We start from the raw sequence: 72089 nt of genomic DNA, 5'->3' as shown, positions 1-72089 counted from the left end.
GACAATCCATCATTCTGCTCTTCAGCCTGTCGGCGAGTTTCCTTCTCTGTTGGGCGACAAGCACTCAGGTCTTCATTCTCATGCGATGCCTCTACACAGACCTGGAAATGTCTATTCGGCTTTTTCAGGCACAGTTTTGGGGTTCTGTGATTCAGAATTTCAGCAGTTGCACAAATACATTTATTTACGGAGTGACCCAGACAAAATTCAGAGAGCAGTTGAAAGTTGTTCTATTCTACCCCGCTATTTTAGTTTGGAAACATTTTAGAAGTCTATACCGGTCAGTTGAAAGAGTGAAATAATTTTCGCATTTCAACAAATATAAATTGAACTTCCTGAAAACGTTGCTATTCCCAGCAGTTTTGCCTTCCCGTCATTTCAAAAAAAAAAAAAAAAATAAAATAATACAGATTAGATTGCTTGGATATTTCCCTTCTGTAAAATGTATTTTACCTCGCGCATTATATCACTGTAATATCCGGTATTGAAAACAAAGAGATCTAGTCTGGAAATGTGCATTATCCAAACCTTTGGAGTGACCCTGCCGTGTTTGTCATCTCGACATCCGTTCTCTTTCCATCTTGTTCGGCGTTTTCCATTTATTTAATGTTCCAGTTTGCCTAATATACCAGCATGTAACCGGGAGATTTATTGCTCTTTTCTCTGTCTGGCTGAACCTTTCCAGTTTCAGCAAACGTCGAAGCCCACAATATAATTGAATCGATTCACTGAACGGCTAATTCTGCTGCTGTAGTCTCATGATCTACTGGAACTTATTTTGATTCCACGTCACATCCCGTCAGTTTCTCAAGTCTTCAACACCTGTTCTTTGATTTTATACTGCAAATCTCGAGTCAAAAACGTCATTCCCCAATCTTTTTTTCTGAACTGTATTTTCCTTGACAAGTTATTCAAATATTTCTGTATGCTCGTCTGTGACGCGAAGTTCACATTGTACAGTATTTCCAAAAGCTCGATGCCTCTCTCTCACTCGATCACAATCACTCTGGTCACTCTCGGTCACGCTGCATGTGTTATCAGGCTATCGTGAAAAGAGCGTGACGCGTCTGGAAATCCGGACGTCTGTCCTTGTTCTCGGAAAACATTGACTGCCGTTATATTAAAATAAGCAAGAACAGTACAGATTGTCTAATAATTAGTACTACACACGATTTATTATAAATTACGATAATTACACATTGCACATTTAGACGGAAAAAAACGTGAAGAATTTTGCTCCTCTTTTTACGAAGGATGTCAGAAATATAGCCAATTCAATTCAGTTATTTTTTCTTAAGTCTATCTACGCAGTATTAACACAAAATAAAAGTGACGTGCTGACAGTGAACTATGCCCACTTAAACGGACAATTCAATTCCATTCCAAATCACTTTACACAAACGTCCCAATCACTAGAGCGACATATTATGATCGAGTCCCAACGTTTAAATTGCCCGTTCGTCTAATTCGGAATTTCTGGAAACATACTGTGCAATCCAGAATTGCCACCTCACTTTAAAAACATTGAATTAGTAACCAGTCGTTCCCAATTACTTGAATACCAAAATTCTCTCGAAATTCCTCAATATGTTGTGTCACTTTGCTTCACGTTGCTCTCTCCAACAACAAGGTTGCAGAAAGATTAGGTTAGCAGTCATTTCCGTTTAGTTATCACTACGAGAATATTTATAACTTGACGTGCAGCAAAATCCGGAATTCACTTCTAATTTCATGTGCAATCAGTGCTTGATTATTGCTTTAAAATTCAGACAGATTAATTTGCTTTCAGACAGATCTACCTTACGGAAGCCCAGCGACATCTCTCAGACACCTTCTCTTACTTACTCCTCCAACGGGACCCCAACACGGAGCACCAGGCCATTGTCTCCATACCATTACTGACCTTATTAGCTCTGGGGATCAACTTCCACTGTAACACCCTCATAATTTCCGCACCCGGCGACTCCCGTTTCTACCTCGTACCCAATAGCCTCAAACATGCCTGTTACAGCTTGTTCCGCCCCACTGAACTCACATCTGTATAACCTGACTCAGTTTCATCCCTTCCTATACACATCCATGACAGCTCTCACGCTTTGGATCTTTTCAATGTCTTCAGGTGCCCTGGCCCATGTCCAGTCCCTATACACATTATCCCTCACCAGGATGTTCCCAAAGCTCCCCCATTTCTATCTGGACACCAAACCCAACGACTTCCATTCCACCATCACTTTCCTCCGTCTGGCGGAGCGTGTCCTCACTCTCAATAATTTCTCCTTTAGATCCTCCCACTTCCTGCAAACAAAAGGTGTGGCCATGAGCACTCGCATGGGTCCGAGCTATGCCGGCCTTTTCGTCCGCTCCGTGGAGGCGCTGGTCAATAAATTCAAACGGATATACCAAACACCAGAGAGTCTGCAGATGCTGGACATCCAAAGCAACGCACACAAAATGCCAGAGAAGCTAAGCAGGCCAGGCAGCATCTGTGGAAAAGAGTAAACAGTCATTTGTTTCGGGCTGAGACCCTTCATCGGTACAGGAAAGGGAGGGGAGAAGTCAGATTAAAAAGCTGTGGGAGGGGAGGAAATAGTTAAGGTGGCAGCTGATAGATGTAACCGGGAGAGAGGGAGGGGTGAAATAACGAGCTGGGAAGTTGATTGGTGAAAGAAATAAATGTCTGGAGAAGGAACAATCTGAATCGAGCAGAGAGAAGTCCATGGAAAAAAGGGACGTGGGGTGGGTAGGGGAGAGCACCAGAGGGTGGGGATGATCAGGTAAGAAGAGAAGTTGTGAAACGGAGACATGAATGCGGAATTCAGAGTTTGTCGGGGTGGGGGTGGGCAATGACCAGATGTTAGAGAAATCGATGTTCATGCCATAATATTGGAGGCTACCCTGACGGAATACAAGGTGTCAGTGCTCGAACCTGTGTGTCGCCGCCTTGGCAGTAGAGGAGGCCACGGACTTGCGTGTCAGAATGGGAATGGGAAGTGGAATTGAAATGGGAGCCCACCGCTTTTCGTGGCAGGTGTTCGACGAGGGGGAGAGGCCTTCCGATCCACGCTGGGTATCACTGATATGTAGGAGCTCTCAACGGCCGGATACAGTAGATGACCCCAACAAACTCGCAGGTGAAGTGTCACCACACCTAGAAGGACTGTTTGGGGCCCTGAGGGAGGAGGTGTAAGGGCAGATGCTGCGCTTGTTCCAGGTGCAATGATAAGCGCCAGGAGAAAGATCAGTGGGGAGGGTCAAGGGAGTCACATAGGGAGTCATCCCTGCAGAAAGCAGAAACGGTCGGGGTCTATATGAGAATGGGTAGATGTTCTTGATAGTGGGATCACATCGGCAGTGGTAGAAGTTACGTGCAATTAAGTGCTGAATGCGGCTTGTGGTGTGGTAAGTGAGGACAAGAGGAACTCTATCCGTGATGGGGCGGTGGGAGAGTGGTGTAAGGGCAGATGTGCGGGAAATGGGAGAGATGTGGGTGAGGCAGCGTTAATGTTGGAGGAGAGGAAGCCCCCTTCTTTGAAGAAGGAGGACACCTCAGTTGCTCTGGAATGAAAAGCCTCAACCTGACAGCAGATACAGCGGGGACGGAGGAGCTGAAAGAAGGGGTGGTATTCTGTACAAATGACAGGGTGGAAAGAGGTACCGTCCGGACTGCTGTGAGTCTGTAGGTTTGTTAAATATACCAGTGGATAGACTGTCTCCGGAGATGGAGTCAGAGATGAAGAAAGAGAAGAGAGGTGTCGAAAGTGAATTTGAGGGCAGGGTGGGAGTTGGAGCCAAAGTTGAATAAATCGACGAGGTCAGCAGGAGTGCAGGAAGCAGCAACAATGCAATCGTCGATGTAGCGTTGGGTGATTTGGGGAACATTGCTGCTGTAGGCTTTCTACAAGAACTGGTGACTTATCCAAATTGATGCTTTCCAAAAGCTCCAGCACATCCCCTTCCTTAATACCTACTGCTCAGTCTATTCAGTCCACTGTAAGTTATCACTATAATCGCCAAGATCATTTTTCTGCAGTGTATACTGAAGCAAAATATCCATTAAGTGCCTCTGCTATTTCCTCCGGTTCCATGCACTGTTTTCCACTGTCACACTTGATTGGTCCTATTCTCTCACTCCTTAACCTCTTGCTCTTAACATACTTCTAGAATGTCTTGGGGTTTTCCTTAATCCTGTCCGCCAAGGCCTTCTCACGGTCCCTTCTGGCTCTCCTAATTTCTTTCTTGAGCTCCTTCCTGCTAGCCTTATAATCTTCTAGCTCTCTGTCATTAACTAGCTTTTTCAACCTTTTGTAAGTTCTTTTCTTCTTGACGAGATTTAAAACAACCTTTGTACACTTCTTCGGCTTCTCTGCTGCAGGACGAGTCATAACAGCTTTTCCAGTCAAACCTGGGTCTGAGGTTTCTTACCGGTGGAAATATTCCCAGGAATATTCTCGGCTACATGACGGAGACGTCCACGTCCATCCTAACTTGATAAGAAAAGAATTGGGAGCCACAGTCCAGCTGTGCCTGGCTCTGCTCCAATATCTTCCTGCTTCGACATCTGGGCTTTGAGTGTCCGATGTCCCTCACTCCTCACTCGCAGGAGGAGTTAACGGAGGAGTTAAGCTGTCCGATGCAAAAACTACAGTATGTACAGAAATAAATTAAGTTTATAGTGCAGGATGAAAGAGAAAAATACAGAGGAAGATTTTAACACTGATCGATCTCCATTCAAAAATCTGATTGCGATGGGAAGAAGCTGCTCCTGAAACGCTGAGAATGTGCCGTCGGGCCCCTGTACCCGCTAGGCGAGGGAGGGGGTGATGTGCCGTCGGGCCCCTGTACCCGCTAGGCGAGGGAGGGGGTGATGTGCCGTCGGGCCCCTGTACCCGCTAGCGAGGGAGGGGGTGATGTGCCGCCGGGCCCCTGTACCCTCTAGGCGAGGGGGGGTGTGAGGATGTCGTCGCGCCCCTGTGCTCTCCTGGCAAGGGAGGGGATGGGGTTGCCGTCGGGCCCCTGTACCCGCTAGGCGAGGGAGGGGGTGATTTGTCGTCGCGCCCCTGTACCCTCTAGGTGAGGGAGGGGGTGGGGATGTCGTCGCGCCCCTGTGCTCTCCTGGCAAGGGAGGGGATGGGATTGTCATCGGGCCCCTGTACCAGCTAGGTTAGGGAGGGGATGGTGTGTCGTCGGGACCCTGTGCACTCCAGGCGAGGGAGAGGGGTGGGGGGAGTGGGGTGAGCTCTTTACTGACGGATACGGCTTTTTGAGGCATCGTCTTTTGAAGGTGTCTTGCGGGTTCGGGAGTCTGGTGTCTCTGATACAGCCTTCCGAGTCCACGTCTTTCAGCAGACTATTCTCATCCTGTGCAGTGGCCCCTCCATAGCGGACGGTGATGTTTTCAGTTAGAATGCTCTCCACGGATCGAAATGTGCGAAAGTTTGTCATGGTCCGGATCGGGGTTCCTTTTAATTTAACTTGTTTATGTTATGATCCGGACCGTTAATTCCCTGTTTTCCAGTGTCCCTCGACTTTGGTGATTAGAGACAATTAACGCTCAGCTGAACCGGTAGTTAATAGCCTCCAGGTTTCAGCCGTTCGGTGCGGGAGCGCCTGTAAAGTCACGGCGTGCCAATGTCATCTGGCTGGAGCAAGGCTTGTCTCGGCCCAAAGCGATTGTCAGTAATTCGCCTTTCCTCACAGGAGCAATCCTGTCCAGTTACCTCGCCGAAGCGAGCCTGCAAAGTTTCCTCATCAAGGTGGGTCCGTCAGTTATCCCGCCGGGGAGAATCACGAGCCGCTGTCTACTGTTCCCGGGCCGAGTCGAGAGCTCGGCACTACCCGGAGGTTCCAAGCACCAGGACCTGGCCCCGGCGGCGTCCCAGCACCACGTCCACGTCCTGGCCCCGGCGGCGTCCCAGCACCACGTCCACGTCCTGGCCCCGGCGGCGTCCCAGCACCACGTCCACGTCCTGGCCCCGGCGGCGTCCCAGCACCACGTCCACGTCCTGGCCCCGGCGGCGTCCCAGCACCACGTCCACGTCCTGGCCCCGGCGGCGTCCCAGCACCACGTCCACGTCCTGGCCCCGGCGGCCCGCGATTCTTGTCCTACCCCTCTGTCTGAATCCCTTCTCTGCCTCTCTCGCCTCTAGCCCTCGTCTGCAGCCCCCGCCTGCACTTCGATCTAGTTCCATCACCGGAGATAGATAGGTACTGTCTGGTGTCCATTCGTGTTGGTCTTGTCTTGTCTTGTCCTCGCCTCCGTGGGGTAAGTCAAGCCGTCTTGCCATTGTCCCGCGGAGGGTCATGAGTCCCGGCCCTATGTCCTGTACCCAAGGAGGGGTCCCGGCGCTCTGTTCTGTGTGCGAGTCCTGGCCCTATGTCCTGTACCCAAGGAGAGGTCCCGACTCTGTAATCTGTGTATGTGTCCATGGTTCTATGTACCTGCTCTCCCGAGACCGAGGCTCTGTGTTCCTATGTTCCTCCTCTCCCTAGCCCATATCATGCCCATGCCTGGTTCTGGGGTCCGAGCCCGAGGCAAGACCCAGGTACTGGGTCCTTGACCACTCTCGGGACCGGAGTCCATACCCTAGCCTCTTCATGTCTCATCTAGTTCTGGGAGCCGATTCCGAGTCCTAGCCCAGACCCTTGGTCCCGGCCTAGTCATTGTCCTCAGTCCTTGTCCAGTTCGCTACTCCTACTCCTGCCTAGCTGTCCTGCTATCGAACAATAAACTAAATCTTAGTAACCTCACAAGATGTGTCTTGCATTTGGGTCCACCCTTGCTCCCAATGGCCGCCCATTGTGATAGAGTCTTCGGTGACATATCAGTTCCCCTCAAACTCTAAATGAACTATGGCCGCAGTCGTGCTCTCTTTGAGATTGCATCAATATATTTGGGCCCGGGATAGATCCTGAAAGAGGTTAACACCAATGAAATTGAAACTGCTCACTCTTTCCACTTCTGGTCCGTCAACGAGGGGACTGTTGGATGGTCCCTCGACCTCCCGTTCCTGAGCACAGAGGCTGAGGGGAGATCTGGCAGAAGGTGATAGAGTTATCAGAGGCCTAGAAGGTGAATTGTTGTGGCCAAGATAGAAATATCAAGTGCGTGATGGTCGGTATATAACGTGAAAGGAGAGTAGCTTAGAGAAGATGCACGGGACAAGTTTTTTTTTTCACAGATGATGGAGGGTGCCTGCAAAATCCGTCAAGTGTGGCATTCGGTAATACATTGCTGTTTATAAAGTTGTTGGCTTAGCCCATGAGCATGCAGTGAATGGATGGAGATGGATTATGTACAGTCAACAGAGTTTAGTCTCATTCGGTATCTTGTTGAGCGCAGAAGTAATGAGACAAAGGGCTTGTTCCTGTACTCCACTATCTCCACGATCCCAACATGTCCAGGTATTGTATTCACATTGTAATATGAGTCCATTCATCACATTCTGTCCATTCACCCCCATTGATCTCGTTCTTCTGCACTGATGGGTGTAATATAGGACCCTGCATCCTGTAGCACAGGAGCAACACTTCCTGTCCCTGACGAGGGGAACACTCCCAGCTGTGCAGTGACGTAATCAGTGACGTCACACTCTCAGGATTCTTCGGTCAAGCGCGTGCTGCGGTGTGTAGCTCTGGATGATCCCAAATGTGAAACTTGAGCTTCCCTCGCATTCCCACTCAAACTCTTTTATTTTCCTTATTTTAATTCAATATCACAGAGATTGTTTTGCCAAACCATAGAAATTTACGGATCAGGTGTTGTTCGATTGGCTGTATTTGGTTCAGCAACGAATGGCATGCAGAATGATGACGGGCCGAATGGTCTGTTTACGATATGACTCTATTACACAGGATGTACTGCTCCGTACAACCGTCATCATTCATCGGTGCACTGTCTCCCTCACAATTTTAACATAAACCACATGCAGGAGACTCTTGTTCTAAAAATAGCTCAGGGAATACAGAATCTGTATTTTTTCATAAACCAACTGCAGGAGATTCTTTTTCTAAAAATAGCTCAGCGAATGCAGAATCTATTTTACGAGCATTTATCTACTTTAAGAGTATTGAAGAATTTATTTTAATCTATTTTAAGATCATTTTATGAGCATTAATCTATTTTAAGAATATTTACTGAATTTGAGGAACAGCGGGAAGGAACGAGGAAAATACACCCGCTCACATTGAATCAGAGGCTCACAGATACAGGACTGAGACCACACGCGTAATGCTCGAGCATAGACTGACAAATAAAGAATAATCCTCAAAATCTCACGCTGCAGCAGAGACTGGCATATAGAGAATGAAATACATGCTCTCACACTGAACCAGAGAGTGACACACACTCTCAATCTGAACCTGGAACTGATGTCTACAACATGAACCCCGCACTCTCACATTGCACCAGAGACAGGTGGCTACAAAATGAACGACCCTTCAAAAGTATACCGGCGACAATCAAGTAGAAATTTAAACCAACACTCTCATATTATCCGACTGAATGTCTCCCCTTGGTTGATTGTCTCTACACTGCTGTCGTTCTCTCTCTCAAATTCATTTCATGTGAAATGCATATAAACTCTCTCTTCATTTTCAGCTTGAAGCCTGCTGCATAATAACTACTTTGCTCTCCGGCAGACTGAGCAATTACGCTATATTCTCCCAACTCACGATTCATTTTCTTCCTCTAGTTTCTGCAACTGCGGCTGTTTAAATATCTCTTCTGTTCCTTCTGTCCCTTTATCAATGATACGATTGGTCATAAAGTACCCTGTTTTACGGGTTCAGTGAGGGAAGAGAAAGGAACGGACGGAGAAATAGGCAAATAATTTAATACTTGCACTGGCATTTATTTGTCTGAGCGCGTGTGTGTGTGTGTGAAAGAGAGAGACTGTGTGTGTGTGTGTGTGCGCTCCATTTGTGGCGCCGTACCTCATTTACACTTGGGGCAACCGTGAACACGAATTGTCAATGAGAAAGAACCCAGCTGACTATGCCAATAACAGTTAAATACCAATTTCAGGAGAACTTCTATTTTGCCCAAAGTATTTCCAATCAGCACGTTCACCTGCTTCCTTGTGAAGAAAACTGTCCTCTCTATTGAAAATAGTATTTATTACGTACAGCCTGCTGTGAACTCACTGCTAAACATTATGTAATTAATAAGTTGTGAATTGAATTGTTTAATCAAGAAATTGACAAGAATATTAACGGAATACTCAGTCTACTTGTATTCAGGCCGCAAAGTGCATTTTTATTGACAAGTACTTTATCGGGAGAAGGCTGGAGAATGAGGCTGAGAAGGAAATGGATCTGCCATAATGAAATGCGCAATGGGCTGAAAGGCCTAATTCTCCTATGTCTTTAAGGTAGAAATATTCAAAAGTTAATGCATCATGTTTGATCTTTAAAGCATCATTTGTCTAGCAGAATACTATTTTAACAGTGGAGTTAATGTGATCTCAGACTCGTCTGGGAGGTTAATTAGGAAAATTCATTCGCTAGGTATACATGGAGAGGTGGTAAATTGGATTAGACATTGGCTCGATGGAAGAAGCCAGAGAGTGGTGGTAGAGAATTGCTTCTCTGAGTGGAGGCCTGTGACTAGTGGTGTGCCACAGGGATCAGTGCTGGGTCCATTGTTATTTGTCATCTATATCAATGATCTGGATGATAATGTGGTAAATTGGATCAGCAAAGTTGCTGATGATACAAACATTGGAGGTGTAGTAGATAGTGAGGAAGTTTTTCAGAGCCTGCAGAGGGACTTGGACGAGCTGGAAAAATGGGCTGAAAAATGGCAGATGGAGTTTAATACAGACAAGTTCCCTAAAAGTGGGGTCACAGGTAGATAGGGTCGTAAAGAGAGCTTTTGGTACATTGACCTTTATTAATCAAAGTATTGAGTATAAGAGTTGGAATGTTATGATGAGGTCGTATAAGGCATTGGTGAGGCCGAATCTGGAGTATTCTGTTCAGTTTTGGTCACCAAATTACAGGAAGGATATAAATAAGGTTGAAAGAGTGCAGAGAAGGTTTACAAGGATGTTGCCGGGACTTGAGAAACTCAGTTGCAGAGAAAGGTTGAATAGGTTAGGACTTTATTCCCTGGAGCGTAGAAGAATGAGGGGAGATTTGATAGAGGTATATAAAATTATGATGGGTATAGATAGAATGAATGCAAGCAGACTTTTTCCACTGAGGCAAGGGGAGAAAAAAAAACAGGAGATGGGTTAAGAGTGAGGGGGGAAGAGTTTAAAGGGAATATTAGTGGGGGGGGGGGCTTCACACAGAGTGGTGGGAGTATGGAATCAGCTGCCAGACGAGGTGGTAAGTGCGGGTTCTTTTTTTTAACATTTAAGAATAAATTGGACAGATACATGGATGGGAGGTGTATGGGGGGATATAGTCCATATGCAGGTCAGTGGGACTAGGCAGAAAATGGATCGGCACAGCCAAGAAGGGCCAAAAGGCCTGTTTCTGTGCTGTAGTTTTTTCTATGGTTTCTATGGTTTGTGACTACTAGGTGAATGCGCCACTTATTGAAGCTAAATTCCACAGTTTGGCAATCTGTCTGATATGTTTGGGAATGGCCTTTTGTTCTCATTTAGAGGCGTGTTGTCCATTATTGGCGACCATTTGATGCAAGGCTGTTTCGTCTAAGAATAAGTCAGAGCAAGTTAGGTTTTAATTCTTTGGAGTGTAAAAGGTTGAGGGGGGGGACTTGATAGAGGTGCTTAAAAATTATGAGGAGGATGGATAGAGTTGACGTGGATAGGCGTTTTCCATTGAGAGTGGGGGAGATTCAAACAAGAGGACATGAGTTGAGAGTTAAAGGGCAAGAGTTTAGGGGTAACACGAGGGGGAACTTCTTTACTCACAGTGGTAGCGTGTGGAACGAGCTTCCAGCAGAAGTGGTTGAGGCAGGTTCGATATTGTCATTTAAAGTTAAATTGGATAAATATATGGACAGGAAAGGAATGGAGGGTTATTGGCTGAGTGCACGTCGCTGGCACTGGGTGAGAGTAAGAGTTCAGCACGGACTAGAAGGGCCGAGGTGTGTGTGTGTGTGTGTGTGTACACACCTCGGCCCTTCTAGTCCGTGTGTGTGTGTGTGTGTGTATGTATGTATGAGTGTGTGTATATATGTATATATATAATATATGTATCTTTCAGAACAGGAGCCTTCGTCTCTCCACAAATGTCGCTGTATACCAAGCGGTCTGTGTCACCACCCTCCTTTATAGCCGTGAAGCTTGGGTAATCTACAGCCGTCACATCAAGTCCTTGGAGCGCTTCCACATAAGCTGCCTCCAGCGCATCCTGGGGATTACCTGGCGTGAGCGGGTGCCTCACACTGAAATACTTGTAAAGACCAACTGCAGGAGTATAGAGGCCCTGATCACCCAGCGTCAGCTGCAGTGGCTGGGGTACGTGATAAGGATGCCCCCATGTCGGCCACCCCGCAGAGTGTTATACGGCCAGCGACATCATGTCGACGCTCAGCTGGAGGGCCGAAGAAACGCTATAAGGATCAGATGAAGAATTCTTTAAGGAAGTGCAAGATCAGTCCCGAGGACCTGGAGGATGTTGCTGCTGACCGTAACACGTGGCGACAGCTGTTATTGGACGGGGTTGGTATTCTGGAGATGGAATGAACAACCAGAAGACAGCCGAAGTGAGCCAGGAGAAATGCAGCCATGATTGGCACAACTACCACATATACACGTCCCACCTGCAATAGAGCTTGTGGGTCCAGGATAGGACTGTATAGTCATCAAAGATCTCACCGTTAATGGAGTGAACGTCGTCATCGGATTTCGATGGACAACCGAAGAAGAAGTGTATGTGTCTGAGTATGTCTAGGTGAATATAATGGTTTGTAATATGACCTTATTTGATGATGTGACCTTACCTGGCGGTCCTGCATTTATATCTACGAGGGTACCTCGTAGGGAATGACACGGAGTCGGGTATTTTTTTTATGATAAAGCAGCAGATGAAGACCTCTGTGTACCGAGTGGAATCTATACTTGGCAGAAAATATTCTGTTAAATCATGCCGGTATTTACACCAGAGACAAACGTGTTGCTAGTTGCTCTCGTAACCCATAGGTCTTATATTCCTACGGCTAATTGAACGCCGAAGTATTTCAGCATCCAACTGTTCCGCTGGTAGATTCAACAGAGAAAACAGTTTAAGAGATGGGGGTGGGGGGTGGAGCGGAACATGGACAGCTCTGGACTTCAAAGTATAGGAAATAAACAGAATCATGGAAAAGCTGATCAAAATGTCGTGAACATCGTTGTCCTCCAGGTCTGATAATGTCTGTGTCTGTGTACACAGCGGGTATGCTTCATATCTGAGAGCACATAGTGGGACAGGATGGGATGGGTTAGCTGTTGAGTAAAAATAAAATGAAAGTCTGCAGGAGGAGACTGGGAGGGGTTTTCATGTGTCCCGGGATCCAGAGCACACTGAAGGGAAAGCGGATCTATTTGTAGATGAAACAACAGGCATGACAGTGAGAAGTCCAGAAAATGCTGGAAACATCGATTCCGGAATGCTTGTGGAAAGAAAACCACAGTGAAAGTTTCAGGTGGGAAGATGGAAACAGTCGTGACCGCTGCCAATACAACTGTGGGATGTTGTAAACAGAGATCCTCATTGCTCACTTATTGGTCTCATTACACATTCTGGTCGAATTACACAGAGGGATCTGAATGCGGTAATGTCAATGATATTGACGTGATCGTGTTACACGTCCGCAACATTTACACCTGAGACACTGCCGGTGATGTAAAGAGGTGGGACCTGGTCACTGGAGATTGATCCCCGGTATAAATCAGAGCCTGTTGCAGTACGTCAGCCCAGAGTGTCTTGCCGAGCTGTGGAATTCAGAGTAATAGCGTTCACTGCCTCACTCAAATGGGATATCCAGTAATCTTACGGATTGAAGACATTTACTACCCCGTTATTTCAGCCGTTGGAATTCCCGGTAAGCCGCTGTCACGCCTACAAACGGCAGGAACTGAGAGTTAATTCGGATGTTCTGAAGTGTTTCTCTCGCTATTTGTTTCCACAGACACCTGCCCAGATCCCGCATTTCAGTCATGGGCGGAAGGCGATGACAGTATTAATCCCATTGCTTTCGTAGCTGGCAGCGCTCCATATTGGAGCCGAGATGCTTCCTGTGACTGAAATCCTCTCCGCTGTCTCGATGTCATGGAATAATTGTAAATTGTACAGGAGGACACCGGGCTACACTGCATTCGTGGGAGCCGGCCGACCTTCTGTTCTGTCCGTCAGTGAATTGCGTGACTGGGTGATGCAAGAACCTGAATGGCTTATTTATTTTAGAAATGTGATCAGAGGGAACTGCCGGTATGGATTTCATTTCATTCCTGTGCTGCTCAGAGCCAGTGATGCTGGTATTTAATGCCCATCCCTTACTGCGGCCGAGGGTGCATTTAGACAGCTGTCATCTCGGCGGTGTGGGACTTCACCCAGATATAACCCATTTACAAAACTCGCAACAAGTTCTCTGTCACCCCGATATTGCACATGTCAGTGGCTTCATATGTTCTTGGTCCGGTTTCCACCATTTGTAGCAGAAAAAAAAACACAATATCAAGTCTAATACTGTTATAATTTTGCTCTATTGCCATGACAGGTCAGTAATTTCTCTGCTTCTTTCCCTCTCTTGCAGTTAACCTGGTGGCGATTGTTATCCTGTCCCGAGGAAAGTGCGATCTCTCCAAATGTATCACTCGCTACCTTCTGGGAATGGCAACGGCCGATCTCCTGGTCGTTATCTCTGACCCTCTGCTGAAGTGGACTGTTTACATATACTTTTGGTCTTCCTTCCTCTATTGGACTCCCGTTTGTAGGGTTGTTCGTTGTCTGCTTTTAGCAAGCACCGGGGTCTCTGTCTGGCTGACAGTCGCGTTCACCTTTGACAGATTTGTGGCCATTTGTTGTGAAAAGCTGAAAACGAAATATTGTACTGAACGAACGGCGGCTGTGGTTATCGGGACAGTGAGTGTTCTGGGCTGTTCAGAAAGTATCCCTTTCTACTTTACATTAGATCCGTTGATGACAATTGATGGAGTTTTCTATGGGTGTGTGACCAAAGAGAGCTTCTATATGTCCCCCTCGTGGTCCGCACTTCAGATTATTCATCGCATTTTAATACCTTGTCTGCCGTTTATTCTGATTTTATTGTTCAATGCTCTGACAGTTAGACGGATTGTTTCCGCCAGTAAAGTCCGGATGGGGCTCCGGGGCCGCAGCAACGGAAAGAAAGACAAGGACCCGGAGATGGAGAACCGCAGGAAATCGGTCGTTTTACTATTCAGTATAACCGGTAGTTTTATATTCCTATGGTTAACGCGGCTGGTATTTGATATCTACGTAGAGATTGCAAACATCTCTCGTTACACGGACACGGATCCGATTTATATCGCAGACTCCACGGCGACGATGCCGCAGATCCTCAGCTCCTGCAGCAACACTTGTATTTACGCCGTGACTCAGAGCAAGTTCAGACAGCAGCTGAAGAACGCGGTGATATACCCATTGAAACTGTTACCCAAATGCATTAAATCATAGAGCGACTTGTTGGTTTCTGCAGGAGATTTAAGTCAAACACCATGTTTCCACCATAAGCTGTCCACTTGCCGATATGAAGGACCACGGGTAACAACTGAGCGCTCTGAAATACGCCTGCATTTTGTGGTGATATATGTCACTGGCTGTTTACCCCGTACACGTGAAATGTGTCCTTCATCAGATATGAAATAAGTAAGGATCGCCTCAGCTGTAATTCACCCCGATGGAAGGTCTATCGTCAGGTCCCGCCAGTTTTATTTTAATCATCTCCATTACATCTGACAGCGTTTATTTAGGAAGAATCCGCTCCCTTTTGTCCATTCTCTCCGTTGTTTCTGATTTATCCTGTTTAGTAATGTTGGCGGTGTTTTACTCACAATATCTCTCACGTTGTCATCGCTTACTCCTTCTCCTACACCGGTGAGGGGAACGTTGAAACGTTATCAGACTGCAACATAGCGGAGGGTGGGGGGGTGGGGGGGTGGTGTGTGTGTCTCTCTCTCTCTCTCTCTGTGTCTCTGTCTCGACCTGCTCCCATGTTGTCCCTGCATATCTCCGGCTTCATCTCTGTTCACATCCCAAGGCCTCGTCACAGTCTGCTTCTTTCCTTCCCCGGCCGTTCATTGTTTCTCTCTGACTACACCTTCTGTCTGGTACTGAACAAAATAAATCTCATTGCAGGAACATATATTTATATTGATAATAAGCGTACACTGAAATTTAATGAACTTCCAGAGCAAGAAGAAGAAGTTATTTGTGCTTTTTTTTCTCTCTCTCGAACGAACTGGAAGGTTTATCGATGTCTGAAAAATAAAAGAGTGACACTGGAAATCCGAATTAAAATTGCTTTAAAAGATGTTGTACCGCTTTCTGACGGAACGTTACTCACTCTGTTGCATTTCCAGTTCCGTGATGCTGATGTCTTCCCTGCCACCGATCAGCGTTATACAACACCGGTGATCCTCCTCGCCCGGGGCTGACGGAAGTAAGAGATGTCACGGCCAATATCTTTTCGAGCGCACGATAGATCAATGCACTTCGCGTCAGTTATTACCAACTCAAAGCTTATCATAAATAATATTTCCAATGATACGTAAGGATTATGTCCCATTTCCGGCTTCATTCTAGTCTTGGCCAATTTAACTCCCAATCAGATTGAGTGGCTTAAAGACTACAACATAATTGCCTGGCCAGATTAAATGATAAAACCAGAGCATTCCGGAGCTGGTAATGAACTGGGGTCAGTTTTGTCTCTTGTCTGCAGCGCAGGTTCTTATGTTGTTGACTGTTGTCCGAGTCTAATCGCAAATATGAGAACATGTGCAGAAGCTGGAAAGCAAAATAATACCCACACAATCCTAAGGAGCTCAGCAAGCCAAGTAGAATTTATACGAAAGAGTAAACAGTCAATGTTTCGGGCCTGCACACTTCAGCAGGGAGATCCAATTTAATAGGATTGGACGTTTCTACCATGATTATATGTATAAGATGATGAGGGGAGTTGATCGTGTGGATAACCAGAGGCTTCTTTCCCGGGGATGAAATGGTTAACACGTGAGGTGTACTTTTAATGTGCTTGGAAATAGGTACCGACGGAATGTCAGAGTTAAGTTTTCACACGGAGAGTGTTGGGTGCGTGGAATGCACTGCCGGCGGCGGTGATGGAAGCGAATATAATAGCCTCTCAGATAGGCACATGGAACTCGGAAAACTAAAGGTCTATGCGCCAGGGAAATACAAGGCAGTTTCTGGAGTAGGTCATATGGTGAACACAACATTGTGGGCCGAAGGGCCTGTAATGTCCTGTAGTTTTCTATGTTGTATGTTATCTAATTGTCGTGTCGGTGACCGCTGTTAGACAGCCAATCATGTCTCTTACAGCTGCTGGTAATTGTGCAGAACACCATGCAGTGGGTTGTCTGCGGCCCCGAGTCGTTCTGTTAAATTGCCATTAGTAAACCCTTGACGTGCTATCTTGATAATCGCCCTTAAGTATTGCAAAAAACAGTCATTCATTATCATGACCTGGTGATATAAGAGAATTACAGGGACTACAGGTTGGTAGTAACACTTCCTGATCGAAAAGTGCTTTTATGACAGGTTTCATACTTTCCATTGCCTCCAGTCAAAAATCATACTGAAGTATAGAGGGTAGAATAGCATAAATCTTTGAGTGGTGGGGCGGAATGTACAAGTTCCTCGTGATTTTTGGGAATCGCCCACAAGGAGGGAGGTACCTGCGAAAGCAACACGTGTACGACATATTCAGGCAAAGCAGGGGGAACAAACGGGTCAAACTTTGTTTTAACGATGAAGAGGGAAATATTATACATCCAACCTGAGCGGAATGAAGTTGTAGAGAAGCATTAGTACTGAACAGATTTATGCGCTGTGTTCAGTTTAACTCCTGAAAAGTCTGCAGCACGGGTTCCAGCGGTTCAGAAGTTGCAGGGGTTTTGATGGCTCTAGTGACATGAGGAATTGAGTTCGGCAATTTAAATCGCTCATTCTGTTCTGCATTCAAAAACACTTCTGCCACTACGCCCTCTGGGTCATTATAGATGCGTCCGGTTAAGGAAAGAGTTTCTGCTCTGTTACACACGGAAAGGGGCTTTTGGTGATTGCTCGGCTGAGATGTTTCAGTGTATCGGGCGGTGCAGTGTAAATGTATCAGGGGTTGGCATGTCAGGATAAGCTGCCGTTGATAATAAGTATCGTTAGGCAGTTTAAGAGTGTGCGTACCATCTGTATGTTTGCGCAGAGTTGTCCTGTAAGACTATTCCAGCAGAAGATTCCCAACTGTCAAGGAAACGGGAAATACATAGACACATCGAAAACCTACAGCACGATACAGGCCCTTCGGCCCATAATTCTGTGCCGAACATCTCCTTACTTTAGAAATTACCTAGCGTTACCCTTAGCCCTCTATTTGTGTGAGCTCGTGTACCTTTCCAGGAGTCTCTTAAGATACCCTATTGTATCTGCCTCCACCACCATCGCCGGCGGCCCATTCCACGCACTTACCACTCTCTGCATAAAAAATAACTTACCCCTGACAACTCCTCTGTACCTACTTCCAAGCACCTTAAAACTCTGCCCTTTCGTGCTAGCAATGTTAGCCCTGGGAAAAAGCCTCTGACTATCCACACGAACAAGGCCTCTTATCATCTTATATACCTCTGTCTGGTCATCTCTCATCCTCCGTCGCTTCAAGGAGAAAAGGCCGGGTTCACTCAACCTATTCTCATAAGGCATGCTCCCTGATCCAGGCAATCCTAGCAAACTCCTCTGCATCCTTTCTATGGTTTCCACATCCTTCCTGTAGTGAGGCAACCAGAACTGAGCACAGTGCTCTAAGTGGGGTCAGACCAGGGTTCTCTCTAGCTGCAACATTACCACCCGGCTTTTAAACTCAGTCCCACGATTGATGAAGGCCAATGCACTGTATGCTTTCTTAACCACAGAGTCATCCTGCACAGCAGCTTTGAGTGTCCCATGGACTCGGACCCCAAGATCCCTCTGAACCTCCACACTGCCAAGAGTCTTATCATTAATACAGTCAGAAACGGGAAATACAGTCAGTTATGTTTCCTCTTAGTTTTTGCCTGCACCTGGTAACCTCGCGGAAATAACTATGCTGCCGTGATGCCGCACAATTGCAGCCTTACAGGGTCCCCTTTCACCCCGATCCATTGATAACGTTATCTCCGTCGTTATCGTTTTTCCCTTTAAATATCGCTAAGAAGGTTTGGAGTGAGGGAGATCGTGGATGCGGGTTGGAAGGAGTGGGCTCAGTGGGAGGAGTCACCAAGACGGAAAGGTTTGGGTGATTTGGGAACACATTACAATGGAGGATCTGCAATCTGCGTGTTTGAAAGCCTCTAGCCCCTCACGGTACATTTTTTTTCCTGGATTTTGACTCTACTTCCCCACACACAATCATCACAGAATTTTTCCCGCGCTCACAGTTTCTCTCTTCCGTCTCTCTGCCAAACCCCGGTCTCTTTCTCATCGCAGTCTCTCTTTACACCCCCATCTCGCTCTCCCCAGACTCGTTCTCCCCCTTCCCGCCGTACACAGTGCCCTGTCTCTCCTCACTCTGTCTCTTTCCAGTCTCGCTCTCTCCCTGTCTCTACTCCGTTCCAGTCTGTCTTCCCCACCCACCCGTCTCTCCCCAGCACTCTCTTAGCCCTCCCCCAACTCCGGCCTCTCTACACATCCGAAATCTCTCATCATCCCGTCCTCTCTCTCTCCATCCAAGATCCTTCTATCCCGATCACACTGTCCCCGTTGCTCTCTCCTACCTCACTGGCCTCTCTCCCGTCTCGCTTCTCCACTCTCCCCTCTAGTCTCTATCTCTGAGATTCTTCCTCTATCCATTCTTTCTATCCCCAAATCTGCCTCTTGCTTTTACCCAGTCTCTCTCTTCCTCCCCCAGCCTCCCTTCCCGACCACTCTCTCACCTGTCTCTCGCTCTCTCCCTGGTTTCTTTCTCCCCCAGTACGGCTCCATGGCATGCCTTTCCTCCTATCTTTCTCTCCCCTCCGTCTCTCTCTCTGTCTTCTCTCGCCCTCTCCCTTTCCCGTCATCTTCTCGCCTGTCTCGCTCCCTTCCCATCTCCTTTCCTGTCTCTTTCGTCCCTTGTCATTATCCCTAGCCCAGTCTCTCTTAACACTGTCACGTACCCCGTGACGGGGATAAAGAACCAGCAGAGATGGAAAACACTTTGGAGTCTCGTATTGCTATAAACTACTAATATTTATTAGTAACTACGCAATACAGTAATATAAATGTAGATAAATCAAACAGGTTTGCAATGATTATATATAAAAGTAAGTGTGGAATATTTGTGTATGAAAACCAAGCTTCTTTAAGTCTAGGGGTAAAAAGATACAGTCTTACGACGTTCGGTAAAGTTCAGTACAGTTCGTGGTATTTAGTTGAGTAGTGATGGAGAGAGAGACAGAGAGAGAGAGCGAGAGAGAGAGAAAGAGAGAGAGAGACAGAGAGAGAAAGAGAGAGACAGAGAGAGAGAGAGACACAGAGAGAGAGAGACAGGGAGAGAGAGAGTGAGTTGAGTCTTCAGGTGAGCTGATGCCGTCGATCTTCTCGTCGTCCTCCGAAATCCTTCACAATTCACCGACTGTGACTTTAACAGGGGCACTGGTTTTCTGTGGTGGGGCTATCACCCAGGCGAGGGTGGCCACATAGACAACTCCCCACCAGTCAACCCCTTCTTCACCGATGGAATAGCAATTTGGATCGATCCGCTTGATCGATCCTCCAAAACCCACTTTCTCTGCGGCCAACAATACTCATTCAGTGTCCAGATCATGTGTCCTGAGGTCTGTATTATCTGACCTCTCATTTATTTCACCAGGCTGAGCATCACCTGTCATTCAAAGAGTCCCTCCCGCCTTTGTAAAGGAGTGCAAGCAGGCAGCATGTCCTTGAAAGTAACATCAACAACCAGCCTTCGGTCACCATAGCAACCTTCGAGCTGCTCGGTGCTGTCTCCAACTCCAAACTCAGTAAAAATCCAAAGTTACTTCCAATGCCTTAAAGTGACAGTCCAACCGTTAATCTTCGTCTCTCTCTCTCTTTTCAAAAGCAACATATTGGTGGTGAATAACTCTGTCTCTCGCTCCTTTCCAAACAAACCATCAATGATAAATGTCTCTCTGCAAACAGTTAATAGGGCAGTCCTGGATCCCCTCCCGCTCCCCTTCCTCAAGGGAAAAAAATGTCGAAGACGATTTTTTTGTTTAAATGTCCATCACAGGGTTTTAAACAATACAGGGAAAAAAAAACAGCAGATGACAAAGCAAAAATGTGTACAGTTTTCAACTTAACATCGGGATAAGCAATCAGCTATGATGTTATCAGTACCTTTTACATGTTTTATTACCAAATCAAATTCCTGCAATACTAGATTCCAATTTAACAACCTCCTATTTTATCTTTCATTTTATTTAAAAATATCAGCGGATTGTGATCTGTGTAAATCAAAAGAGGTCTTTTGGCAGGGCAAGTATAAACTTCAAAATGTTGTAAGGCCAGAATAAGTGCCAATAACTCCTTTTCAACAGTTGAATAATTTTTCTGGTGTACATTAAATTTCTTTGAGAAATAAGCTATTGGGTGTTCAATATGATCCACACCCTTCTGTAACAGTACTGCCCCAGCAGCTTCATCACTAACATCTGTGGCGATTGAGAATGGCTTCGAGAAATCCGGCGCTTTGAGCACAGGTTGATAACACAGGATGGTTTGCAAATGTTCAAACGCCTCCTGGCAAAGATCACTCCATGAAAACCTTTCACTCTTCCCTAAGAGCTTTGTTACGGGGAGAGCAATGCCAGCAAAGTTCTTACAGAATTTTCGATAATACCCAACCATCCCTAAAAACCTTCTCAAAGCTTTCCTGCTAGTTGGAACAGAAACTTCAGCAATCGGTTGAAGCTTGGCCTGGGAGCCAAGCTGGCCTTGGCCCAGCGGATACCCCAGATATGTGACCATGGCATGGCCAAACTCACTTTTAGCCAGGCTCACCGTAAGATTGGCCTTGGAAAGTCTATCAAACAGTTGCTCTACTGCTGCATTATGTTCTTCCCATGTGTCACTCCAGACCACCAGGTTATCAATACTGGCCTCTGTGTTTTCTAACCCTTTAATCACCGAATTGGTCATTCTCCGAAATGTCCCTGGTGCATTTTTCATCTCGAAGGGCAAAACATTGTATTCATACAGCCCTGAGGGTGTAACAAACGCTGAGATCTCTCTGGCCCTGTCGGTCAATGGAACACACCAGTATCCCTTCAACAGATCAATCTTCGTGAGGTACTTAGCCTTTCCCACTTTATCAACACAGTCATCCACTCTGGGGATAGGATAAGCATCCGTCTTGGTTATGGCATTAATTTTCTGGTAGTCAGTACAGAATCTCATGGTACCGTCCGGCTTAGGTACAAGGACGCATGGTGACGCCCAGTCTGAGGTAGATGGCCTAATAATACCGGTTGCTAGCATGTACCCGATCTCTTTTTCAACTTCTCTATTTTTTCCTGAAGTTCATTCTGTAAGGATGCTGTTTAATGGGCTGAGCTGAATTCAGAATGACATCATGCACTGCCCCGATGGATCGTCTTGCTTTGTCAGGAAATAAATCTTTATGTTTCTTAATGAGCTCCTGCAATTGCTCTCTTTGTGCAGGCCCCAAATGGCCAACGAAGGGTCTCAGCCTGAAACATCGACTGTACCTCTTCCTAGAGATGCTGCCTGGCCTGCTGCGTTCTCCAGCAACTTTGATATGTGTTGCTTGAATTTCCAGCATCTGCAGAATTCCTGTAAGTTTTGTGTGACCAACCTTATCAGTAAGGTTTTTTAAGATAAGGGAATTTGTAAGTCTCGTGGACACGATACTCAGTTTAGTGAAATGATTTTTCTCCTCTTTATCAAATTCCTCAGCCCCCCCTTGTTTTCGTGGTCATACCTACTGGTACCACCTCAGACTCATGATACGGTTTCAACATATTAACATGAACAAACTGCGTGGCCTTCCTCCTGTCATGAATTTCAATATCGTAATTCAAAGAATCAATTTTCTTCACTATGCAGTATGGCCCATGGAATTTTGCTTGGAGGGGGTTGGTCACAAGAAGCAGTAGTACTTTGTTACTGACTCTTACTCACTCTTCCTTCAGTTAGTCCTGACGAAGGGTCTCGGCCTGAAACGTCGACTGCACCTCTGCCTAGAGATGCTGCCTGGCCCGCTGCATTCACCAGCAACTTTGATGTGTGTTGCCAGTACTTTGTTTCCCACTTCAAACACTTGCTCCCTCGCTCTCTTATCAAACCACTGATTCATTTTAATTTGGGAGTGCTGCAGATTCTTCCTGGCAAGGTCGCAGGCCTTGTTAAGCCTTTTTTCGGAATTTTAAAACATAGTCTAACACGCCGACACACACGTCTGGGTTAGACCATTGCTCTCTGAGCAGGGGCAAAGGTCCTTTGGGCCTATGGCCGAAAATGAGTTCAAACGGGCTGAACCCCAGGGACTCTTGAATAGTGTCCCTCACAGCAAAAAGTAGTAAGTGTATCCCCTCATCCCAGCCCTTCTCATTCTCATGGCAGTAGGTCTTAATCATAGTTTTTAAAGTGGAATGAAACCTCTCCAGAGCCCCTTGAGACTCCGGGTGATAGGCAGATGACACAATCTGTTGAGCTCCCAGCTCAGGCACTACTTGCTGGAACATTTTTGAATTGAAGTTGCTGCCCTGGTCGGATTGAATTTCTTTGGGTAAACCTACCAGTGCAAAAAACTTGCTGAGTGCTTTTACCACAGTCTTGACCAGGATGTTTCTGAGAGGCACAGCTTTCGGAAACCTAGATGCAGCACACATTATTGCTAACAAATACTGGTGACCAGCTGCAGTCTTTGGCAAAGGGCCTGCACAATCCACTATGACCCGGGAAAAGGTTCACCAAAAGCAGGGATTGGCTGAAGTGGGGCTTTTGGAATGGCCTGGTTAGGTTTTCCCACCACCTGACACGTATGACACCCTCTACAGTAATTGACAATATCCTTCCTCACGTTAGGCCAATAAAACTCCCTCATGATCCTGTGCACCGTCTTCTTTACTCCAAAATGTCTCCCTGAAGGCATCTTATGGGCCAGGTTTAAAAATTCAACCCTGCAAACCTTTGGAACCACCACCTGGTGCACAATAGCCCAATCCTCAATGGCAGGCACAGTGGCTGGTCTCCACGTCCTCATCAACACCCCATCCTTAAGATAATACCCCATTGTTTCTTTCTGAATTTCCTCCTCAGGGAGAGCTGTCTCTTTTAAATCCACAATTTCTAGATCTCTATTTTGCTCCTCTATGAACTCCTTCCTTGACAAGGACAGGTCTTTCCTCTCCTCCTTGCTTTCCTCAGCCTTACTACCCCTAAATCCTGTTGGTATAAGGACGGTAGGAAAGTCTCGGATAAATCAATATTAGCAGCAGCAGCCTTTCTGTGCCACTGCGCATGCGGGATACACATCAGCGTCTCTGGGCGGGTCCTCAGCAGCAGCAGGCTTACTTGTGAGCTGAACTGCTGGATAAATATCCCCACCTGCAAAGTCATTACCGAGTAAGATATCAACATGGTCTATCCGTAGTTCAGATTGGACCCCTTTTCTGACTGGTTTCGTTACCAAGTCACATTTCAAGATTATCTTATGCAAAGGCACGACCTCTGTTCCTTTTCCAAGGCCCTTAAAGATGTTTACTTTCCCAGTGTCTGTCTCAGCACCGAATTCCAAAACATTATTTTATATCAGTGACTGGAAAGCTCCAGTATCTCTCCATATTCTAACTGGGACTGGGTTTGACCCCTCCTTCACAGACACAAACCCTTCTTAAATAAATCTCTCGAGTCCCTCTTATATTTTAACCGTCTGAACGCTGGCAGTTGGGGTTTTCTCTTTCTCCTTTCCTTTTCCCCTTTTCGTAGCAAAACAATTTGACGCCACATGGCCAGGTTTTCCACAAGAGTAACACTTAAAACTGGGAAATTTTCTCCCTGACTGCTTCCCTTCCTCCTTAGTTTTATCACTAATCCCCGGTTTACTCTCTGGTTTAGCCTGTGGATTATCTCTACTCCCTTGTGGGTTAATCTCAGTGGGGAAAAACTTAACTTTATGAGTTAGGGCATATTCGGCTGCTAACTTAGCATTTTCTGAGTGTCGCTGCCCCTTTTCCATCTAAGTGCGTCCTTGTCTCCGCCGAGACGCAGTTTTTAAACTCTTCAAGCAATATTAAATTCTTCAAGTTATCAGTATTCTCATTTTCCTCTTTTGAAGCACACCACCGATGAAAGTATACGCGTTTCTTATGGGCAAACTCCAGATATGTTTGGTTCCAGGATTTTCTCAAACCTCGAATCCTTTGGCTGTAGGCCTCCGGGGCTAACTCATAAGCCTTAAACACAGCATCCTTCACTTTATCATAATCTTTTGTGTCTTCAAGAGACAGGGCTGCATATGTTTGCTGGGCCTTTCCCTTTACCACACTGTGTAGTAACACCGCCCACTGCTCCCGCGGCCACTCCCAATTACGGGTCACCTTCTCGAAATGTAGGAAATACCTATCAATTTCTGCTTCATCAAGTGGAGGCACTAACCTAACTTCCCGACTGACACTAAACTCCTCCTCACGGTTCACCACCTGAGCGTTCTGTTGCCATCCCTCCCTTTCAAACGCTCTCTGTTTCTCTGCCTCTCTCATCTACAATTTCAACCTCTCTAACTTTAACTGTTCCAGGTGTACCTCCACCTCCTCATTCACTACAGGAAACCTCCTTAACTTCCCCTCTTCAAGTGTCTGTATAGAGACATAATATTCAGCTATTTTCCTTTGAATTTCTGCTTTCATCATACCTCTCTTTACATTCACTTCTTTAGCAAGGTCCCGCAACTCATATTTTCTAGCCTTCTTCACGGACACGGGGTCTGGCGGTTCCAGAAATCCCGAAACTTCCATTTCTGCTGTTTTTCCACACAACCAAATCAAAATTCCAAATCAAAAGGGATTTTTCCCAATCAATTCAAACCAGCCTCCCGACCGATTTGTTCATATCGCGGACATAGGCCCCAATTTTGTCACGTACCCCATGACAGGAATAAAGTACCAGCAGAAATAGAAACCACTTTGGAGTCTAGTATTGCTAGAAACTAATAATATTTATTAATAACTACACAATACAGAAAACTAAGTGAACATAAATCAAACAGGGTAGCAATAAGTAGATGTAAGTAAGTGTGGAATATATATACGTGTGAAAAACCAAGCTTCTTTAGGTCTAGGGGTAAAAAGATACAGTCTTACGATATTGAGTAAAGTTCAGTTCGTGGAATTTAGTTGAATGGCGATGGAGAGAGAGAGAGAGAGAGAGAGAGAGAGAGAGAGAGAGAGAGAGAGAGAGAGAGAGAGAGAGAGAGAGAGAGAGAGAGAGAGAGAGAGAGAGAGAGAGAGAGAGAGAGAGAGAGAGAGAGAGAGAGAGATGAGTCTTGAGTCTTGAGGTGAGCTGTTGCCGTCGATTTTCTTGCTGTCCTCCGAAATCCTTCACAAGTCACTGACTGTGAACTAACAACAAAGAGGACCGTACTTCGGTGTGGTTGAGCTGTCTACCCAGGCCAGGGTCGGATACATAGACAACTCCCCACTGGTCTTGCCTTTGAATCTTCACTGGCAGAGCACTTGGATCGATCTGCCTGATCGGTCCTCCAAAAACCCACTTTCTCTGTGGGCACCACAAAGCTCATTTAGTGTCCCGATCATGTGTCTGAGGTTTGTATTATCTGACCTCCTATTTATTTCCCTGTGCTAAGCATCACTTGTCATTCAAAGAGTCCCTCCTACCTTTGTCTGTGAGGACATGTAAGCAAGCAACAAGTCCTTGGAATTAACATCAATAATGTCCTGTCGAGCACCTTCGAGCTGTTCAGTATTATCTCCAAAGTTAGCTCCCGTGACAGTCCAACCATCACTCTTTGTCTCTCTCTCTCTCTCTCTTCAAAACAAACCATCAATGATAAATGACTCTCCTGTAACTCTTCAAACAGTTAATGTGGACACTCCTGGATCCCTTCACACCATAAACCTCCCTCACCTCCTACCATCTTCAGGAAGGTGTGCAGAAGTTCCTGAAGTCCGATAATATCCACCTCCTCCGCCAGGAGAAGGAACATAGTCCGTTTTGCAAAGTCGTCAACATCCACACGACCCTCGACTTTCCTTGTAACTAATAAACCCATCGGCGTCCATGTCAAATTCCGTAAACGCCGCCCTGAGTTCTGTCAAACACGGAATTCGGGCGTCCCCGCCAGTTTCCAGGTTCACAGACCCGTTGAAAATGAACTGGAAGGAGCCCCATTGGGAGGCAGATAGTGGGCGTGAATAGGAAGGGGTGGGTCCCATTGGGTGTGAACGGGAAGGGGTGGGTCCCATTGGGAGTGAACGGCAAGGACTGGGTCCATTGGGTGTGCGGAAGATGGGAAGGAATGAGAAGGGGTGGGGTCCATTTGGAGTTCAGGCGATGGGGATGAATAGGCAAGGGTGGAGTTTGATTGGGAGCGTGCCCCGTGTGAGCGGACTGGAAGGGACCGCGTCCTCCTAGGAGTGCGGATGGTGGGAGAGGACGGGAAGGGGTGGGGTCCCGGTTTTGCAAAATTTTCCTCATCTTCGATTTCATCCTCAGCTACTTCTGGACCCTAGAAATCAAATGTGATTGTTAACTGCAGGGGTTCTAATATCGACCTGTACTCCCCTGCCCGTGTGTGCCCCCTCACACCTTTGCCCACTCCGTGCACCCCTTCGTTACACTACTTCTCTTCCTGCCCCTCTGACCTTCTCTACAGAGATTCCTCTGGTGTGTGTGTGGGGGGGGGGGGAGGGGGCCGTGGTCCCTGTGCTACGAGCTGAGAGTGTCCTCACTAATCCGTTTCAACTTGAGAATTTAGCTGATATATTTCACTCTACAGAGACCTTTTCTCCATGTCTGGGCAGGAGATGGCAAGATTGGACAGTGCAGAGGGAGCTTCACTCTGTGCCAGACCCCGGGAGTGTGTGATGGGACGTGAAGAGGGAGATTCACTCTGTGTCTGACCCCGGGAGTGTGTGATGGGACGGTGTGGAGGGAGATTCACTCTGTGTCTGACCCCGGGAGTGTGTGATGGGACGGTGTGGGGGGAGATTCACTCTGTGTCTGAGCCCGGGAGTGTGTGATGGGACAGTGTGGGGGGAGATTCACTCTGTGTCTGACCCCGGGAGTGTGTGATGGGACGGTGGGGAGGGAGATTCACTCTGTGTCTGACCCCGGGAGTGTGTGATGGGACGGTGCGGAGGGAGATTCACTCTGTGTCTGACCCCGGGAGTGTGTGATGGGACGGTGGGGAGGGAGATTCACTCTGTGTCTGACCCCGGGAGTGTGTGACGGGACGGTGCGGGGGGAGATTCACTCTGTGTCTGACCCCGGGAGTGTGTGATGGGACGGTGGGGAGGGAGATTCACTCTGTGTCTGACCCCGGGAGTGTGTGATGGGACGGTGCGCAGGGAGATTCACTCTGTGTCTGACCCCGGGAGTGTGTGACGGGACGGTGTGGAGGAAGCTTCACTCCCTGTCTGACCCCGAGAGTGTGTGATGGGACGGTGCGGAGGGAGATTCACTCTGTGTCTGACCCCGAGAGGGCGAGACTGGACGGTGTGGAGGGAGATTCACTCTGTGTCTGACCCCGGGGGTGTGTGATGGGACGGTGTGGAGGGAGCTTCACTCTGTGTCTGACCCCGGGAGTCTGTGATGGGACGGTGTGGAGGCAGATTCACTCTGTGTTTGACCCCGGGAGTGTGTGATGGGACGGTGCGGAGGGAGATTCACTCTGTGTCTGACCCCGGGGGTGTGTGATGGGACGGTGTGGAGGGAGCTTCACTCTGTGTCTGACCCCGGGAGTCTGTGATGGGACGGTGTGGAGGCAGATTCACTCTGTGTTTGACCCCGGGAGTGTGTGATGGGACGGTGCGGAGGGAGATTCACTCTGTGTCTGACCCCGGGAGTTTGTGATGGGATGGAGTGGAGGGAGATTCATTTTGTGTCCGACCCCGGGAGTGTGTGATGGGACAGTCAGGGCCACAGACAGTCCTTGCAGGTGAGGCGACATTTCACCTGTGAGTCGACTGGGGTGATATACTGCGTCCGGTGCTCCCGATGCGGCCTTCTATATATCGGCGAGACCCGACGCAGCCTGGGAAACCGTTTCGCTGAACACCCACACTCTGTCGCCAGAGAAAGCAGGATCTCCCAGTGGCCACACATTTTAATTCCACGTCCCCTTCCCATTCTTGTATGTCTGTCCACGGCCTCCTCTCCTGTCAAGATGAAGCCATACTCAGGTTGGAAGAACATCTTATGTTCTGAGTGGGTAGCCTCCAAACTGATGGCATGAACATTGACTTCTCAAACCCGTTAATGCCCCACCACCCCTTTCTACACCATCCCTTGTTTATTTATTTATTTATAATCTTTTATGTTTTTTTCTTTTGTTTCCCCTCTCTTTTTTCTCCCTCTGTCCCTCTCACTATAACTCCTTGCCTCTCCTCTCCCCCTTTCTTTCTCGCTTGGCCTCCCATCCCACGATCCTCTCCCTTCTCCAGCCTTGTATCCATTTTGACAAACATCTTTCCGGCTCTCAGCTCCATCCCTCCCCCTCCTGTCTTCTCCAATCATTTTGAATCTCCCCCTCCCCCTCTCAAATCTCTTCATTCAGTTAGTCCTGACGAAGGGTCTCGGCCCGAAACGTCAACCGTACCTTTTCCTATAGGTGCTGCCGGACCTGCTGAGTTCCACCAGCATTTTGTGTGTGTGGCTTGAATTTCCAGCATCTGCAGATTTCCCCGTGTTTGCATTTTCTGATCTCCTTTGTCGTTTTTTTTTTCTGCGAGAGCAAGGAGAGTGCGCAGGGAGGTGGAGGTCAGGGTAGTGTAAGTATCTGGGGAATGAGGAAGCAGTGGTCAGCCTGGATGGGGATGGGGAGTGAAGAGATCCTGGGGACCAGACACTATTTTACTGACATCCCTGAGCTTGGAGCTGAGAGGCTGCTGTACCAGTGTGAGGAGCTCAGACCCATTCTTGCAGTACACCGGGTGCGGGGGGCAGCAGGAACCCCAGGGTACTGTTTCTCCTCTAGTGAGACTCGAGTCCAACACCAAGACAGGAAGTTACAGCGGTTTATTGATTTCATCATGACAAATGTAAATTAAACAATGTGTGAGCTGCTCGTGTGCAGGGATAAATAAGCTGCTCCCGATTCACTCACAGTCACACACAGTTAACTGTCCGGTGACAATGAGAGACTGGTTGAATAATCAGTCCCGTTTCTCACCGTCACTCTGCATCGGGGAACCGATGATTACAAAATCACACTTTAGGGTCGTGTCCGAGATCGCTGCAGATCCAGGGTCACTGCCGAGGTATTTGTCAATTTAACATCATTATATCAGCCAGACAGCCGAATGCACCGTCCTCAGCAAAGGGAGCAAAAGGATTCTCTCCCGGGATAATCCCACCCCGGGACACCGGTGTCCCAGACTGAGCCCCGGCCACCGGTCTCTTCCGGTCTGTGTAATTCCCCGGGGTCTCACGTGGGGGAGTCTCGAACACGCACATCCGGCGGAAGCTGTGCCGTTGGACAACAGGCGGAAATACGTCACTGAGGGACCGCTTCCGAAGTCACAGAGCGCTGAACGGGAGTCAGCTCCGTCAGAAACGTTGGGAATTAAAGCCGGCGCGCGGCCATTAAAGGTAAGGGCAGGAGTTAAAGGGGAGGGCGGGGAATCGGCCAAAATGACCCCATCCCGCGGGCGGGGATGTTCACACATTCAGATGTTCCAACGGTCACTGTCAGTCCGGGTCTGGGTTCCTGCAGAGATCTCAGTTCCTTCTCCCCGGTCTCACTGAACTCATTGTTCCCCAGCCTGAAACAGCAGGGAAATAAAGACGAAATAAACAGATTATATAACAGTGTCGGTAACAGGGGACTGGGGTTAATGTTTCAACAGCACTCGCAGACAAATATCACCAGAAAACCCGCGGATTCGCTGATATTTTATCACATTGAACATTAACACAAATACTCACCAGATCCACTCCAGACTCGGGAGGGTCAGTATGAGGCGGCGGAGAGCGGGGACAGATCGGTCTGTCAGCGAATTTAATCCCAGCTCCAGCTCCGTCAGTGATGAGTTTGTACTGAGAGCGGAGGCGAGATCCTCGGCACCAGAATCTGTGAGACCGACACTGTCCAGCCTGGAGATGAGAGAGAGTGAGGGTGAAGTACACAGAGAGACAGGAGACGGTACAAATCCCCAGTGTTTATCAGTAACTCAATTACTGATCACATTATGTTCAGTGTCAGACACCCAGTGACTGTAAACACAATCTCCCACAGTCTGGTACTTACCACAGTTTCTGTATTTTACACTCCGGGTTCCTCAGAGCCGCAGACACCAGTTTCACTCCTGAATCTCCCAGTTTATTAAAACCCAGGTCCAGTTCCGTCAGTGATGGGTTTGTACTGAGAGCGGAGACGAGATCCTCGGCACCAGAGTCTTTAAGACAAACACCGCCCAGCCTGGAGATGAGAGAGAGTGAGGGTGAAGGACACAGAGAGACAGGAGACGGTACAAATCCCCAGTGTTTATCAGTAACACAATTACTGATCACATTAATGTTCAGTGTCAGACATCCAGTGACTGTAAACACAATCTCCCACAGTCTGGTACTTACCACAGTTTCTGTATTTTACACTCCGGGTTCCTTAGAGCCGCAGACACCAGTTTCACTCCTGAATCTCCAAGTTTATTAAAACCCAGGTTCAGCTCCGTCAGTGATGGGTTTGTACTGAGAGCGCAGGCGAGATCCTCGGCACCAGAATCTGTGAGACCGACTTTGTCCAGACTGTAGGTGAGAGAGAGTGAGGGTGAGGGACACAGAGAGACAGGAGATGGTACAAATCCCCAGTATTTATAAGTAACACATTTAATGATCACAATAATGTTCAGTGTCAGACACCCAGTGACTGTAAACACAATCTCCCACAGTCTGGTACTTACCCCAGTGTCTGTATTTTACAGTCCAGGTTCCTCAGAGCCGCAGACACCATTTTCACTCCTGAATCTCCCAGTTTATTCTCCCCAAGTCTAAGCACAAACAGACAAATTGATGAACAAAGTGATTCAAACGGCGGATATTTCCACAGATTGTACGGGAGGGGTGTGTCTGAACTGAGGCCCACAATCGGGAGTGGAGATGCGCCCATGGGTTCTGGGTATCTGGTAGTCAGCACAGTCACACAGGTGGACTGATGGTGATAGTCACACACGGGGAAGGGCAGGGGAGGACAATCTCACAATGGTATTTATTTCCTTCTCACTGGGACAGTCTGCTGACGGTCTCTTGTCCCTCACTGGGAAGGGGGTGTGAATCTCTGACCCACCTGCTGCAGTCAGTGTTGGTAACAGTGAGAAGGAACATTGTCAATGGACGTGTCACAGGCAGCGAGAAACACGGCCATTCCTGTGATTTACTACCATTAAACCAATGGCCGTTGTTCACTGATCTGATGAAGTCTCCAACATCCCTTCACAAGGAACCACAGAACCCTCCTGTCCTTGGGGAATTACTGACTGATCCCCGGGCATTTGTCACAATTCATCACAATCTGATTTTGCTAGTTTTAACCAAATCCCTTAACATTGAAGCAACACAATGGAACATTTTCACAGCTCACAGTGAAAGATAAATCAAGTTACCTCAACTCCTGGCACTTGTGCAGCCCGGGTCCCAGCCGCTGGATTCCTTCACACTGAATGTGGCAGTTCTCCAGGTCGAGCTGTTTTATTGTATCACAGAGTCCGATGGCATGAGACAGGACCGCGCAGTCAATCGGGGTCAGTGTCATTCCACTGAATGAAAGTGTTTCCACAGATCCCAGTGCGGCCTGAGCCAGTCCACGATTCTGAGACTCAAACAGGTAGTGCAATGTGTTCAGGAGGCTCCTTTTACCAGCTTCACTCCTTGTGTTTCCACTCTGGCGTTTAACCTCCTCCTTCACCCAGTCAATCACCCGGCAGGTTGTTTGATGAGGAAATGGACCCAGAAACTCCTCCAGGCCACGAGTTGTAATTGGAGAGGAGAGACCAGCAACAAAACGGAGAAATACCCCAAATCGCCCATCTGTCATGTTGTGGGCTTCAGTGAGGAATTTCAGGATATCCCCGGGATGTGGATTCAGGAATTGTGCGACTGCAGCTACAAACTCTTGGATGGTGAGGTGTGGGAATGTGTACACCACGCTCTGGGCAGAATCCTCTCTCTCCAAAAGCTCCATCAGGAACCCGGACAGGAACTGGGAAGGCTGCAGATTGTAGTTGATTAAATCTCCATCTGTAAACACAATCTTCTTCGCGGACACTCCTCTGAAGGCCATCTGACCAACCCTGAGTAACACATCACGGGGGTTCTCAATCTCACGGCCGTGGTTTTTCAGGATGTTGTAAATATAGTAGGAGTACAGTTGGGTGATGGTCTTGGGAACTCGCTGCGGGTCCCTGACTCTTTGTGTGAAGAAGGGGCCCAGTGCCAGAGCGAGGATCCAGCAGTAGGAGGGGTTGTAGCTCATGGTGTACAGGATCTCGTTCTCCTTCACGTGTTTGAAAACAGCTTCTGCCACCGTCTGATCTTCAAAATGCCTGAAGAAATATTCCTTCCGTTCCTCACCAACAAATCCCAGGATTTCAGCCCGGACACCGATGTCTGCCTTTTCCAATAAATGTAACGCAGTGGGGCGAGTGGTCACCAGCACTGAACACCCTGGGAGCAGCTTGCCCTGGATTAAACTGTACACAATGTCAGACACCTCACACCACCACTCGGGATCTGGGCACTGGTGCTTGGGTTCTGTATCTCTCTGACCGTCAGCAAAGTCGACGTTGTGTTTGAATTCATCCAATCCATCGAATATAAACAGTAATCCCTCCCGGTTCTTCCAGACCTCTCTCAGGGAATTCCCAAAGTAAGGATACTGATCCAGAATCAGTTCCCTCAGGTTTATTCTGCAGTTAATGGAGTTTAAATCTCGGAATTTGAAACTGAAGACAAACTGGAATTGTTGGTATATTTTCCCCGTGGCCCAGTCATAAACAATCTTTTGCACCATTGTTGTTTTCCCGATTCCCGGGACTCCGGCCACTGCTGCGGACATGCCTGTTTTGTTTCCAAAGACAGATCTTTTAAATTTTTGCAGAAAACTCCTCGTAAATAATTGATCAGTCCGGATTTTTTCCAGCTGTCCGCGGAGATGTTTTTCTCTCCACTCCTCGTGGTCTCTGCCTCTTGCCAGCAGCTCATGTTCCACCAGTCTCCGATCTCGAACAGTAGAAATGACCGTGAGCTCAGCGTATCGATCAACCAGCTGGAAAACCTTCACCTTCTCCCTCATCAGGATCGTGTTCACTCTCAGTGTTTCAGTTTGTGCCCGCAGAGTCTCCATGTGTTTCCTTCGAACATCTTTGGATGGACAGAAATAGGTTGTCAATGCCCAATCTGATGAACATGGAGCACACAACAGTTTTTCTTCAATAAAAATAAAAAAACTTGTTAAAGGCATTGTTTGGGTAAAATTGGGAGGTCAGAGCTAAGAGTGTCTGAGAATGAACGATGGCCCAGAAACATTTCTGATCTGATTCAGTTTCACTGTGAAAGGCTCCCCTCTCCCCTCTGTTTGTAGTTTGCAGATTCCCCGGTGTACCAGCGAGCACCAAGTGCACACGTGATTCTGGAGAGGAGAGTGTTGTGTGGAGCGGCTGGTTTCACCGCTTTCACTGCTCAGCTTCTGCTGAACTGGGCAACACTGCAGACGGTAACAGTGGGGGGAGGGGGGCATCTACTTGCTCTACTGACTTTTACTTTTCTCACAATGGACCCCATGTTCTTGACAGTCCTTTAGGATTAAGCTGTCAGTACTGAGCCACAGAAAAGGAACACTATTTCTGTTTCCTTCTCCAGGCTGTACCAGTCTCAATGTAACACACCCCGCACTAGTCTACTGTCTCTTATTCTCTGAGGAGCTGGTACATGACCTCAGGCAATTCCCCGATGATGTGCGGAAGAGCAGGAAGCTGAAGAGGATGGCAGCGGTAATAGGGAACTCTATAGTCAGGGGGACAGGGAGGCGATTCTGTGGACAGAAAATGGAAACACCGATGGTCTTCGCCTCTCAGGTGCCTTTGTCCGAAATGTTTCTGGACGCGTCCACAATATCCTGAGAAAGGATGTTGAGCAGCCAGAGGTCGGGGCAAACGTTCGTACCGACGACATAGGAAGAGAAAAGGGAGGAGGTCTGGAAAACAGAACATAGGGAGTTAGGTAAAAAGCTGAGAAGCAGGACGTCAAATGTAGTCATCTCAGGATTGCTGCCTGTGCCACCTGACAGTGGAAATAAGAGTAGAATGAGGTGGCAGAGAAATTGTGGTTGAAGATTTGGAGCAGGGGGCAGTGATTCAGATTTCTGGATAATTGGGACCACTTCTGGGGCAGGTAAGACCTGTACAAAAGGGATGGGCTGCACGTGAATCCGATGAGGACCAATATTCTTACGGGCAGATTTACTGGAGCTGTTGGGAGTGTTTTAAGCTAAAATGTCAGGGGGATTGGAACTCGGACGATAGAGTTGTGGATGAACCAGCAGGTTTACAAGTAGACGATGGGTGTAACATGAATGTAAGGAAGGACAAGCCAATGACTGGGTTCAAATCTGGACAGAGCAAAGTGTTCAATTGGACCACATAGACTAAATTCAAAAGGACGCAGATGCAGGACTGAACGCATTGTATTTAAATGCGCACAGCGTTCGGAATAGGCTGGACGAACGCTTGGCGCAATTAGAGATTGGTCGGTATGATGTTGCGGGCATCACTGAGTCGTGGCTGAAAGAAGACCACAGTTGGGAGCTTAACGGTATAGGATGTACGTCTTGTCGAAAGGACAGGCAGGAAGGCATGGGCGGTGGTATTGTAGCTGTGTTGGTTCGAGATAGAATCACATCTTTAGAAAAGTGATGGCATAGGGTCAGAGAATGTTGAATCTTTGTGGGTGGACATAAGAATCCGCAACGGTTAAAAAAAAAAGATTTATGGGAATCCTTTATTGGCCTGCAAATAGTAGCGAAGGTGTGGGGTTGAGATTGCAAAGGGAGCTGGAAAAGGCATGTAATAAATGTGATGACGCAATTGTAATGGGGGACTTCAATATGCTCGCGGAATAAGAAAATCAAACAAACTTCAGGAGTTGGATCGCAAGAGAGGGACTTTACTGAATTCCGATGAGTTAGCGTTTTAGAGCAGTTTGTGCTTAGCAATACTCAGGGAAGGGCTATCTTTGATTGGGTGTTGTGCAATAACCCTGATCCTATGAGGGAGCTTAATGTAAAAGAACCCTTAAGAGGTAGTGATCATCATTTGAATGAATGAATGAATTGATTCTGCAGTTTGAGAGGGAGAAGCATAACTTACAGTATCAGTATCGCAATGGAATAAAGGGAATTACAGAGGCACGAGAGAGAAGCTTACCCAGGTAGATTGGAGAAGGATACCAGTGGAGATGACGGCAGAGCTGAGATGGCTGAAGCTTCCGGGAACAGGTCACAAGTTGCAGGATAGATATGGGCTACGGAGGCAGAAGTTCTCAAGTGGCACGTATAGGCCACCATAGTTGACAAAGGAATTTAAAGACTACATAAAAGCCAAGGAAAGGGCATACAAGACAACAAACGTGAGGGAAAGTTGGATGAATAGAAAACTTTTAAAATCCAACAAAAGGCAACTAAAAAAGCTATAAGAAGGGGAAAGATGAAATATGAGGGCAGAAAAGCCAATAATATAAAGCAGGATAATAAACACTAAACACTTTTTTCAGTTATATAAACAGTAAGAAGGAAGTGAGAGTTGATACTGGAACACTGGAAAATGATGTTGGTGACATAGTAATGGTGGACAAACAAATGGCAGAATAACTTAATGTGTACTTTACATATATCTTCACTGTGCAAGACGCTAGCAGCGTGAAGTGGTCTGCGAGTGACAGGCAGTAGGAGTGAGTGCCATTCTATTACAAATTAAAAAGTTCTCGGCATACTGAAAGCTCTTAAGGTGCAAAGTCACCTGTGCCAGATGGACTACATCCCACAGTCATGAGAGAGGATGCTGAAGAGTTGACGGATGCATTGGTCATGAACTTTGAAGAATCACTTGATTCGGGCATGGTCCTGGAGGACTGGAAGATTGCAATTGTACCTCTACTCTTTAAGAAGGGAAGAGGGCAAAAGAAAGAAAATTATAGGCCAGTTAGCCAAACCTCAGTGATTGGGAAAGAGTTGGAGTCTCCTATTAAGGTTGAGATTTCAAGGTACTTGGAGACTAATGACAAAGTAAGTTAGCGTGGGTTTTGTTAGAATTCATTATGGAAGTAACAAGCAGGGTGGACAAAGGAGTCAGTGGATGGCATTTACTTGGATTTTCAGAAGGCATTTGATAGGGTGCCGCACATGAGTCTGCTTAACCAGATAAAAATCTATGGTGTCACAGGAAAGATACTGGCATGTGTCGCGGAATTACTGACAGGCAGCGAGTGGGAATAAAAGGGGCCTTTTCTGGTCGGCTGCCAGTGACTGCTGCTGTTCCACAGGGATCAGTATTGGGACCACTGGCTTTCAGATTGTTTGTCAATGATGTAGACGATGGAATGAAAGTTTGAGGATGATACAGAGATAGGTGCAGGGGTAGGTAGTGCGATTGCAACAGGACTGAGACAAATTGGAAGAATGGGCAAAAAGTGGCAGATGGAATAGAGTGTTGTAAATGTTCGATGATGCATCTAATATAAATGCTGAGCCTTTACAAGACGGTATTCAGGCCGCAGTTGGAGTATTGTCAACAGTTTTGTGCCTCATACCTCTGAAAAGACGTGTTGTCATTAGAGAGGGTCCAGAGGAGATTCAAGAGGATGATTCTGGGAATGAAGGGGTTAACATATGAGGTGTGTTTTGGCAACTTTGGGCCTATACTCACTGGAATTTTGAGGAATACGAGGGAATGTGTTTGAAACCTACCAAATGTTGAAAGGACCAGACAGGGTGGATATCCAGAACTAGAGGGCACAGCCTCAAAATTGAGGGGCGATGCTTTAAAACAGGTAAGAAGGATTTCGTTTTAGCTAGAGAGTACTGAATCTGTGGAATGCTCTGTCACAGACTGCAGTGGAGGCCGAGTCCATGGGTATATTTAAGGCAGAAGTTCCTGATCGGTCAGGGCATCAAAGGATATGGCGAGAGGGCAGGTGTATGGGGCTGACTGGGATCTGGGATTAGCCATGATGGAATGGCGGAGCAGACTGATGGGCTGAATGGCCTAATTCTGCTGCTACGTCTTGTGGGCTTTGGAGGAATAACAACAACTCTCGGCTTCGCTTTGGATCGGAGGTATGAGGTTTCCCTTGCTGAAGTTGGATGTTCCAATTGGAATGGTTTGCCTTCAGTTTTGTCAGATCCCAGGATACTCGGCCCTACAGAAAGGGGAACGCCGTGGTTTCATCTCTGACTGACTGGAATGTCTGTTTATCAAACTCGTAGAGGCCTCTGGGTGCACAGCCTGAGACCCGGAAGGTGTCGGGTGTTGTGACAAATGAAAATCGCTTTCTGTCCTTCAGCCACAGCAACAAAAACCTGTCTTCCCGACTCTGGCAGTCTCTAAACCGGCCTCTAAATACAGGTATTCAGACTGTCAGAGTGAAATAAAGACTTTGAGATTTCCGTTCCATCTCTTACCCTTCAGATGCACCGGCATTTCAGATACACCCCGCTCAGTGTCCATGTAGGCGAACTGGTCGTCACCTGTTCAAACAGATTAACCTGCATGAAGTCTGGTCTGTGTAATACTGTAAATTCATCAGCATTTACATCTGTAACACACAGTGTATTGTTCACCGTACCACGTTCCCGTATTTCATTCAATATTCTGCTCAGCTTCGGTAAATGGTGGTGTAGTTTCACAAAGGATTCCCACATCACCCTCCGGGCCCCGGAGCCCTTCTCCATCACTAGGTCCAGGAGGAGTTTGGAAGCTCCCGCTCGGTTTCCCTTCTCCGCCAGCTCAGTCACGCTCTGTAATGAACAATGGGGAATATATTGAGGAGCGGAGGGATGGGTACAAATCTACCCTGAACATGGACTGACCCAGTGCATTCTGCTCGCCGCAAATCACTAACAGCCATTGAAGTGTTCATAGTGGGGGAAAGAATTTAAAAGAAGTGAGCGGGGTCAGTCATGTCCTTCTCAACGCCACAGATTGTCGGGAAACATCCGCTTGGCAAGTTTTAAGTGGAGTAGACACAGTGTGAGTGAGCCAGGGATAGAGTGGGGAGTTGAGGCTTTGTGTCAGAGAAGGTTCAGTGAGGCGAGGTGGAGGCTTTAGGTAGATTTTGGATAGTATTTTCCCTTCCTTTTCACGGTTAGAACAGTGAGAATACCAGGCAGGATAGTGGAATGCTCTTCATACTGCGTGTAGCAAGGCAGGGAGACCGCCAGTGTCCCAGATAACTACACCTTCAGGAATTGCATCCAGCTGCAGCTTCTTACAGACTGTGATCAGGAATTGGAACTGGAGCTGGTTGAACCCAGGATCATTCAAGAGGATGAGAGGTTGACTGACAGGCTATACAGGGATGGAGCTATACCTAAGGCGCAGGACACAGGTAACTGAGAGGCAGCCACTGCAGGAAACTCCTCTGTAACAGGTATACAGATTTCTGTTTCGGGGTATGACCTAGCAGAGGAAAGCCACGGTCATTAAGCCTCTGATACCGAGTTTGGTTTTGTGACTCAGAACGAGTGAGAAGCGTGAGCTGAACTAACAGGGGGAATTCCGCGGTTAGGAAAACAGACTGGAGATTCTGTTGACGAGAACAATATTTCTGGATGGTGTGTCAGGGATATCTCGGTTCGAGTCTGAAACTTTCTTAAGGGCAGTGTGAGCAGCCAGAGGTCATGGTCCACGTTGGTACCAATGACAAGAGTAGTAAGTGTGATGAGGTCCTGCAAAGTGAGTTCATGGAGTTGGATGCTAAAATGAAGTGCAGGAACTCCAGGGTTGTGTTCTTAAGATTGCTACCCGTGCCCCATGCTGGGGAGGACTGAAATAGGACGATAATACAGTTTAACGTCTGGCTGATGAGATGGTGCATGACCGAGGGCTTCAGATGTTTGGATGTTTGGGCTCTCTTCCAAGGACGTTGTGGCCTGGACACCTGTGATCGTTTTACACCCGAACTGGAGGCGGACTGATACCCCTGTGGGAAGGGTTGTTAGCGCTGCATGGGGAGGGGGAGGTGTTAAACTTGAGTTGCAGGGGGTGAGGAACCAGCATGGATGGTGGAGTGGTTGTGTGGGAAAGATGTTGTTAAGCCAACATACAAAGTCGGGAAACTAAAGGATGAGAATCGTTTTTCCCAAAATACGTATTATTTCAATGCAAGGAGTACTGTATGAAAGACAGATCAGCCTAGCATGAGGATCAGCACATTGAATTACAGCATTGTAACCATTGTTGTGATTTGGTTGGAGGAGGTGCAGGATTAACAGCTCAGCATTCCAGTGTTCCGTTGCATTAGACACGATTCGATAGAGTGGGAGGGATTACAGAGGGAGGGGTGGCATAACTAGTCAGAGAAAATGTCACTGCATTGCTCAGACAGGACAAACTGGATAGCTGGTCCAATGAGACTACATAGGTGAAACTACGGAATAAGAAAGGGATGACCATGTTAGTTGGATTATATTATAGAGCACCCAATAATCAATAGGGTTTAGAAGAACAAACGTGCAGGGAGATCACAGAAACAAGAAACATAAGATTCTGATGGTAGACAATTGACTTTCCATTTATTGACTGACTCACTGGGTTAAAGGGCTGGATGGGATAGTGCAGGTCAAACGTGTCCAGGGAAGTTTCTGTAATCAATATACTCAGGTCACAACTGGAGAGAGCGCATTCTGGAATTACTATTAGGGAACAAGACAGGGCAAGCGGCAGAGGTGTGTGCAGGAGAACACTTTGGATCTGGTGATCATAATGCCATTAGTTTAAATATCATTATGGAAAAGGATAGGTCTGGTCCTTGAGTTAAGATTCTAATTTGGAGAAAGGCCAATTTTAATGGTACCAGAAAGGATCTGATGAAAGTGGATTGGGACTGGTTGTCTTCTGGTACAGATGTGCTTGGTAAGTGTGAACCCTCCAAAACTAATATTTTGAGAGTACAGAGTTCAAATGCATAAATGACCACAAGTACAGAGTTTGAAAGTTCCTGACAGAATAAAAGGCAGGGGTACCTTCGTTTAGAGAACATTGTTTTTTTAGAGATATCAAGGCCCTGAGCACATCACAAGTATAGGCTCGAAGGATCAAATGAGGTACTTGATGAGTACAAGAAATGCAAGAGTTACTAAAGTAGGAAATCAAGAGGGTGAAAGTACGGCATGAGTTTGCTCTAGCAGACAAGGGAAAACAGATCCCCAAATCCTTCATGAAATATATTTGGAACAAAAATATACCAACGGACTAAATTGGTCCTCTTGAAGTTCAGAGTGGGCATTTGTGCATGAAGCCGAAGTAGGTGGGGGAGATTTAAAATTGATTTTTTGCAATTATATTTACTTAGGAGACATACCAGCGTCTTTAGAGTGAGGCAAAACAGCAGTGAGATCATGGACTCTATACAGATTACAGAGGAGGAGGTGGTTTCTGTCTTGAGTCAGATTAGGGGGGGTAAATCCCCAAGGTTTTCCTTCGTAATTGTCTGAGGTGAGTGCAGAGATTGCAGGTGCTCCAGTAAAGATATTTAGAACGTCAGATGTGGAAGTATTGGAGGGTAGATAATGTTGTTCTGGTGTTTGAAAAGGCTGTAAGAAAAAGCCAGGGAATTACAGGTTGATGAGCCTAACACCAGTGATGGTAAAGTTATTGGCAGGTATTCTGAGGGACTGGATATGAGTATTTGGATGGGTAAGGATTCATTAGGGATAGTCAACACTGATTTGTACCTGGTATATCCTGTCTAACCAGTCTTATGGTTTCTCGATGACGTTACCAAACGAGTAATGAAGGCAAGTGAGTGTATGTTGTATACATGGACTTCAGCGAGGCCTTTGACAAGGTCCTTCATGGCAGCCTGGTCAATAAGATTAAACTGCTTGGCATTCATGACATGGTAGTAAGTTAGTTTAGATATTGGATTCGTGTAGAAATTTGCTTGACTTACTGGCGGACTTAGACCAGTGGTGTGCTTCAGGGATCTGTACTGGACCTGGTGTTGTATGTCATATACTGTATATAAATGCTCTGGATGACAATGTGGTACACAGAGTCAGCAAATCTGTGGATGACATCAACGTATTAATGGCGAGGAAGTTTATCAGAGCTTGCAGCGGGACCTGGAACAGCTGGAAAGAAGTGGAATGGAGTTCGGCAGATAGAATTTAATGAAGACAAGTGTGAAGTGTGCACTATTTGAGGCCAAGCCACGATAACATTAAGACATTGACTGGTTGGGCATTGAGCGGTGCGGTAAAAACAAGGTATCAGGGAATACCGATCCAAAATTTCTTAAAAGTTTTGTCAAAGGTAGATGTCCTGCTAAAAACTTTAGAATATGGGATTTCATAAATCAAAGTATTGAAGACAGAAGTTGGAATACTATGTCAAATTTGATCTTGCAGGGACTAATTGGGAGCAATGGGAGCACCTACCTCTCGGAACGATATCAATGTGATTGAACGAGTGCAGAAAAACAATACAAGGTTTTGTCAGGACTTGAGGGCCTGAGATATAGGGAAAGTTTGAATAGGTTAGGACTGTCATAGAGTGTAGGAGGACCAGAAGAGATGTGATAGAGGGAAAAAAGTTTATAAATTGTACAGATAAAGTAGATGCAAACAGGCATCTGTTACTGAGGTTGGGTGAGACCGGAATTAGAGGTCATGGATCAAGGAGGAAAGATGAAAGAAAATTTGAGGGAGAACTTCTTCCTCTGAAGCTGGTGAGAGTCCGGAACGAGCTGCCGTCGGAAGTGGTATATTTGCATTCGATTTGAACATTTAAAAACAAGTTGGATAAGTACATGAATGAGAGGGGTATGGATGTATCTAGTCGGTGTGCAGATCAATGCGACTTGACATATAATAGGTCAGTGTGGACTTGATGGGCCGAAGAGCCTGTTGTTGTACTGTAGAGTTCGATGACTATGGCTAAGTCAAACTATGACAAGCTGTCTCATGTGGAATGTTAGGGATAGGAATAACGTGTGGCTCTTCACTAAAATTCAGTCTGGTAAGCATATAACCATATAACAATTACAGCAAGGAAACAGGTCATCTCGTACCTTCTAGTCCGTGCCGAACTCTTACTCTCACCTAGTCCCACCGACCTGCACTCAGTCCATTATCCTCCATTCTTTTCCTCTCCGAATAGCTATCCAATTTAACTTTAAATGACAACCACTTCTGCTGGAAGCTCGTTCCACACAGCTACCACTCTCTGAGTAAAGAAGTTCCCCCTCCTGTTACTCCTAAACTTTTGCCCTTTAACTCTCAACTCATGTCCTCTTGTTTGACTCTCCTCCACTCTCAATGGAAAAAAAGCCTATCCACGTCAACTCTATCTATCGCCCTCATAATTTTAAATACCTCTATCACGTCCCCCCTCAACCTTCTACACTCCAAAGAATAAAGACCCAACTTGTTCAACCTTTCTCTGTAACCTAGGAGATGAAACCCAGGCAACATTCTAGTACTCTTTCAATTTTGTTGAGATAATTCGGTGACCAGAACTGTACACAATACTCCAAATTTGGCCTTACCAATGCCTTGTACAATTTCAACATTACATCCCGACTCCTATACTCAATGCTCTGATTTACAAAGGCCAGCATACCAAAAGTTTTCTTCACCACCCTATCAACATGAGATTCCAACTTCAGGAAACTATACACCATTATTCATAGATCCCTCTGTTCTACTGCATTCTTCAATGCCCTATCATTTACCATGTATGTCCTATTTTGATTAGTCCTACCAAAATGTAGCACCTCACATTTATCAGCATTAAACTCCATCTGCCAGCTTTCAGCCCAATCTTCTAACTGGCCCAAATCTCTCTGCAAGCTTTGAAAACCTACTTCATTATCTACTGCTCCACCAATCTTAGTATCATCTGCATACTTACTGATCCAATTTACCACCCCATCATCCAGATCATTAATATATATGACAAACAACATTGGGCCTAGTACAGATCCCTGAGGCACACCACTGGACACCGGCCTCCAATCTGACAAATAGCTATCCACCACTGCTCTCTGGCATCTCCCATCTAGCCACTGCTGAATCTATTTTACTACTTAGATATTAATACCTGCCGATTGAACCTTCCTAACTAACCTTCCGTGTGGAACTTTGTCAAAGGCCTAACTGAAGTCCATATAGACAATATCCACCGCTTTACCCCATCAACTTTCCTAGCAACCTCTTCAAAAAATTCAGTAAGATTTGTCAAACATGACCTTCCACGCACAAATCCATGTTGACTGTCCCTAATCATACCCTGTCTATCCAGATAATTATATATACGAAGCTATAGGTGAATGCGCCCCAGTAACACGAGGACCATTAGAAAGGAGTTTCTTGGTAATTCCGTGTTAGCTGCAGTTCTTGGACTATTTTCAATCGTATTATTTTGCAGTTCCCAGTGTTAACAGTATATGCTGTAGCAATTAGAGACTCCAAATGGAACAGTGACAAGAAACAGAAGGTAACTGAACCATAAGGCATGTTGGGATATTGATCGAAAGCAAGAGCGTCAGTTGTTGAAAAGAGAGACGATATTCAGCACTGCCTGTTCAATTGACGATGGGGTTGAAGGTTGACTCGAGAATGATCTGAGAAATAAATCAGTATATATTAGATTTGTGGGAAGCCCGCGGGTAATGAAAAGATTCTGGTGAATGGCCATTAAGGTCGAGCATTGGGAACATGATGTGATGTCAGACTGAATGGTGTAAAGTGGTTCTCTGTCTACTTGCAATGTCCGTCAAGTATCACAGCACTAAAATCAGCTCTCAATCATTGTCTGTATCCTAACCTGTCTAAAAGTGAATGTGTTCAGAAAATTGGACAAAGGCTTATATTGGTAAATGAAGGTTCAGTGTTTCTGAAAACCAAAATTCTTTTCCTGATGCTCACCACAAGCATTGCAGGATTTTAATATCCCAGAGGTGCCGTTGCGCCCGTTCTGTCGGTCCGTGATTGATTCAGTAGAATCTACAGTTAGTCTATATCCCTCCCACTTACGTGATAGTCTCGCCCGGTGAAGTGATCCTCGGCCATTAACATGAAGCCGACTCCCTCCACACCCTCCTCAATCGCCTGCTCCAGTCGCTCCATGTAGAATCTCGTCAACAGGAACAGTTGGTGATCCTCACAATTTGACAGGAAGGCGGAGATTGCGGAGTTCAGATCTGTAGTCAGTCACAGAGCATAAAATACTAGAGTGTACCATGTGTATGCGGACACGATGCCAATTTAAACCAATCCCATCTTCAGGAACATGGTCAATATCCCTCCGTTCCCGGCCTACTCATGAGTTCAAACGCCTCTCAGATGCTGCTGAGTATCTGTTTCCAGTCCCTCCCTCGGCAGCTCATTCCAGACACCGATCACTCTCTGTGGAAAACATGCGTCCTAAATCTCCTTTAAACTTTACCCCCTCACCTTAAACCTATTCACTCCAGTGCTTGATATTTGCACTGAGTCACAGACTATCGAAGTGTGCTGTGCCTCTCGTAAATTTATGAAATTCTCTGAGATAAGGCCTCAGACTCCGACACTCCAAAAAAGCAATCCAGGTTTGTTCGACCTCTCCTGGCAGCCAATATCCTGTAATCTGGGTAACTGATTATATTCTGTAATCGTGATGAAACTCGTCTGCACCCTCGCCAGACCCTCCACATTATTCTCATGATATGGCTACCATATTTGTGCACATTACCGAGACTGTCTCTTAACCAAAGTTTATCCAGTTACAGAACAACTTTAAAAAATACATACTCACACCTCAACCCGTCCTTAGCACGCTGCCAGTTATGTTGTCACTTTCAGGAAGCTATGCACATCCATCACAAGACCGGTCCATACATCAGCCTTCCTAATCGCCCCAGCATTCACTGCACACTTCGTTCGGGAACTTGACCTCCCAAGGTTCAAATCCTCGCATTTGCCCGAACTATCTGTACTTGGTGTCTCTCCGTTCATATTTCTAATTGGATGCTGAACATTTTGACAACAGTCCCAATTTACACAACTCCGCCGAGTCTGTAAATCAACGAATCAGTCCGCCTATGTGTTTCTATATATAGAATTATTTTGAGTAATAAGTTACTTACATCACATATGACGCATAGCGAGCCAGTGATCCTTGCGGAGACTACTGGTCACAGACCTTCGCCCAGAAGAATGCTCCTCCAGTCCTTCTCTATTTTATGTGTCCAAGACAACACTGAACTCAATGTACAAAGTCTCCGCTGAAGATTCCTCAACCCAGAACGTCTATTGTTCATTTCCCTCTATAGGTGCTGCCTGACCTGTGAGCTCCTCCATCATTGCGTGCGTTGCCCTCTCTACTTACCCTCTTGATTTACTTTAACCTTATTCACCAAGGACATTCATTGCCTCGGTAGCCTCTCCCAGATTCCCTGTTTAAAATTTCTCCTGTTCATTGCCCCCCGCACCCAGCCTGTTCTCCCACAATATAACATTCTTTAACTCGACAACAGAAAACAGACACCGGGAAACTTCCCTCATCTCCTTTGAGCAACAACCTGAAAATCCGGGAAGAATTCAGCATTGCCCTTCCTAAAGAAACATCTGTTTCTCTCACCGGCTGTCTGCTGCCTGGACTGTTACATTGCCCGCTGTTGTATTCCTCTCTGAGTTTCACCCACACCGACTGTATTTTCAGGAGCTCCTTCCCCTTCACTCAGGTGAAGATTTGCACAGAGTGATTCCCCACGCTGGGCCTGGTGAATTGTTCCAGTGCTCAAGGTCGCTTTACCAGTAGGATCAATGATGACAGTTTTTCTGCGCCCATTTAGCGCCTACGTTTATTCCTCTGAACATTTGACTACGCGTGTACCATGATGACAGAGTTTTAATGACAAAGAGTCCAGTGAACATACCTGTGTACATTCTGACTCTGACTGACGTTGGTTGATTGTCGGCTGCTTGTCTGCCGTCCGGGTGGAAGAAAGCACCTCCTGCTGGCGATGATCTGAATTACACAAATAAAACAGAGTGAGTCAGTTACTCTGACCTTCATAATTTAAAACACTTTGTGAGGTCGCTGCTCAGTCTCCTACATTCCAGGGAGTAAAGTCATAGAGTGGCCATCCTCCCTCCAGCACTGAGGACTGGGACAGCACACTCGCAAGTCTTCTCTGTACTCTTTCCACTTTAACCAAGTCTTTTCAAACATATAGCGGCTAGAACTATACTTCATACTGCAAACACAGTCTCACCAATGAATTATACAACGGCCCCATAGTGGTAACACAAGTCGTTACAGTTCGAACGACCCAGTTGCAATTCCCGCCGCTGCCAATCAGAGTTTGCAGGTTCTCGCCGTGATCGCATGGGTTTCCTCCAGGTGATCCGGCTACCCCAACCCCCAACCGTCTTAATGGTTAGTTGGTCATTGTAAATTGCCCTGTAACAAGACTAGGATCAAATTGGGGGACTAAATGAGCAGCGTGTCTCACTGTATCTCAATAAACAAAATAAATTAAATAATGTCCTAACTCCTGCACTCAGCACCCTAACTGTTGAAGGACGGCGTGGTAAACATCTCTTCACCACCCCGTGTCACCGCCTTGAGCGAACTGTGCACTTAGACTCCTCGGTCCCTCTGTCCTACGACAATCTCAGACCATTAGCTGCAATATTGCAATATTCAGAATGAAACTGAAGAGTGCCAGGAAAACCAACGTACCAGCAAAGTTTGATGGTGATAGCATCCCTCAAAAATAAGCAGTGGAGGTGAAGAACAGATTCATGGATTAAAGCCGGTAGAGGGAAAACCAGAAGAGCTATGGAGAGAAGCAAGGAGCATTTCACAAGAGGTGCCAACAAAAAGTATTGCAAACAAAAAAAAGATCAGGAAAGCAAAATAGATTCCTGTGGAAGCTGAGCAGCGAAAAGAAGAGAAGTGAAGGACAATGGAGATTGAAACAAACACCTCCAAATAAACACAACGTTCAATAAGATAGAAAGGAGAAGTAAGGAAACATACTTAAAGGAGCAATGCAAAGAAGCTGAAGAATCCAACAGAATTGGAAAAAGAAAAACAAGAGATCTATTCAAGACGATTAGAGAAATCAAAGGAACATTTCATGCAAAAATAACTATAGTAAAAGACAAAGAAGCCCTTACAGCAGAAGACATCAAAAAGAGATGGCAGAAATATACTGAAGAATTGTACAGGAAATATCCCAACAGGAAGACACCTGCCGTGACTCCCTCGACGATATAGGGCCGGACATTCTGGAAAGTGAAGTCGAATGGGCGATAGAAAACGTTGCTAATAATAAGGCTACAGGATGTGACAGGAGTCCAGTTGAATTGTTTAAAACTTTCAAAGGTGATGATGTAAAAGTGTTGCATGCAATTTGCCAGCAGATCTGGAAAACCTAGCAGTGGCCTTTAGACTGTAAAAAAGAAAACGGTTTATATCCCAATTCCCAAGGACCAGCAGGCTCCGGGACAGCTTCTTCTACCAGGCCATCAGACTAATTAATTCACGCTGATTTGAGTATACTCTATATTGTATGGACTGTTCAATTTACTACAAATTATTATAAATTAATTTGATTGCACGTTGCACATTTCGACCGAGACATAATGTAAAGATTTTTAATCCTCAAGTATGTGAAGGATGTAAGAAATCAATTCTATTTAGTTCAATTCAATTCAAACTTGCTAATCGTGCCATACATACAAATCAATGGCATGAATAATGAATTTTAGAGGTCTCTACACTGACACACACATCCCACTCGTCACAGGCCTCCATTCGCTAAAACCAGCTTCAATCATCTCCCTCTGCTTCCTGTTCTCGAGCCCAGTGTGAATCCACCTCGCCAGCTCCCCGTGAATCCAACGTGACCGAACCTTCCAGATCAGCTGCCATGTGGGATCTTGCTACGGACTTTACCAAAGTTCAGAAGAACAACATCACTGGCCTAATTCACCAAACTCCCTAGTTAACTCTTAAATAATCTCCAAAAATACTTGACAGATATGTTGTCCTGTTGGGCAGTGGAGACGGTGATTTCCCCATAACCCATGTCCAACCGCCCGAGACTTCAGGTTCACTGCAGACTGAGAAAATTCCGATCCCGGCTGTCGAATTACCAACCTGGACTGAAGCCCGTATACTGCCAGTTCCATATCATCAGAGTCACCAGCCCAATATTATCACCCATACAAAGACGCTTTGATGCCGGCGATTTGCTGTGGGTGTTCCTGCCATTTCCGATTCACAAACTAAGGTGGAACTGGAACCTCATGACCCTCTGCCGGGGCCGGGGCTCCGGCTGGTTCCCCGGTCTGTATGGAGGATGCGGATACACTTCAACCTGTCCCCAGCAGCTAAACCAAACACATTTGATTACAATCTTCTTGCTGTGTGGGATCTCGCCCGGCATAGCTGGCTGCCATGTTTCCTGCAGTGTAGCAGGAATAAAATGTAAAATTATAAAGTAGAAAATGCTGGGAACTCAGTACATCAGACTACATCTCTGAAAGGACAAATGGTGGGAGACCCAGTTTCAGAAATGAGACTGTGCAAGGTGCTGCCGATCTGCTGAGCGTTTCCAGTATTTTCTCCTCCTTACTTTAAATTTCCTGCAACTGTAGTATTTTTCCCCTCGTCATTTTAATGCACAGATAGTACCTGATTGTAAAATATCAACAACACCCTACACTGTAAATGCCACCCCACCCCAAACCATTTGCTACTTCTGAGTTCATCCTGACCCTGGTGTGACATATTTCATCCAGTCAATGCTCACAGCATCCTTTCCTCCCACTGTCACTCTGTTACATTTGCTCCTGAGGCCACTGTCTCTACGCTGAGAGCCGGTGACCACAGAGCGATAAAAAGTACAACACTTGCTGCAGCTCTGACGGGCTGTTACCCTGGAAACGGATGACGTGGCTCACTGCAAAAAAAAAAACAGAAAAAGAAAATAATAAACCCAACATCAGATTCTATGAGTTCCATTCTGTCAAAGATTAACACGGCATCCAGTTTGTAACAGTGAATCTAAAATTGAAATGGCTGCTTTTACCCTGCCACGTGCTGTGTTGAATTAAACCTCTGGTAGTCCGAACTATCAAAAAAAAATCCTGGAAAAGATGCCAAAAAAAACTTCACAATGATGGCAAAGTTTGAAAGAGAGATTCCTGAAATGTATCATTGCGGCAATGGGATACAGGCTGGGCAGATGTTGAACAAGATGGTAGATATTTATCATTGATGTGGTAGGGTACAGGCTGGACAGAGATTGAACAAGAAGGTTGATATTTTTTCACTCAGGTTGTAGGACACAGGCTGGACAGAGGTGGAACAAAATGGTTGATATATATCACTGAGGTGGTGGGATACAGGCTGGAGAGAGGTTGAACAAGATTGTTGATAAATGTCACTGAGGTGATGGGATGCAGGCTGGGCAGAGATTGAGCAAGACGGTCGATATATATCATTGAGGTTGTAGGATACAGGCTGGACAGCGGTTGAACAAGATGGTTGATATATGTCACTGAGGTGATGGGATGCAGGCTGGACAGAGGTTGAACCAGTTGGGCAGGGGGTGAGTAGATAGAGCCGGATGGGAGAAGGGTATCATGGCCGATCTCTGATGGTCCTCCAGCAATACGCAGATCCTGAAATAATAGTACGCACTAGTAGATAACAGATTCCAATATAACAAAGCCAGAACAAACAATAAGAACTTTGGTGTATGCCCTTTTCTACTTCACACACTTTATCAATTCACCGCAGAAAGTATCCCATCCCGGTACTTCACATCTTCACATGGCTACTGCTCTTCCTTTAACGGAATGAAGTAGCGGAGAACTGTGGACACAGCTGAGCACATCACAGAAACCAACCTCCCCTCCATGGACTCAGTCTACACTTCCCACCGCCTCAGTAAAGCAGCCAACATAATGAAAGATCACCACAACCCCGAACATTCTCACTTCTCACCCTCCCATCAGGGCGAAGATAAAGTAAAACAGAAACATACCACCAGGCTCAGGGATGGTGTCCATTCGGCTGTGATAAGCGAACTGAATGTTCCCCAGGGGGATGAGATGGACTCCTGACCTCACAGTCTAAATCGATGTGACCTTGCACCACATATCTACCTGCACTGCACTTTCTCTGTAACCAGAATGAGTTGTCACACTCTGGTATCGTTTTACCTCAATGTACTGCTGTAATGTATTGATCTGTGTAGATAATACCGAAGAAACGATTTTCACTGTACCTCTGTACATGTAACACAAAATAAAGATTCCCCATTTTATTCATGTGGGAATATTAGACAGCCCGGGTTGCTCCTTCGGAAATTCTGGAGGGAATGTACACAATTCCGAGAAACCCGGATAAATGAACAAGACATAATTCTCTCATTACTAGGGACACTTATCGGAAAACACTGTCAGCATTTTGGCAAGATGTAGTCATGGAAACAAGATGGAAATAAACTTCCCAGTCCCCCGAGAGGACGTGAGAGATCTGGATCTCACTGTCCTGTCTGAACGGGGAAAGATGAAACTACTCATACACGTGATTCAGTGTCCCGAGGGTGCGATTTCTCTGTTTAACCCTCGTGTCTGCAAGAACACAACAGACCGAACGGCCGCTTCCGGTGGGCTGGAGTTATGTAAAACTACTATCGACACCAGGCATCGATCATGGTGAAGTTTGGATCCGATTCCGGGCCGGGTGACGGAGGTAAAATCTGAACAAAGCCTACATAATTGTTACGGTAATTACCATATTTAAACGCGAGAAAGCTTGCAAACGCTGGAAATCCAAACAATACACACAAAATGCTGGAGGAACTCAGCATAACAGGCAGTATCTATGGAAAAGAGTAAACAGTCAACATTTTGGGCCACGAGCCTTTTTTCATTCCTGAGGAGGAGGGGAAGTGATCTGAATAAAAAGGTCGGGGAGGGGAACGAGGCGAGCTGGAAGGTGATCGGTGAGGTCAAGTGATGGACAGGTCAAGGGCTGGAGAATAAAGAATAGGAGATTTGGCAATGGGAGAAAGGGAAAGAGGGGACCCAGGGGGAAGTAATAGGCTGGTGAGCAGAAATGAAAGTTCAGAGTGGGGAATAGAGAAGTGGGTGGGGGGTATTTGTTTACTGGAAGGATAATTCAGTCGGGTTGGAGGGAATCCAGACTGAATATAAGGTGCTGCTCCTCCACCCCGAGGACGGTCTCATCTCGGCACAAGAGGAGGCCATCGATCGAGACGTCGGAATGGGAATCAGAATTAAAATGTTTGGCCACTGCGAAGTCCCCCTTGTGGCAGATGATACAGAGATGCTCAACAAAACGGTCTCCCAATTTGTGGCGGGTCTCACCAATGTAAATAAGGCCGCATCGGGAGCACGGGACACAATAGGTGACCCCAGCAGATTCGCAGGTGAAGTGTTACCTCACCTGGAAGGACTGTTTTGTGTCTGAATGGAGGTGAGGGAGGGGGTGTCCGGGTAGGTGTAGGACTCAGGCCGCTTGCAGGGATCAGTGACTGGAGGGAGATTAGAGAGGAGGGATGAATGAACAAGGGAATTGTTGAGAGAGTGGTCCCTGTTGAAAGAAGAAGGCGGGGTGCGAGCGAGGAAGGTAAAGATATGTTTAGTTGTAATATCTCTGTGGAGAACAGTACCAGTTCCGTAATCCTGGAGTCCCATTCTAGGATTATAGCCCAAGCAACAACACTCCCAGGACTCTTTCCTGCTGGTAATATTCAGCAGTGTCTCGTCTAATCCCAGTTCTGAAACTCACACTCCCCTCCATCCCATAACAGAACTGGAATCTGATGATGCTTTAACCGGGCGGGGAACCCGGGCCGTGGGTCAGCAGCGCCTGGCAATATATCTTAACTTGTCTCCAGCAGGTACGTTGAGCACATATGTTTATTATCTTATTGCGGAGCGCGACCTGGATCAGTGCAATTCGCCGCCACATCTCCCACAGTGAAACAATAAGAAAATTCCTTTAATATAAAAATGAAAATAAATCACTGGAAACTCAGTACAGGTTGTTGTGTTTTTGATGCACAAACATTACTGACTGCAAGTTGTTTGTGGCATCCGGAAGAGATTTGCATAAATGCAATCCCTACATTCATTTGTTATCTCTTTATTGCAATATAAACTCCAGACAGTGAATGCTCAAGGCATCCTTGCATCCACTCGGACTCCTGAGGTCACTGTCTCTCCGCTGAGGGGCGGTGACCAGAGAGTGATAAAAATGTTCAACACCCCTTGCAGTTCTGGTGGGTGTTGCCCTGGTGATGGGGGAAGTGGTTCAGCAGAACTAACTGAAAATAGGAAATAAGGAACAACTCACATGCTCCAAGTTTCATTATGACAAAGATGAATACTGAGCTCTCAGTCATTTTGAAATGGGGAAGCTGAAATTCCAGTGGCTGTTTTAACCCTATCTCGAGGTGCATCCAGTAAATCTGTTGGTATTTCCACCTCTACAAAACTTCCAGCAGTACAGAAGCTAGTTCCAAAATCAAAACACATTGTAGGATGCGGCCTATCTGCTCCACATGGCAACTATGGGATATTTACAAAAGATATCACAGAATACATTGTGGTGATAACCATAAAGTTTACTTCTTTGTTCCATCAAGTGGTTAAAATTCCATCACATTCTTGTGTCTGCAAATAGCTTATATCTATGATCAACCCCAGACATTGATACAGGTTCAATTCAGATGCTGCTATTGGACAGAATGATGGAAAGGAAGGTACCCAGATACAATTGAATAGATTGAGATTGTGACGTCAGTTACAAGACTCCCTTACTGTTGAATACATCTTGTCCCTATCCACTCTATCTAGACCTCAGGATTTCATTGAGGTTCCTGTTCCGAGAGTCACCACCCCTCCATTGAGAACAGGCCCAGAAACACCAAGTGCTCCTCATACATAAAACTTTTCATTCCAGAATCACTCTTGTGAACTTTGTAAACAACAACTGTAATGGGCACTTTTCCACGGATACAGACAATTTGGTGGCGGAATAATTTATTGAGCCAAATATTTCTCACTGCCGAATTAACTGTTAGAAAAGATCAGTGTGGTATCTAGACAAGGAACCGAAGGGGATGGAGTAGATATTCAATGACTTTTGTATGTCTGTATTTACTTGGGAGAGAGATACAGAGAATATAGAAATCCAGAAAAGTTAGTCTTTTTGTAGATTATATACGGATTACAGAACAGATTACAGAGGTGAACGCTGTGCCAGTTCCCATCCCAGGCTTATAGCCCAAGCACCAACACTCCCAAGACGTCTAATCCCAGTTCTAAACTTAACACTCCTCTCCATCCCATAATAGACCTAGAAGCTGATGATGCTTTAACTGGGCGGGGAACCCGGACCATGGGTCACCAGTGGGTGGGAACATATTTTAACTTGTCTTCAGCAGGTGAGTTGAGCACATATGTTTATTGTCCTATTGCGGAGCGGGACCTGGATCAATGCAATTCGCCGCCACATCTCCCATAGTGAAACAATAAGAAAATGCTTTTAATATAAAATTGAAAATAAATCACTGGAAACTCAGTACGGGTTTTTGTCATTGTGAATCACAAATATTGCTGACTGCAAGATGTTTGTGACATTCTGAAGATATTTGCATAAATGCAATCCCTGCATTAATTCTTTATCTCTTTATTGCAATAGAAACATCATATATTCCGTACAGTGAATGCTCAAGGCATCCAGACATCCACCCCGGTTTCTGAGGTCACTGAGGGGCGGTGACCAGAGAGTGATAAAAATGCTCAACACTCCTTGCAGCTCTGGCGGGTGTTACCCTGGTGATGGGGGAAGTGGATCAGCAGAACTAACTGAAAATAGGAAATAAGGAACAACTCACATGCTCTGAGTTTCATGATGACAAAGATGAATATTGAACCCTCAGCCATTTTGTAATGGGGAAGCTAAAATTTCAGTGGCTGTTTTAACCCTATCTCGAGGCGTATCCAGTAAATCTGTTGGTATTTCCATCCCTACAGAACTTCCTGCAGTGCAGAAGCTGTTCCAAAATCAAAACATGTTATTTGATGCGACCTATCCGGTCCAAATGGCAACTACGGGATATTTTAAAAAAAATATCACAGAATAGATTGTGGTGATAACCATAAAGTTTACTTCTTTGTTTGATTAAGTGGTTAAAGTTCCATCATATTCTTGTGTCTGCAAATAGCTTATATCTATGATCAACCCCAGGCATTGATAAAGGTTCAATTCAGATACTGCTACTGGACAGAATGATGGAAGGGAAGGTACACAGATACAATTGAATAGATTGAAATTGTGACCTTAGTTACTAGACTCCCCTACTGTTGAATACTGTTGACCCTATTCACTCTATCTAGACCTCAGGATTTCATTGAGGTTCCTGTTCCGAGAGTCACCACCCCTCCATTGAGAACAGGCCCAGAGACACCAATTGCTCCTCATACATAAAGGTTTTCATTCCAGAATCACTTTTCTCAACTTTGTAAATAACAACTGTAATGGGCACATTTCCATGGATACAGACAATTTGGTGGCGGAATAGTTTATTGAGCCAAATGTATTGTTTCTTACTGCCCAATTAACTGTCAAAAAAGATTAGCGTGCTATCTAGCCAAGGAACCGAATGGGATAGGGTAGATCTTCAATGTTTTTGTTTGCCTGTATTTACTTCGGAGACAGATACAGAGACTATAGAAATCTGGAAATGTTAGCCTTGTTATGGATTGTATACAGATTACAGAACAAGTGCTTGCTGAATTAGAATGGATAAATCCCCAGGGCCTGACAAGGTGTTCCCTCAGACCCTGTGGGAGGTCAGTGCAGAAACTGCTCGAAATCTGGCAGAGACATGTAAAATGCACAGAGCTGTGGGTGATATGCCAGAAGATGGGAGGAGAGCTGGTTTTCCACAATTGTGTTAGAAAGGCTCGAAGGGATACAATATGCACGCGATCCTGACATCAGTCTTGGGTATGTCCTTGGAAGGTATTTTACGAAATGGAATTGATAGTATTTCGAAAGACTGGGCTTATTGATCAGACTGGCAGGTCATGTCTAATCAAATTATTCTGCATGGAAGGCTGGTCCAAAAGGGAAAGGTGCGTAGGGTCAGGTAGAAGACAGAGATTGCAGATGGTTGTCTCTCTGAATATAGGCTGAGACTCGCCAGGTGCTGCAGGGAAAGTGACTGGGTGCTTGGCACTGATAGTAATGATAGAGAATACCGATGAAAATATGGCAAACGAGAGCAGCAAATAAGTGGATTATACCGAGATGGGATGTAATAGACAGTGAAGAAATTGTCTGTAAAATAATAATACATTTCCCAGTTTAGTTGTGTGGAGATAATGGACAAGCTGGGCCAAAAATAATTTTAAAAAGGTGCAAGGAGACTTGGGAGAGTTTGTGTAGTTTCCTACATATTAATATACAGGCTGAGCCGGTGGTGAAGAAAGCAAATGCGATCTCTGCATTCATTTCAAGAGGACTGTAATATAAAAGGAATGATGAACTCTTGAGAATTTATGAAGTCCTGATTATGCAACATATAGAATCATAGAAAACATACAGCACAGTACAGGCCCTTTGGCCCACCAAGCTCTGCCGAACATATACCTTGGAACTACCTCGGCTTTGCCCAAAGCCCTCTATTTTTCTAAGCTCCATGTAGCCATCCAGGAATCTCTTAAAAGACCCTATCGTTTCTGCGACCACCACCGCTGCCGGCAGCCCATTCCACGTACTCACCACTCTCTACGTAAAAACCTTACCCGTGACATCTCCTCTGTATGTGCTTCCAAGCACCTTGAAATAAGCCCTCTCGTGCGAGCCCTTTCAGCCCTGGGGAAAAGCCTCTGACTATCCACACGATCAATGCCTCTCATTATCTTATACACCTCTATCAGGTCACCGCTCAACCGCTGTCGCTCCAAGGAGAAAAGGCCGAGTTCACTCCACCTATTCTCACAAAGTGTGCTCCCAAATCCAGGCAACATCCCTGTAATTCTCTTCTGCATCCTTTCTATGATATCCACGTCCTTCCCATAGTAAGGCGACTAAAATTGAACACAGTACTTCAAGTGGGGTCTGACAAGGGTCCAGTATATCTGCAACATTACCTCTCGGCTCTTAAACTCAATCCCGTGATTGATGTAGACCAATGCATGGTATGCCTTCTTAACCACAGAGTCAACCTGCGTCGGAGTTTTGAGTGACCTATGGACTCCAGACCCCAAGATCACTCTGATCCTCCACACTGCCGGAGTCTTAACATTAATGCAATATTCTTCCATTATATTTGACCTACCAAAATGAACCACCTCACACTTATTGGGTTGAACTATATCTGCCACTTCTCAGCCCAGTTTTGCATCCTATCACTGTCCCGCTCTAACCTCTGACAGTCCTCCACACTATCCACAGCACCACCAACCTTTGTGTCATCAGCAAATTTATCATCCCTCCACTTCCTCATGCAGGTCATTCATTAAAATCGCACAGAGTAGGTGTCCCAGAACAGATCCCTGAGGCACATCACAGGTCACCGGCCTTCATGTAGAATATGACCGTCTACAATCACCCTTTGCCTTCTGTGGACAAACCAGTTCTGGATCCACAAAGCAATGTCCCCGTGGTTCTCATGTCTCGTTACTTTCTCAATAAGCCTTGCATGGGGTACCTCATCAAATGCCTTGCTAAAATCCATGTACAATACATCTGCTGCTCTACCTTAATCAATGTGTTTAGTCACACCCTCAGGAAATTCAATCAGGCTCCGAAGGCACGATCTGCCTTTGACAAAGCCATGCTGACTATTCTTAAACATATTATGCCTCTCCAAATGTTCATAAATCCTGCCTCTCAGGATCTTCTCCATCAACTTACCAACCACTGAGGTAAGACTCACTGTTGTATAATTTCCTGGTCTATCTCTACTCCCTTTCTTGAATAAAGGAACAACATCCGCAACCCTCCAACCACCGGAACCTCTCCCGTCTTCGTTGATGATGCAAAGACCATTTCAAGAGGCTGAGCAATCCATTCCCTCGCTTCAAACAGTAGCCTGGGATACATCCCGTCCGGACCCGGTGACTTATCCAAGTTGATGCTTTCTAAAAGCTCCAGCACATCCCCTTTCTTAATATCTATATTCTCAGGCTTTTCAGTCCACTGCAAGTCATACGTATAATCTCCAAGATCTTTTTCCACAGTGAATACTGAAGCAAAGAATTCATTAATTACCTCTGCTATTTCCTCCGGTTCCATACACACATTTCTATTGTCACAATTGATTGGTCCTATTCTCTCACATCTTATCCTCTTGCTCTTCACATACTTGTAGAATGCCTTGGGGTTTTTCTTAATCCTGTCTGCCAAGGCCTTCTCATAGCCCTTCTAGCTCTTCGAATTTCATTCTTCAGCTCATACCTGCTAGCCTTATAATCTTCCATATTCATATCATGACCAAGTTTATGGAACCTTTCGTAAGCTCTTCTTTTCTTCTTGACTCGATTTACAACAGCCTTTGTACACTACGCACCTTGTCCCCTACCATTCTTTCCATGTCTCATTGGAATGTACCTACTCAGAACCCCACGCAAATATCCCCTGAACATTTGCCACATTTCTTCCGTACATTTCACTGAGAACATCTGTTTCCAATTTATGCTTCCAAGTTTTGCCTGATAGCCTCGTTTTTCCCCTTACTCCAATTAAACTTTTCTCTAACATTATCTGTTCCCAACCCTCTCCAATGCTGTGGTAAAGGAGATAGAACTGTGATCACTATCTCCAAAATGCTCTCCCACTGAGACACCCGACACCAGACCATTTCCCAATTCCAGATCAAGTACAGCCCCTCCTCGTGTAGGCTTATCTACATACTGTGTCAAGAAACCCTCCTGGACACACAGATCAAACTCTACCCCATCTAAACCCCTCACTCTAGGGAGATGCCAATCAATATTTGGGAAATTAAAATCTCCCACAACAACCCTGTTATTATTTTTGCTTTCCAGAATCTGCCTCCCTATCTGCTCCTCCATTTCCCTGTTATTATTGGGTGGTCTATAAAAACACCCAGTAGAGTTATTGTCCCCTTCCTATTCCTAAGTTCCTCCCACAGAGACTCCGTAGACAACCCTTCATGACTTCGTCCTTTTCTGCAGCCGTGACCCTCTCTCTGATCTGCAGTTCCACGCCCCCACCTCTTTTGTCTCCCTCCCTATCCTTTCTGAAACATGTAAGTTCACGCCCTTGAGGTAGCCATCCCTGCCCCTGCACCATCCACGTCTCTGTAATAGCCATAACATCATAGCTCCAAATGTTAATCCATGTACTAAGCTCATCCGCTTTATTCATGATACTCCTCGCATTAAAATAGACACAACTCAAACCATCGGACTGAGCGTGTCCCTTGTCTATCACCTGCCTATCCTCCCTATCTCACTGTCTCCAAGCTTTTTCTATTGTGCGCCAACCTCCCTTTCCTCCGTCACTTAGAGTATTGTGCGCAGGTTTGGGCCCCTAACATGAGAAAGGATGCGTTAGAAATAGAGAGGGTTAAAAGGAGGTTCAGGAAAATGTTTCAACATTTGATTCCAAAGAGCAAGATCCCGTGATGTTATGTTCTATCTCCCTTCGTCCATACGATGTCGGAGGAGAATTAGGCCATTTGGCCTTTCGAGTCTGCTCCGCACTTTCTTCATTGCTGATCCAATTTTCCTGACATTCCCAATCTCCTGCCTTCTCAGCACATAGTTTCATACCCTGACCAATAAAGAACCTAATAACCTCCGTCTTAAATATACACAAAGATTTGGCCTCCACAGCTACCTGTGGCAAAGAAAGAAACTTCCACAGATTCAATGTTCCCTCGCAAAATACATTCCTGCTCACCCCGTTCTGAAAGGACGCCCCTCTATTCTGAGGGCGTGTTATCTGCTCGTAGACTATCCCAGCAGAGGAACCATCATTTCCACATCGACTCTACCAAGTCTTTTCACCATTCGATCGGTTTCAGTCAGGTCACTCTTCATTCTTCTGAATTCCAGTGAATACTGGCCCAGAGGTATCAAACGCTGTTCATATGACAAGCCTTTCAGTCGTGGAGTCAGTTCCGTGAACAATCTTTGAACCCTATACAGCTTCTGCACAATCCTTTCGAAGTTAAGAGGCCTAAACCTGTTCACAATGCTCCAAGTGCGGCCTCACCAGTGCTTTATCAAGTTTCAACAATCGATCCTTGGTTTTATATTCTATTCTTTTTCAGATGGATGCTAATATCGCATTTGCCTTTCTCACGATAGGCTCAACCTGCAAATTAATCTTTAGGGATTCTTGCACTAGGACCCCCATGTCTGTTTGCACTTCAGTTTTCTTTTGTATTTTGAAAGTAACTAACCTTTTCATTTCGTCTACCAAAGTGCATGAACATACACTTCTCAACACTGTATTCCATTTCTCTGCCCAGTTTCCTAATCTGTGGCCATTCTAATTCCTCAAAACCACATCCCCCTCCACCTATCCTCATTCCGTCTGCAAACTTTGCAACAAAGCCATCAATTCCATCGTCCAAAACATTGACAAACGACGGAAAAGAATCTGTTCCAACACAGACCCCTGTGGAATATCACTGGTACCCGGGAGCAATCTGGAAAAGGTTCCTTTTATTCCCACGCTTTGTCCCTTTACAATCAACCATGGCTTTATACAGGTCAGAATTTTTCTTGTAATACCATGAATCGTAGCTTGTTAAGCAACCTTATGTGTGGCAGCGTTACAAAGACCTTCTGAAAATCCAAGTACACAGCATCAACCGGTTCTCCTTTGTCTATCATGCTTGTTATTTCCTCACGGAACTCCGTCAGATTTGTCCGGCAAGATCATGACCTATTTTATGACGGGTCTCCCAGTCCTTTGAGACCACATCCTTAATAATCGACTGCAATATCTTCCCAAATACTGAGCTCAGACAAGTTGGCATATTGGCACCCTTCTGCCCCATTCCTTTCTTGAAGAGTGAAGTGACATCTGCAATTTTCCACTCTTCCGGAACCATTTCAAAAGCTAGTGATTCTTGAAATAAATTTATTAATGTCTCACGATGTCTTCAGCCACCGCTTTTAGAATTCTGGGGTACACGCCATCTCGTCCAGGTGATATATCTAACCTCAGACCTTTCAGTTTCCCAAGAGACCTCTCTCTAGTTATGGTAATTTCACACACGTCATGCCCCCTGACACCTGGAACTTCCAGTTTACTGCTAGTGTCTTCCTCCATGAAGACTGGTGTAAAATACTTATTCAGTTCGTCCGCCATGACGTGTCCCCCTTTACTACCTCTCCAGTATCGTTTTCCAGCGTTGTGATATCAATTCGTGTCTCTGTTTCACAGTTTATGTATCTGAATAAACGTTTAGTAACCTCTTTAATATTATTAGCTTTTTTACTTTAGTATTCCTCCTTTACCTTCTTAACAACTTTTGTTGCCTTCTGTTTGTTTTTATAGCCTTACCAACCCTTTAACTTCCCACAAATTGATGCTCTGCTGTAAGTGATCAATTCCAAACAATTCGGTCCAATTCCTCTCTCAGGCCTCTGTAATTCCATTTACACCACTGTAATATGGATACTTCTGAGTTTAGCTTCTCCTTCTCGAGTTTCTATTTGACTCCCACTAGCTGACAGACAGGGGACAGTGTGAGGGACTTTCCAAACTTGGATTGAACACTAAACCCCGGACCCACGTTTACTGCTGCAAACACGGAACAGCCCATTAACTCACAGCCACTCACTGTGGTGGAGGGAATGGCAACTCATTCTCTTCTTTGCTTCTAAATGAGCCACAGACCCAAACATCTGAGCAGAGAACATAAATACTAATTCATCACCTGATACGCCCGGGCAGCTTGATCGATGGGTCCATTATATATGTGTCTACACTTGTGTGGTATCCCAGGACCCGTCCTCACAGGATCCCAACCCACCCCCAAGAGATTCGCACATCTTCCCCACGTCTCACACAGGATGGTGTAATCAGAGATTCCCCGCAACCCGTACCCATCTGTCCGAAACTTCTGCTACCTTGCGGAAGGTGGAATCTCCAGCACCATCAGTAGAAGCAATAAACTCGGGCGAAGCTTGGAAGGGACAGATAAGGTAGAAGTAGGAAAGTTGTTTCCATTGGTAGGTGAAACTAGAACTAGGGACATTGTCTCAAGATTCAGGGGAAGATTCAGAACGAAGATGCGGAGAAACTGTTTTTTTTTTCCCACAGAGTGGTGAATCTGTGGAATTCTCCGCCAGGGAAGCAGTTGAGGCTTCTTCACTAAATATGTATAATATACAGTTAGATAGATTTAACATTGTAAGAATTAAGGGTTATGGGGAAAAGGCAGGTAGATGGAGTTGAGCTTACGGACAAATCAGCCACGATTTTATTGAATAGCGGGGTAGGCCGGATGGGCCGGATGGCCTACTACTGCTCCTATTTCTTATGTTTTTATGTTTTAAACTCAAACACTGCAAATTCCATATTCTTGGCATCCCCATCCCAGGATTACAACCATGGCCTAGCACTCCCAGAATTCTTTGTTACAGGCAATGTGCTGCAGTGTCTCAGCTGTTCCCGGTTGACAAACTAACACTCCTGAAAAACTCATGTCTGAACTGGACCCTGAACAACCTTTGCCTGGACGGAGATTGTGGTTGAACTCCAGGCCTTGGGTCACAACGTGGACGTGGATACGTTTCAACTTGTCTCCACAGCTGAATTGAACATACGTGTTGATTATTCTATTGGTAAGTGAGATCTAGACCAGGTTAGTTAGCCGCCACATTTCCCGTTGTGGAACAGGAAGAACATGTTTTAACAGTTAATAGTAAATATAGTCCTGGAAGCTCAGTAGAGCAGATTTGTCTTTTCTTTTGATTCACAGCTATTGACCGATTGCAGGATGTTTGTGACATCCTGAAAAGATTTGACCAAATGCAATCTCAATATTCATTAGTCATCTCTGTATTTCAACACAGACATCGTATATTCCATACAGAAAATTCTCAAAGCTTCCTCGAATCCACACTGAATCCTGAGGCCATTGTCTCTCCGTTAAAGGGCTCTGACTACAGAGTGATAAAAATCTTCAACACTCCTTGCAGTTCTGGTGGGCTGTTACCCTGGTGATTGAGGAAGAGGCCCACCAGAAGTAAACGAAAAAGGAAGTAACATTCAACCTCATATGCTCTGAATTTCCTTATGACCACAACGAACACTGAACACTCTGCTATTTTGTAATGGTGAAACTAAAATGCCAGTTGTTGTTTTAACCCTGTCGAGGTGCATCCAGTAAATCTGCTGTTAACTGCAGCTCCACAGAACTTTCAGCAGTGCAGAAGCTGGTCCAAAATAAAGCACTTTGTTGAATATGACCAGTCTGCTTCAAACGTCGGTAATGTATTATTCTGAAAAGGCATTACATTGTGGTGATATTTATGAGGTCTCTGTCTTTGCTTAGTTAAGCGACTCAAAATGCTGTCAAATTTCTGTACCTTCAAATAACATAAAACTGCAGTTGACAATACAGCCAGGTTCGGACCCTGCTACTGGATAAAATGTTGGAGGAGTAGATTTACAGATAAAACTGAATGGCTTGTGGGGTTATCCTCTCAGTTCCTACACTCCACTGCTGATGAAAACTTTTTCATCCGTCCACCCCATTGAGATTTCAGTATCTGCTATGTTTCAATGAGGTTCCTGCTACCAGCGCCCCATGCCTGCTTGAGAACAGCCCCAGAGACAGCAAAGGTACTACATACATAAAGCTTTTAATTCCACAAATCATTCTTGAAAACTTTGTAAACAACCAGAGTAATAAGCACATTTCCACGAATAACAAACTATTTATTGGCCGTATAATTAAATGAGAAAATCTGTTGTTTCCTTACAAGATGGGGGAATTCTTGAAGGATTTATCTGAGTCTGCACGTACTTGGGAGAAAGATATAAAGACGATAGAAGTGAGGAAACATGAGTCAAGTCATAGATTGTATCCAGTTTACAGAACAGGTGCTTGCTCTCCTGAGGTGAATTTGCATAGGTAAATGTCTAGAGCATGACAACTTGTTTGCCATGTGCATTTGGAACGCTAGTGATGAAACTGCGCGAATGCTGGCAGAGATATATAAAATGCCCACAGGCACAGGAGATGGCCTTAATAAGAGGATTTGGGATGTTAACGTTAAAGTTGTAAAAGACACTGTGTATCCGAATTTGCAGAATTCTGTGGAGTTCCGATCAGTTACTTGAAAAAAAACTCAATAATCGTGAAAGAGTCCAGGGGAAATTACACAGATGTTGCTGCTAGTTAAGGAAATGATGGCATGGGTTGGTTGAACAGTTTAGAACTTGATTTCCTGGAGCACAGGAAAATGAGCGGAGATTCCAGCTGTGGTACCCGCCTTTTTAATATCATACAACACTACCATTAACGAGGGGTCCATGGAAACATCTCCCAGCAGAAGTGGTCGGTGCAGATCAGTATTTAAGAATAGTTATTTACATCTATATGGATGAAAGAGCTATGGAAGAGTATGGTATGGAGGCATGTGGATGGGACCATGCTGGGAATGGCACGGACGAATGGGCTGAAAGACGTCTTTCTGCGCTGTAAGAGAATGAATCTAAATTGAACGTTCTACACAAGTCCATTTCCAAGAAGAATTTAATCATTCCAGAGTATTATCATAAGAAGCTACAAATGCAAGAAACACCCAAAAGTTAAAGAACTGAAAATAACCGAAAAGGGAAATAACAAACTCAACATCACATGCTGTGAGTTTCATTATGGCAAGAATTATCACTGCAGCCAATTTGTAACGGTGAAACTAAAAATTGCAATGACTGCTTTTACCCTGCCTTGAGCTGCGTTCAATTAACCCTCCGGTAGCTCTAGTTAAAAAAAAAAGTTCCTGGAAGATTCTGTGAGGTAAAAGTGGCAAGAAAATACATCACAATGAAAGCAAATGTTAGAAGAAATATTACAGATATATATCATTGAGGTGATGGGATACAGTATGGACAGTGATTGAACAAGATGGTTGATATATATCATTGAGGTGATGGAATACAGTATGGACAGTGATTGAACAAGATGGTTGATATATATCATGGAGGTGGTGGGATACAGACTGGACAGAGGTTGAACAAGATGGTTGATATATATCATTGAGGTGATGGGATACAGACTGGACAGAGATTGAACAAGATGGTTGATATAGATCATTGAGGTGATGGGATACAGTATGGATAGTGATTGAACAAGATGGTTGATATATATCATTGAGGTGATGGGATACAGACTGGACAGAGATTGAACAAGATGGTTGATATAGATCATTGAGGTGATGGAATACAGTATGGATAGTGATTGAACAAGATGGTTGATATATATCATTGAGGTGATGGGATACAGTATGGACAGTGATTGAACAAGATGGTTGATATATATCATTGAGGTGATGGGATACAGTATGGACAGAGATTGAACAAGATGGTTGATATATATCATTGAGGTGATGGGATACAGACTGGACAGTGATTGAACAAGATGGTTGATATATATCATTGAGGTGGTGGGATACAGACTGGACAGTGATTGAACAAGATGGTTGATATATATCATTGAGATAGTGGGATACAGACTGGACAGAGATTGAACAAGATGGTTGATATATATCATTGAGGTGATGGGATACAGTATGGACAGAGATTGAACAAGATGGTTGATATAGATCATTGAGGTGGTGGGATACAGGCTGGACAGAGATTGAACAAGATGGTTGATATATATCATTGAGATAGCGGGATACAGACTGGACAGTGATTGAACAAGATAGTTGATATATATCATTGAGGTGATGGGATACAGTATGGATAGAGATTGAACAAGATGGTTGATATATATCATGGAGGTGGTGGGATACAGACTGGACAGAGATTGAACAAGATGGTTGATATATATCATTGAGATAGCGAGATACAGACTGGACAGAGGTTGAACAAGATGGTTGATATATATCATTGAGGTTGTGGGATACAGACTGGACAGAGATTGAACAAGATGGTTGATATATTTCATTGAGATAGTGTGATACAGACTGGACAGAGATTGAACAAGATGGGTGATATATATCATGGAGGTGGTGGGATACAGACTGGACAGAGATTGAACAAGATGGTTGATATATTTCATTGAGATAGTGTGATACAGACTGGACAGAGATTGAACAAGATGGGTGATATATATCATTGAGATAGTGGGATACAGACTGGACAGAGGTTGAACAAGATGGTTGATATATATCATTGAGGTGATGGGATACAGACTGGACAGAGGTTGAACAAGATGGTTGATATATATCATTGAGGTGGTGGGATACAGACTGGACAGAGATTGAACAAGATGGTTGATATATTTCATTGAGATAGTGTGATACAGACTGGACAGAGATTGAACAAGATGGGTGATATATATCATGGAGGTGGTGGGATACAGACTGGACAGAGATTGAACAAGATGGTTGATATATTTCATTGAGATAGTGTGATACAGACTGGACAGAGATTGAACAAGATGGGTGATATATATCATTGAGATAGTGGGATACAGACTGGACAGAGGTTGAACAAGATGGTTGATATATATCATTGAGGTGATGGGATACAGACTGGACAGAGATTGAACAAGATGGTTGATATAGATCATTGAGGTGATGGGATACAGTATGGATAGTGATTGAACAAGATGGTTGATATATATCATTGAGGTGATGGGATACAGTATGGACAGAGATTGAACAAGATGGTTGATATATATCATTGAGGTGATGGGATACAGTATGGATAGAGATTGAACAAGATGGTTGATATATATCATGGAGGTGGTGGGATACAGACTGGACAGAGGTTGAACAAGATGGTTGATATATATCATTGAGGTGATGGGATACAGACTGGACAGAGATTGAACAAGATGGTTGATATAGATCATTGAGGTGATGGAATACAGTATGGATAGTGATTGAACAAGATGGTTGATATATATCATTGAGGTGATGGGATACAGTATGGACAGTGATTGAACAAGATGGTTGATATATATCATTGAGGTGATGGGATACAGTATGGACAGAGATTGAACAAGATGGTTGATATATATCATTGAGGTGATGGGATACAGACTGGACAGTGATTGAACAAGATGGTTGATATATATCATTGAGGTGGTGGGATACAGACTGGACAGTGATTGAACAAGATGGTTGATATATATCATTGAGGTGGTGGGATACAGACTGGACAGTGATTGAACAAGATGGTTGATATATATCATTGAGGTGATGGGATACAGTATGGATAGAGATTGAACAAGATGGTTGATATATATCATGGAGGTGGTGGGATACAGACTGGACAGAGATTGAACAAGATGGTTGATATATATCATTGAGATAGCGGGATACAGACTGGACAGAGGTTGAACAAGATGGTTGATATATATCATTGAGGTGGTGGGATACAGACTGGACAGAGATTGAACAAGATGGTTGATATATTTCATTGGGATAGTGTGATACAGACTGGACAGAGATTGAACAAGATGGGTGATATATATCATGGAGGTGGTGGGATACAGACTGGACAGAGATTGAACAAGATGGTTGATATATTTCATTGAGATAGTGTGATACAGACTGGACAGAGATTGAACAAGATGGGTGATATATATCATTGAGATAGTGGGATACAGACTGGACAGAGGTTGAACAAGATGGTTGATATATATCATTGAGGTGATGGGATACAGTCTGGACAGAGATTGAACAAGATGGTTGATATATATCATTGAGATAGTGGGATACAGACTGGACAGAGATTGAACAAGATGGTTGATATATATCATTGAGATAGTGGGATACAGACTGGACAGTGATTGAACAAGATGGTTGATATAGATCATTGAGGTAGTGGGATACAGGCTGGACAGAGATTGAACAAGATGGTTGATATAGTTCATTGAGGTAGTGGGATAAAGACTGGACAGTGATTGAACAAGATGGTTGATATAGATCATTGAGGTGGTGGGATACAGACTGGACAGAGATTGAACAAGATGGTTGATATAGATCATTGAGGTGGTGGGATACAGACTGGACAGCGATTGAACAAGATGGTTGATATATATCATTGAGATAGTGGGATACAGACTGGACAGTGATTGAACAAGATGGTTGATATTAAGGTGGAGGGACAGTGGCTTGACAGATGTTGAACAAGTTGGGAGTGAATGAGAAGATGGAAACAAGGGGTAAAGGGATCAAGGGCAATCACTGTTATTCCTCCAGCAATACACGGATACTGAATTAATAGTTCATAGTAATGCATGAAAGATCCTAAAATGACGAAGATAGAAGAAATAATAGGAACTTTGGTTTATGACCTTTGCCCCTCACCAACTTTCATCAAGGTACCATAAGAAGATACTTCACGTCTTCATTTGGCTACTGCTCTGCCTATGGCTGCGAAGAACTGCAGAGAACTGTGGACAGAGCTGAGCATATCACAGAAACAAACCTCCCTGCATGGACTCTGTCTGTACTTCCCGCTGATTCAGCAAAGCAGCCAGCATAACCTCACAGCCCTGGACAATCTCGCTTCTCAGGGATTGGTGCAGCAAGTTAGATAGGGGTTCCAAAACCTTTTGTTTACGCCAAGGTCCCCCTCCATTAATCGAGTGGTCCTTTGTCGTCAGGTTGGGAGCCCCTGATAGAGGTATACCGTATTATAACGGTCTATATAGAGTGAATGCATGAAGGTATTTTCCCCTTAGTTTTGGTAAGGTCATGAATTTAGGGTGACAATTGAAATATTTAAGGGGAATCAGATCAGAGCTACTTCATTCAGAAGGTGTTGCGAATGTGGAATCAGCTCCCAGCGGAACTGGTAGATGCAGGTTCATTTGCAGCATTTCAGTGCAGTTTGCGCGGGTACATCGATGAGAGAAGTATTGAGGGCTGTGATTTGGGTGCAAGTGGATGGCCCAAGCAGAAAACTTAACGGTCTAGATGGGCTGAGAGACCTGTTTCTGCGCTGTAGGGGAATAAATCACAACTGAGCATTCTACCGAAGTCCATTTCAAAACAATGTTTTCAAAAGCTACAAATGCAAGAAACATATTCAAGATAATGAACCGAAAATAACCCTAAATGGAAATAATAAATAATCTCACATGCTGCGAGGGTCGTTGGGACAAATAATAACGCTGCAGCAATTTTGTAAAAGTAAATCTCTAGAACAGTAATAGTTGCTTTTACACTGTAAGAGCATCGATATAGGAGCAGATTTAGGCCATTTGGAACATCTAGTCTGCTCCTACCATTTACTCCCAGCTGATCAATTTTTCTTCAGCCCCAATCTTCTACCTTCCTCCATTTAATCCCTGGCCAATGAAGAATCCTTCGATCACTATTTCAAATATTCATATAAACGGCCCCCGCAGCTGCCTACGGCAAAGGGTGCCACAGATTCACCACTCTCTCGCTAAAGAGATTCCGGCTCATCCCCGTTCTAACAGGGCGGCCCTCCATTCTGAAGCTGTGACGTCAGGCCTTAGTCTACTCCGGCAGAGGAAACGTCCTGTCCGCAGCCAATCTATCACTCGATATGTTTTTCCTTAGGTCACCCCTCAGTCTTCTGGGTTCCAGTGAATATTGGCCCAGAGTCATCAAACGCTCCGCATTTAACAAGCCACTGAATCCTGGATCATTTTTGTGAACCTCCTTTGAACCACCTCCTGTTTCAGCACATCCAATATAAGATAAGCCGCCCAAAACTGTTCGTAATACTCCAAGTGAGGCCCCGCCAGTGCTTTATGAAGTCTCAACGTTATATTCTTGCTTTTATATTCAAGTCCTCTTGAAATGAGTGTTAACATTGCATTTGTCTTCCTCACCACAGACCCAATCTGCAAATTAACCTTTAGGGAATGCTGTACAAGGTCTTTCAAGTTCCCCTTTGCGTCTCAGTTATTTGTATTTTCTCTCCATTTAAAAAAAAAGGAAACCATTTCATTTCTTCTACCAGAGTGCATGACCATGCCCTTCCCGACACTATATTTCACTCGTCACGTCATTGCGAATTCTGCTAATCTTCTTAAGTCCTTCTGTAACCTCTCTACATCCTCAAAAATACCTGCCCCTCCACTTCTCTCCATATCGTCTGCAAACATTGCAACAATCTTCAATCCAATCATCCAGATCATTGACATACAAGCTAAAAAGAATCGGTCCTGTCTCAGACCCTTGCAAAACACAACTTGTCACCCGCAGCCAAAGAGTAAAGGCTCGCTTTATTCCCACTCCTTGTCTCCTGCCTATCAACTACTGCTTTACCCATGCTGGAATGTTTTCTGTCATACCCTGGGCTTGTAGCTTGTAGCTCTTACCCTACCAGGTGCGGCATTCAATTAAACCTCTGGTAGTTCCAGCTAACAAAAAACGATTCCTGGGAAGCTCAACGAGATAAACGGTGCAAGGTAAGAGAAAGGATAGAGGAGTCATTGCTGATATGACATTGAGGAAGGTAGTCACGGGCTGGATAGAATTTGCACAAGATGTGTATGAATGAGGAGATGAAACAACGTGTGTGAGGGATCAAGGACAATCACTGGTGGTCATTCAGCAATACACAGATACTAAATAGTAGCTCATAATACGATATAAAAACACGAAAATGACAAAACTACGTTTGTAGATCAAATAACAATAACTTTGGCTTATCCTTTTTACCCCTCCTCAAACCTTATTAACACCCCATAAAAAGTATCCCATCGGGATACATAACGACTTCATATGGCTACTGCTCTACACTTGACTACTAGAAACTGTAGAAAGCTGTGGGCACAGCTGAGGACATGGCAGAAGCCAGACTCCCCTCCCTGAACTGTGCGTGCACTTCCTTTGGCATCGATAAAGCAGACAGCATTATCTAAGATCCTTATAACCCTGGGCATTCTCGCCTTTCACCCACATTGAAGACTTGAAAACATGGAAAACACATCGACCAGATCTCAGGGACCGCTTCCACGCTGCTGTTAGAAGCAAACTGAATTGATCCCACTACGACAAGGTAGTCTCCTGACTTCAGAATATAACTCCATTTGATCTTGCACCGTATGCCGAACTACACTGCACTTTCTCTGCAGCAAAAGTGCTTTATAATACCCTATTATTGCCTCGAAGAGCTGTTGTAATGTGTTGATCTGAATGAATGGTATTTAAGACAGGATTTTGACTGTATCTCCGTACATGATAATAATAAACGGATTCTGAAGTGATGTTTAACTGAAGTTTACAAATTATTCAGAAACCCAGAAAAATGGAAAAGGCTTATTTCCCTTATTATTTGGGTTATAGATATTGGCTGCGATTCGGCATGTCGTAACAGTGGAAAAGATTCAACAACAAAAACAAAACGATGTCATCCCACAACGAAAGGTCGCGACAGACCTCGATCTCACTGTCTTGTCTGAACGGGATAAAGGTGAAACGTATACGTGGAACAGTGTCCCGAAGGTGCAATTACTCTGCTTAAGCAACACTGACAGCAAAAACACAACAAGCCGAAGGGACGCTTCCTAAGCCCTGTAATTAAGTGAAAGAGTTATCGATCCATATGAACGTTGGATCCGATACCGAGGCGAGTAATGGAAGTAAAATTCCCGGAATATATCACAACGGATGGGTTTAATCCCGGCATCACCACCTCATTCCGCTGCTAGGACCAGAGCAATAGGGGTTGAGCGGCGGCTCACCTCATGCGGCTCGGTGTGAAAGTCCGACTTCGCGGGCCGACCCCGGTATGTTCTCACCAGCAAGCGTGGAGAGGCCGCCAGAACGGAGAAGTGAATGGGAGTCACCACCCGATAACAGGCGAGCACGCTGAGACCAGTTTCAATACTCACCAATGAGAACTTGATGCCTTCACGGTCGGAGAATGGATCCTTTCCCGGATTCCCGACCCTTGGGGTAATGGTCCTCTCCCAATCCCGACCCCGCAGACGATCCGCCGCCGCCGACCTGCTTCCACACAGAACTGAAGGAAAGCCGGGACTGTAGTTGATACGTCACCAGAGCTGGGGGCGGGGCCTCGGAAACAAACCCGCAGAGTCTGCAGAGCTGCGGTAAAATGGGAGCGGGAAAAGGGCTCACGGGATGTACACATACATATAGGTTTATGACATTTTACAAGTATTTGCAATTTTCGCCGTCAGCTGTGATTCTACCAATAAAAGTACATAAGCACATGCGAATATATCAACAGATGTTGTGGCTATGTTTAGATACACATACACAGACATGACAGATTGTGCAGCATTCGACTGAA

The 72089-nt window shown here is 45.4% G+C and overlaps 2 protein-coding genes across 9 annotated transcripts in view; one reads left to right on the top strand and one right to left on the bottom strand.

The window, feature by feature from the left end:
• The window catches only part of LOC140207848 (probable G-protein coupled receptor 139), a 15773-nt gene extending 1163 nt beyond the window's left edge, over positions 1–14610 (top strand). The window contains exons 3-4 of the mRNA XM_072276401.1: positions 13709–13885; positions 14240–14610. Coding sequence (XP_072132502.1) covers positions 13709–13885; positions 14240–14610 — 548 coding nt within the window. The remainder of the gene's footprint in view (positions 1–13708; positions 13886–14239) is intronic.
• Positions 14611–24801: 10191 nt separating this feature from the next.
• LOC140208567 (NACHT, LRR and PYD domains-containing protein 3-like) lies at positions 24802–71826 on the bottom strand. 8 transcript variants are annotated; one of them, XR_011888827.1, is made up of 12 exons: positions 71668–71826; positions 46489–46580; positions 44606–44772; positions 38194–38365; positions 38030–38095; positions 31962–33717; positions 31263–31349; positions 30937–31107; positions 30611–30781; positions 30289–30456; positions 28961–29140; positions 24802–26869 (listed from the first exon to the last, which is right to left on the bottom strand). XR_011888827.1 is itself a non-coding variant. In XM_072277318.1 (12 exons), exons 4-12 carry the CDS (start codon positions 44696–44698, stop codon positions 29966–29968), a joined length of 2844 nt encoding a protein of 947 aa, XP_072133419.1. In that variant the 5' UTR covers positions 44699–44772; positions 45697–45809; positions 46489–46580; positions 71668–71814; the 3' UTR covers positions 29384–29965. The 8 variants fall into 8 exon arrangements, 6 of the variants coding, with proteins under 6 accessions (XP_072133421.1, XP_072133419.1, XP_072133418.1 ...); XR_011888826.1 differs by lacking the exon at positions 24802–26869 and adding an exon at positions 27715–28520; XM_072277318.1 differs by lacking the exons at positions 24802–26869; positions 28961–29140 and adding exons at positions 29384–30125; positions 45697–45809 and having other exon boundaries at positions 71668–71814.
• Positions 71827–72089: the final 263 nt, after the last annotated feature.

Source organism: Mobula birostris, chromosome 13 (assembly GCF_030028105.1).
Source record: "Mobula birostris isolate sMobBir1 chromosome 13, sMobBir1.hap1, whole genome shotgun sequence".
Classification (NCBI taxonomy): domain Eukaryota; kingdom Metazoa; phylum Chordata; class Chondrichthyes; order Myliobatiformes; family Myliobatidae; genus Mobula; species Mobula birostris.
The sequence above is the reverse complement of the archived record's forward strand: the minus strand, read 5'-3'. Positions and strand labels throughout refer to the sequence as shown.

Excerpts from the sequence above, each read along its gene's own strand:
- LOC140208567 (XM_072277317.1), bottom strand. Across the intron at positions 30,782-30,936 it reads TGTAAAATACAGAAACTGTG|GCTGGGCGGTGTTTGTCTTA; the intron begins GTAAGTACCAGA and ends TCTCATCTCCAG. Across the intron at positions 30,457-30,610 it reads TGTAAAATACAGAAACTGTG|GCTGGACAGTGTCGGTCTCA; the intron begins GTAAGTACCAGA and ends TCTCATCTCCAG.